This window comes from Nicotiana tabacum, chromosome 15, assembly GCF_000715075.1.
Source record: "Nicotiana tabacum cultivar K326 chromosome 15, ASM71507v2, whole genome shotgun sequence".
In the NCBI taxonomy this organism is placed as follows: domain Eukaryota; kingdom Viridiplantae; phylum Streptophyta; class Magnoliopsida; order Solanales; family Solanaceae; genus Nicotiana; species Nicotiana tabacum.
In genome coordinates, this window is record NC_134094.1 from 102492320 (window position 1) to 102564408 (window position 72089).

At 38.0% G+C, this 72089-nt stretch overlaps 2 protein-coding genes across 3 annotated transcripts in view; both read left to right on the forward strand.

Annotated features, from left to right (window-relative positions):
• The first annotated feature begins 32151 nt into the window (after positions 1-32151).
• LOC107796518 (protein SABRE-like) lies at positions 32152-59134 on the forward strand. Of its 2 annotated transcripts, XM_016619304.2 has the most exons (23): positions 32152-32596; positions 34246-34357; positions 36059-36334; positions 37941-38200; positions 41090-41303; positions 43953-44123; positions 44220-44297; positions 45466-45717; positions 46331-48421; positions 49446-51363; positions 51752-51852; positions 52544-52900; positions 53006-53124; positions 53322-53571; positions 54204-54428; positions 55444-55583; positions 56414-56486; positions 56673-56774; positions 56882-57010; positions 57215-57553; positions 57639-57806; positions 58011-58383; positions 58596-59134. In XM_016619304.2, the coding sequence occupies exons 1-23, from the start codon at positions 32526-32528 to the stop codon at positions 58694-58696; spliced, it is 7920 nt and encodes a 2639-aa protein (XP_016474790.2). In that variant the 5' UTR covers positions 32152-32525; the 3' UTR covers positions 58697-59134. The 2 variants fall into 2 exon arrangements, with proteins under 2 accessions (XP_016474790.2, XP_016474797.2); XM_016619311.2 differs by lacking the exons at positions 32152-32596; positions 34246-34357; positions 36059-36334; positions 37941-38200 and having other exon boundaries at positions 41154-41303; positions 43958-44123.
• Positions 59135-67046: 7912 nt separating this feature from the next.
• Positions 67047-72089, forward strand: part of LOC107796534 (protein SICKLE) — a 9358-nt gene continuing 4315 nt past the window's right edge. Inside the window, exon 1 of the mRNA XM_016619321.2 lies at positions 67047-67434. Coding sequence (XP_016474807.1) covers positions 67176-67434 — 259 coding nt within the window. The 5' untranslated portion in view covers positions 67047-67175. The remainder of the gene's footprint in view (positions 67435-72089) is intronic.

A 72089-nucleotide genomic window follows, 5' to 3' on the forward strand; every position in this document is an offset into this window, starting at 1 on the left:
TGACAAACCTGTCTTGTTGCTCGCTGAAGAGCTTGTACATATCCCTCTTTCAAGTCTGCTCATTGATCTTAAGCTCAAACTGATTGACCTTGATGTACGATACTGGAGAAAACTCTCGTGGTGAAGTACCGAGGCCTGCAAAATAATGAAGGTCGTGAGAAATATAAAAAATTAAGTAAAATACTAGAAGACGTAATGATGACTTACCCGGTTCAGTGCATGCTGCGCCTCATTAAAAAGACACGGCACGTCTACTTTGTTCATTTTTCCCTGGTCTTTCTCGATCACCAGGAATCGAAGGTAGTTGGCTATGCCCATGGGAGCAGATAGAACCCGGGCATCCTCCGAGACAGTAAGAATAACCGATCTCTTGCGACCAGGGTCCACACTTGGAACGGAAAAACAATTAATCAATTTTGGGCTTGAACTCGGCCGGCCACCTTCCGAAGATATATCTTTCTTCGGGACTTCCAGGTCGCCCAGCCCGAAAAAATCTTCCAAAGTGGATGAGTCCACACCATCGAAGAAAGAATAAAGGGGATCGTCCGCGCCATGAATCCCTTCATTGGACTACTCTTTTCCTGATTGGGCCTCCTCAAGCATGGAGTCAGTGTAGGAGGGCATCTCCATTATGTCTATTATACCGGGTGCTTCCTTCGGAGCGGAGCCGGGGTCCTGGGGAGTCCCACTCCCCGTCTCCATATTGGCCCCTCGAATCTGAGGGAGGTCGGCATCGCGAATCTCCCCCTTGGCTGTCGGCTGCTCCCCGAGAGGAGTCAATCCATGGGCGATAAAAATGTCATCTTCTTCCAGATATTCCCTGAGCCAGAGAAGCGAGTCGGAATCTGGCACTCGGGAACTAGTGCTCTTCTTAGGCTTGCGAGCCACCCTCTTATTTGGCTTCACCTTGGGACCCGGGGAGATCAAAGGTTTTATTTTCCTCTTCTTCTTTTCCCCCACGGAAGCCTCGTGTTGTCCCATAACAGAGGGATCAACGGACAAGGATACGTCTTCATCCCCTTCCAAAGGCCTAAACTCGGTGGTCTTAGGAAAACCTATAAAACAAAGAAGAAATGTCAGTCTGATGTGAGTTAAGAACACGTTAATAGCTATTTGAAGGAGAACCTGACCATGAGAACGGGCCTCCCATCGGGCCTTCGAAATATTGCTCCATGAGCGCTCAAAGTATGACATCTGTTTACATATGCCTTCGATCTACTCCTTGAGCCGTGGGACCGCATTTGGAACCCCGGTAATAGCTGCACAATCACAAATACGAATGATGAGAAGGGAAATGAAAAACAATTAACACTTAAAGAAAGGATGCACTTACAAGATGCATTCCACTTCTCGGGGAATGGCATGAACTCGGGAGGGATCAAGTCTTCAGTCTTCACTCGAACGAAGTGCCTCTGCCAGCCTCAGTCTCGATCTTCGTCAATACTCGAGAAGGGGGCCTTGATGGACCATCGAGTGAGCTTAATTAGTCCCCCTCAGAATATTCGGGGACTGTATAGATGGAGCAGGTGGTCAATGGTGAACCAACGAGACTTGGTGTTATTCACAAAATAACGGAAGAGGATTATGATCCTCCAAAGAGACGGTTGGATTTGCCCAAGGCACACCTCGTATCTCTTGTAAAAATCCAAAACAACTGGGTTTACTAGGCCCAGTGTGATAGGGTTAGTGTAAACACTTAAATACCCCTCCACATGGGTAGTAATAGCATCCTCAGGCCCGGGGACTACTACATTCTTGCCTTCCTATTTATAGTCTTCTCAAGCCACGGGAAAGACGTCTTCGATAATGAAGCATATATACCTCGACGCTCCTTCACCCCGATCCTGTTTGGATGACGGTTTGTCGACCTTGAAGTCGTCCGCAATTGATTTCGGGAGCCGGTTCAGTAGCAGTCGACTCGGTGGAAGCCAATTTGGGAGCATCCGTCTCGAGGATAACTATTTCGGGAGTGACCGCCTTACTATCGGCGGCCGGTTGGAAAGATGAAGAGGCAGCCTGATGAGGAACTTAAATTTTAGCCATTACTATCTGAGAAAGTTTGAAAATTTAAAGAAAATGTATGGAGATTTGAAGGAGAAGGTTTAAAGGCTGAAGAAAAGGGTATGGAGACTTGAAGATTGGAAGAAAATCTAGGTAAGAACCTAAGAACAATTCTGAAGATTTGAAGATCAAAGGGGAAGATATAAAAGTTTTAAAGAAGTTGGTGATAGCTAGAGAATTCGAAGGTAGAAGCTTGATCGGAAAGTAGAAAAAGAACAGGGGATAGAAACTTTTATAGGGGAAGTACGCGACGCTTCGCATTCAGAGGCAGCTAGTCGATGGTTGACATGTGTCCGAAGTCGGAACGACATGACTGATGGGACATTTTGACTTCTTCGACATTTCGGTAGTAACGTACGGAGGAAGGAACCAGAGAACATCTATCGTTTCTCATCGTTTCAGAAAATTTACTCTCTGAGAAATGAGGGGACTATCTGTATACAGGAAAAATCGAGGCTAATGAGCACCCCGATTTTTCGGTGGAGCAAACGAAATAAGGACGTAACTATAAGGAATTGAAATCGAAATTGGGAGCCTCTCATATCAAGGCCCGAACAAAATATTTACCCTTGGAGCCATCGAGACCACGCCCTCCCCCCCCCCCACCCCAGTCCGGTCTACACTTCGGAAGAGCATTATCAAATGGTTGCACAGGACTAACGAAGGTCTATGATAAGCGTGCTCAATCGGATATCACAGTGCGAGTTTCGGTCTGTATCGGCAGCAAATCAGTGATTAACGAAAAAAGGATTTTTACCTTTCTTAGAATTGTACTAGGGGTGAAACTCTCCTACTATATAAAGAAGATGACTTTTATTCAATGGATACATTGTAACACGCAGATCAAGGTAATATAGATTTATTTTTTCTATTTCTAAGCTATTCAAAGGTTCTTATTCTTGTTTATAGCTTTTCATATATATATTCTGGCTACGAGTTGAAGGCATATTAATTGTTAAGCCCACAACCGAGTCTGAATTCAATACTACTGTTGGTTTGGCTATTTATTCTTTCATTTGCTTATCCAACATTATTGATCATTTGTATCATATTAATCCACATGTCCTTAAAACCACATATAAATTTAAGTGTTATCCATTTTAAGAGTAAACAATAAGCTTCAAGGGAAAGAAGACAAAGGAAATAATAGGTAATTTGAAGTTAGAAGGCAAAAAAATAATAGGTTTAAAGAGGAACAAAACGGTTGCTAGAAGGCAATCGGCCGACTGGTGGATTTACACATGATAACTTAGTTGGTTGATATATTAAGACTAGTGAGGTTATGCCCGGGCTAAGCCCGGGCCCAACGGCAAGATGAATCTTCACGTAGCAGATCCATGAACATTTTTATTTCCATCGAAATTATCAAAATGAATAGCATAAGCAACAACTACATCTAACAATTTTGTTATTGTTCTTGCTAAAGAAACTATAGATTGTTTGCTCCACTTTTAGTGGAGCCTAAACTAAAATGTCTCAACACTAAAATCTATTAATTAAGAGGTATTTGTGAGCTTAACACATATTTCAAATTGGAAAGAGTTTGTAAAGTTTTTAAATTTCAGCTACAATAAAATAAAGTATGTGTGTTTTATCTTTCTTCTGAATCAAGTATTTGAGAAGACGTGTGATTTAAAATGTTACGTAAAAGCATAATGCTTAATGTCATTGTACTCAACATATATCTTCAACTCAGAAGTTATTTGGTAAGATCAATTTATGAACTTCACATAAGAACGAAATAGGAATTATAAAAATTGTGAAGGTTCCATCCTGTCAATCTTATGCTCAAAGTATATCACAAAGTATTCCAAGAATTTTAGAAAAATCTAAACTACAAAGCATTTTTCTTCGTTGATAATTCATTAGTTAATAATATTAAATAAGATGAGATACCTTTTTTTAACGTAAGAAAAAATATGTGTCATTAGAAGTGGACCTGAAAATATAGAAATAAATATTTCTAAAAAAATACCAATTATATCCTTTCTTTTTATAGACTTTTATTATTAAGTGCTAGAATTAAAGGTAGTTCTTTAAGCAGTTTCACTTTGAAATGTTTACTTAACATTCAAAATAATCATGAAAATTCAAATGGTCAAGTTATTAGATTTTGAATAATAATACCGTGAATTCTAAATCGACTCTGTATCGTTTCCTAATCAAATTACTCTTTTCTTGTTATATATATTTTTAAAAAAGAACATAATAAATTTATTATTAATATTTAAAATTAAGTCGAAGCAAGTTTTTACTAAATGAGAATAACTTAATTAAGTTTTGGTTTGAAATTACATAGTAATATTTACAGATTAGCCTTTTGTAAATAATTTTGTATTCTACTTGGTTAGAGTACTTAATTATTTAGTTTGTTCTTATTTTTAAAATAGACTATTACGGAAAAGGGATTTAGTAAATAATTTTGTATTATGCTTGGTTATAATAGTTAATTATTCAGTTTGTTCTTATTTTTAAGACAGAATATTAAGGCAAAAAATATTTACTTGCTTCTAAACATTAAATCAAGAGAAAAGAATATGTTGCACACTTTAAAATTACATAGTTAGTGTAATGTTTAATTAGGGTAGCCGTTTAAGGGTGAGTTGGATGTGAGATGATAATCATTAATAGTAGCTATTTAAGTGGGGCTCACATAATCATTCTAATAGAAATATATACAGATTTACGTGGGGCCCATCGATCATAATAGCCTTTAACCTTGTTTGACCTGTAAATTACAAATTCAATGGGACCTACTGTTGTAGCAAACTCACACGTGTCCCTGAGACATTAAGTGATATGGCAAGCTGTAAGATAATTTTGGGTCAGACAGACATGTTGACCATGAGGCGCCTGATTATCCACACTTATCGTATAGGTAAAGAAGTGTTCAAGTTTACTCTAGCACTTCTAAAAGGAAGCCTCTCCTAATTTTTTTTCTTTTATGTTGTGTGCAAACAATTTATGTATTATAATGTACAACAAATAATTGTATAGTATGCTGAAAGCTGTGTGATTATGCCAATTTCTCAATGTGTTGTTATATGTGAATATGTTTCCCGATAATAAGACTGCATTGTATACTATTAGCAGCAGTCTTCACGGTCCTGTCATTACATTTATCAGGATTCACTCATCAGCTAAACTCTATCAAACTCTTCAATCAATATCAACAAGATGTTATGATCACTTAGGCTTAATTTATTTTGGTTTGAATGTAAACTAAAGTAAGCGGCGTTTATTCAAACAAATCCTTATGTCCTCCACAATTAATATTGGCCACACCAATTAAGCCATAACTCTCCTTTAGTCTCTCAACATGTGTTGAATGATGAGGCAAAGCTCGCCAATGCAAAAGCTGCAGAGTTGCAACTTTCTCATCACTTACGTCCCTGATTGGGTCGTACGTGACAATTATTTTGATTTTCGCATAGAAGAAGCCAACATTATACAGGTAGCTGCTGTCGTTATCGCTTGAGTTGCAGCAAGTGAAATGCAAAAGACATGCAAAAATGCTGAAAGAGAAGAGTTTGTGATTTCAACTATATTTCTGTTGTTCTCTTCCGCTTTACTTTGTCTAACAAAGATTTGCTGAATACAACGAGTTACGACAAAATGATTGCTGAAAATTTAATAGTCAAATTCATGATCCAAGAAGATAAAACGGAGAAAATATTTTCAAATTCTAAAGGTATAATATATACAATCAACTATTGTTATTTCAAGAATAATTCAAAGTCCGCATTAGATAAGAATTATATTTAATGGTTTCCTTCGCTCTAATTGGTCTCCCTTATTATGCCTCACTTCAAAATGATAAAAGCAAGTCCTAATTCACAACTTATTGTAAGGGAAAGGAAAAAGATTTATTTTGAGGGAAGTGGAAAAAGACATTACATGTGGACTATCAATAAGCTGACGGGGCATGGTATGTGGAACATCGATGTAAGGACAAGTGGCGTTCTTAATAAGACGAGTTAAAGAATGCGGAAAAGACACGAGAGAAACACCAATGGGGTTACACTGAGGAAAAAACCGGACTTAATAGCTGTAAAAGGAGAAACATGAATGAAATGAATAAAGACTAAGAAGAAGGAAAGATAACAAACCTGTCATAAATAAGGAAGGAAAATCAGAGCAGTTACAAGGAATCATTAATCATAAATATTTCCTTTACGGTTGTACATGGTAACGGGCAATCGAGGCAGTTAATATAATTAGTAAGGGAACTGTTATAATTGTATGCTCCTATATAAGGATTGAAATCTCATTTGTAATGGGAGGAGACAATTATTATTGAAATTTATACAGCTATTCTTTGCTTTACACTCAAAAGTTCTAAGCCGTTATTTTGGGAGTGATTATCAGTTCATTCCACATTTTCTTTGTCAATTATTTTCATTTCTTGATCTATTCTTTCAAATTGTTAGGAAAGTGAAATAAATCTTGGTTATCAATAGCCCAATTTCTTCTAGATATTGACTTTGACCGAAAAATCTATTTTTGGGTTAAACAAATTGGTTTTGTTACCGGGAATCTAATAATCTGTTCACTTTTCACTCTTTAACAATCAAATATGTCAACTGTTAATGACAACAACCAGCTGAACCAACAAGGTACAATTCCACCACACCACACACCTACGAGATCCCCTCAACAGTCCCGTGGAAGTTCGCCCGAAAGATCCACTTCACGTACTGATGATCAACAGGGAAAAGACCAAACCGTGGAGCAATACGCTCTAAAGCAATTGATTGTAGAACACGTGAATATTGCACTACAAGCTTTTGTTAGAGGATTACTCAATGCGGTGCAAACTCCTCCACCAGTTAATACAGCAACTTTGGAGAACACGCATTCAGGGCTTGATAATTCTGGAAGTGGAGAAAATCCTAATGAATCTTGTGATGGAGGGTTAGGTACTCCAAATAATTCTAATTTTCAAAGTTTAGTGCTAACTTTGCAAAACTAATTGAAAGAACAGAATGATCATATAGTGCAGATACCAGGCGTACCACCCGTAATCAAAGGGGTGGATATTGACAATTATACACAACAACCCTGGAAGCCAAGTGCGGCACCTTTACCAATTTTCAAAAAGTTTAAAATGCATGATATTCCCAAATATGATGGAACAACTGACCCTCGAGATCACGTAACTACGTTCACTACTAGCGTGAAAGGCAATGACTTAACCAAACAGGAAATCGAATATGTTTTGGTTTAAAAGTTTGGTGAAACACTCACAAAGGGAGCGTTACGTGGTATTCTCTTTTACCCAAAAATTCTATTGATTATTTTACTGAGCTTGCAGATTCATTTATAAAAGCACATTCGGGGGCTCAAAAACTTGAAAAAGAGATGGAAAACATCTTTAAAGTTGAACAAGGGAGTACATAATTGCTCAAAAAATTTGTAGATAGATTCCAGCGGGAGAGGATGATCTTACCTCGAGTACCTGATAACTGGGCGGCTATGGCATTGACGAGCAACTTGAACGAGAAAAGTTCATAAGCCACAAGGAGGCTAAAGGAAATTTTGCTAGAATTTTCAGAAACAACTTGGAACGATGTATACAACAGGTACAGTACGAAGTTGCGGATAGAAGAAGATACGGCCGCACAGCCAAGGGCCACTGAGAGGCCAGGATCAAGATATTCAGAATCAGAAAGAAGGTCAGGTAAAAATAGGTACGAGCCGTACATGGGACCTGCAGGGTGAGACTCTCGATCTAAACATGAGAGTGCATGATTCAATTCAAGACCAAGGCAAAAAGACATGAGTTCTTCATCTAGGTTAAGAAAAGAACGAGATGCCCGAAGAAATGATTCCAATACGCAAGCAAGAATAGGAGATTACTGCTTTAAAATCAGTACCTACGAGTTAGTGGCTATTTTAAGAGGTATGTAGGATAAGGTGCGATGGCCTAAAGAAATGAGATCAGATCCAAGCAAAATAAATGCAGATTTTTGGTGCGAATTTCATAATGATCATGGACATAGAACAACAAATTGTATGCTTCTGCAAGGAGAGGTCGAGCATTTGTTGAAGCAAGGTTATCTTATTGATCTGTTCACTGAGAAAGGAAGACAATCATACATGAAGAACAGACAAGATCCCCCAAAACCTCCATCACAAAAAAAAAAAAAGAACAGTCAATGTAACAACTAAGGGAGTGAGGTCAATGGAGTAACATATACAGACGTGAAAAAGATATCAAAAGTCACGGTCACTCATGGAAAGCGAGTTCGCCAGGTCTTGGATGGCGACAGTATAACATTTGATGATGAGGATGCGGACGTCTTGATGATTCCTCACAATGATGCATTGGTAGTATCCTTACTTGTAAATGATACTAACGTAAAACGAGTTTTGATTGATCCAGGTAGCTCAGTGAAGATCATTTTACTGAGGGTGGTGAATGAAATGCAAGCTAATGATAAGGTCATACCAAAAGCGCGGTCCTTGCCCGGGTTTGATAATTCAAATGTTATTACAAAAAGGGAAGTTGTACTAACCACATTTGCAGAAGGGGTCGTCAAGGATACAAAGTTCCAGGTGATAGATGTGGACATGGCCTATAATATAATTCTGGGAAGACCATGGATTCATGATATGGACGTTGTCCCTTCCACATTGCATCAACTTATCAAATTTCCTTCACAGTAGGGAATCCGTCAAATCCGTGGAGATCAACAAGCTTCAAGAAGTATCAACTCAGTGGTGATCGCAAGCACGGTAGCCAATAATGTAGATGTGAAATAGCAATTACAAAATTCGATTGAGGACACTATTGCGAAAACCCCAACTGGAGACACGTAAGAACAGACTGATATTGATTCGAGACCCGATGTTATTCAAGAGCTAGAAGAAAATGAAAATATTAAAACAACTATTGAGGAGCTCGAAGCTATAATATTATTTATCCTCTGGCCAGAGAGAAAAGTTTACATCGGAGCAAATTTAAGCCCAGAAATAAAAGGTAAGTTCATTGAATTTTTACATGCTAACGCAGATTGCTTTGCTTGGTCTCACTCAAATATTACAGGTATACCACCGAAGGTGATGACTCATAAGCTGAATGAGGATCCTTCACACCCACCTATTAAGCAGAAGAAAAGGAAGCAGGGGTCCTTCAAAAATCAAGTGATCCAGGATAAGGTACAAAAGCTTTTAAAAATTGGTTCAATACGAGAGGTAAAGTACCCTGACTGGTTAGCCAATACCGTTGTGGTTCCAAAAAAGAATGGAAAATAGTGAGTTTGCGTAGACTATACTGATTTAAATAAGGCTTGTCCTAAAGATTCATTTTCTTTACCATATATAGATCAATTAATTGATTCTAAAGCAGGTCATGAACTTTTAAGTTTTTTAGACGCATATTCAGGTTATAACCAAATAAAAAGGGACCCTCTAGATGAAGAAAAAACTATGTTTATCACAGACATGGGGACTTATTGTTACAAAGTCATGCCATTTGGATTGAAAAATGTTAGAGCTACATATCAAAGATTGGTGACTAAAATATTCCAAGAACATCTAGGAAAAATTATGAAAGTCTACATAGACAATATGTTGGTCAAGTCGACACAAGCAAGGGATCATTTTCAACACTTGTCAGACACCTTTGAGATTCTCCGCAAGTACAACATGAAGTTAAACCCAGAGAAATGTGCTTTTGGCGTGGCGTCAGGTAAGTTTTTGAGTTTTCATGTTTCTAACATAGGTATTGGAGTGAATCCCGCACAGATCAAAGCTATTAAGGAGATACCAGATATACTCACGAGCAAGTAAGAACTGCAGAGATTAACAGGCAGGATAGCAGCTCTGGGGAGGTTTATATCAAAGTCATCAGAAAAAAGTTTAAAATTCTTTTTAGTGCTGAAGAAGCAAAATTAGTTTGAATGGATTGACGAGTGCCACCAAGCTCTCAAGGACCTAAAGTCGTATCTATCAAACCCGCCTCTGTTGGCCAAACCAAAAGACGGTGAAAGATTGCTCATTTACCTTGTTGTGTTAGAAGTACCACTAAGTGTGGTATTGGTACGAGGAGATAAAGGTAAACAATCCCCAATTTATTATGTTAGTAAGTCTTTACTAGATACTGAGACACAGTATCCACACCTAGAAAAGCTCGTGTTAGCGTTGATTATGGCATCTAGGAAGTTACGACCTTACTTTCAATGTCATCATATTTCTATTATAACTGTATTCCACTTAAGAAACATACAGCATAAACAAGAATTATCAGGTAGACTAGCTACATGGGCAATAGAACTCAGTAAGTATGATATCATATATCAGCCTAGAATTACAATAAAATCGCAGGTGTTAGCATATTTTGTAGCGGAGTTTAGTACAAACTTAGTTCCTGAGGCAGAGAAAGAACTACAGGTGTTTACCGTAGCTAATCTGGGGACTTGGAATCTGTTTACTGAGGGTTCCTTAAATGTTAAAGGAGCAGGTTTAGGAATTATTCTAATTCCACCCTCAGGTGAAGTCATAAGACAAGCAATAAAATGTTATCCAATCACTAACAATGAGGCAGAGTATAAAGTTGTGATTGCAGGCTTGGAATTGGCACGAGAACTTGGTATCGAACAAATTGTGATCAAAAGTGACTCGCAGCTGGTTGTTAATCAAATGCAGGGGACTTACATGGAAAGAGAGATGCTAATGTAGCAACAATACCTTGAAAAGGTACGAGAATTTCTTAGACAATTTCAGACATGGAAAGCCGTGCAAATACCCAAGGAGGAAAATGCATAAGCAGACGCATTGGCAAATCTCGCGTCTGTCGCGGATGTAACAAATGCAGAAAATGTCATTGTGATACATTTGTTTCATCCGGTACTCGATCAAACTAAGAGTGAGGTAAATTTTAATAATTTAACTAGAGATTGGAGAAATAAATTTGTGAACTTTTTGCAGTATGGTATCTTGCCTAAAGATAAGAAGAAGTCACAATTGCTACGGCAGAAAGCTGCTTGGTACTGCTTAAATCGTGGAAATTTATATCATAAAATGTTTGGTGGACCTTTAGCACGGTGCCTCAGTTCATCACAAATGGCGTATGTAATGAGAGAAGTACATGAGGGGTATTACGGTAATCACGTTGGGGGAAGATTGTTGGTGAAAACGTTAATAAGAGCAGGATATTATTGGCCAAAAATGGAAGAAGAAGCAGAAAACTTTGTAGCTAGGTGCGATAAATGTCAACGACATGCCAATAACATGCACCGACCAGCATAGCTGTTGCATTCAGTTATTTCACCATGGCCCTTCATGAAATATGGCATGGACATCGTAGGGCTGTTGCCTCAAGCTAAAGGAAAGGTACGGTTTCTGTTAGTTTTAACATATTATTTCTCAAAATGGGTAGATGCAGGTGCTTTCAAACAGGTGCGGGAAAAAGAAGTTAGGGATTTCATTTGGAGAAATATTATATGTCGATTTGGAGTTCCAAAGGAAATTGTATGTGACAATGGCCCATAGTTCATAGGCGTGAAAATCACAGAATTCTTTCAAAGTTGGCAAATCAAATGAATTACATCCGCACCTTACCACCCTACGGCCAACGGACAAGCTGAATCAACAAATAAAGTTATTATCAATAACATAAAGAAGAGATTGTAAGAATCAAAAGGCAAATGGCCAGAAGTATTACCAGGGGTGCTATGGGCTTACAGAACAACTGCAAAAACTAGTACGGGAGAGACTCCGTTTTCACTTGTATACAGTGTAGAAGCTTTTATTCCGGTGGAGATAGGTGAACCAAGTACGAGGTACACGCATGCCACTGAAGAGGCATATAAGGAAGAGTTGCAGATAAATTTGGATTTATTAGAAAAAAGGACAGAAGCAACATTAATTCGAATGGTGGCTCAAAAACACATGATTAAACGGTATTATAATAGGAAACCAAATTTGAGGTACTTCAAGATTAGGGATTTCGTCCTCAAAAAGGTGTTCCGGTCAACAAAAGCAACGAATGCAGGAAAATTGAGCCGAAATTGGGAAGGCCCATATAGGGTTCGAGGCATCGCTGGAAAAGGAGCATACGAGTTGGAAACAATGGATGGCGAGGTATTACCGTCGAACTGGAATGTAGTCCATTTGAATAATTATTACTTCTAAAACGAAGAAAATACCCACAGTCAGGTATCGCACAAGTTCGAGTTTATTTTGAATTTTACTAACTATTTTAGATAATAGGAAAAAAGCTGGCATGTACCAAATGATGATATTAAACCCAAAAGACACGCATAATACTGAACTATTCCCGGTCTAGGTTATAACTTTTCTGATGGGAAAAGGATTATGCAGTCATCATCTAAGAAATTATCTCCCAATACCGTTTGTATTTTCCTTTTTAGGGAAAGGACCAAAAGAAAGGAGTGATCCAGTGTTCGAGATTTCATACTTAAAAGCTCCAACACTGGGGGGACTATGCATATAGAAGGAAAGAAAAGGAACCACGTGCATAGTTCAGCCTGAATTACGGGGTTAGTTTGAGCGGCTCCAGTAGGGCCAGATGTTTATAACCGACTATGAGGTGAGATTCACTAAGTTGTATCGTCATGCAACTATCATACTTCCAACAGATGCAGAAATAGTGCGGAGATTTATTACGGGCTTGCACTATGTGATTCAGGTTTCTATGGCTCGAAAGGCAAAGATGGGGACTCCTTACCTCTAGGTTGTAGAGATAGCTCGGAGGATCGAGCGTATCCACAACCAGGGTAGAGAGTTCACGTCGAGGGGAAAAGGGCCTCGACATTCTGGTGGGTTCAATGGCGCCCCATTCGGGGGCAGAGTTCAGTTCATGATGGGCCATCCTAGCATGCCCATATATTCAACACCACAGCCTATTCGGGGTATTCCAGCACTGCCACGACCCAAATTCCATTATAGGCCGTAATAGAGCCCAACGATGTTGTTAGGCAAGCCAATGCGTGAACCACCAACTTAATTATCCATTTTAACTTTTAAAATCAAGAATTTTATAAAATACACAGAATTAAATCTAGAATTCATAGAAACATACGTTCTACTTTACCAAATTATCGATATATGATGATGATGATGATGATGATGATAATAATAATAATAATAATAATAATAATAATAATAATAATAATAATAATAATAATAATAATAATAATAATAATAATAATAATAATAATAATAATAATAATAACATCTACTAGAAGCCCTCAAAATCCGGTATCACAAGTGCATGAGCCATTTAGCTGAATGTACAAAACCTCTACAGCTACTGTCTAAAATAAAATAGACAGAAATAATAAATATGATAGAGGGAGACTCTGGGTGCTGTAGATCGAAGCATGGAAAGCAACTCACTACTAAGTCTCTGTGTGCTGCATCTACGTGCCCGTATGACCACCGAAAGTACCTGTCTCAATACCTGCACAGTCGGTGAAGAAGTGTAGTATGAGTACGTAAATCAACGTATACCAGTAAGTGTCTAGTCTAACCTCAAAGAAGTAGTGACGAGGGGTTGACTTGACACTTACTAGTGGTCAAAATAATAAAATTCATAAAGTAGACATGTATGAAACTCAAACAAGTAGCAACGATACAGGTAAATAACAGTAATATAACTTCCGGGCAAGAATTATTACAAAATTACCAAATAAAGCATAAGGTCGACTGATACCAATACCAAATCAAATCTCAAGTATTACGTACGAGTTTGCCAAGGCAAACGGCCTGATCCCGTAGGAATAGTATTATACAATACCATCGAAGTGAACGACCCGATCCCATAAGAATAACTCACAATACTGCCTAGGTGAACAACCAGATCCCATAAGAATAATTTACAATACTGCCGAGGAAAATGACCCGATCCCATAAGAATAGTTTGTAATCCCGCTGAGGCAAACTGTCCGATCCCATAAGAATAGTTTGTAATCCTACCGAGGCGAATGACCCGATCCCGTAAGAGTAGAGAAACTCTTTCACTCGCGAACATACATACGAGTTGAGAAGACACGGAATTGCTATTCATCAAATATTTCAAGATTTCAAAAGTAAGAGACTCAATCAATATTTTTATTATAGTCTCAATCTCAGTCATAAATTTAAGAAATCAAACAAACAAGATTAATTCAAATAGCAGATAAATATGAACCTAAGTCTACCCGAACATAAACATGAATCTAGCTACGTATGGATCTCGTCACCTCGTGCATACGTAGTGCCCACAACAAGTAGCACACATCAATTAATACACCTATGGGGATAATTCCCTTTTACAAGTGTAGGCAAGAGATTTACCTCGCTACCAAGCTCACTACTCGGCTCTCCAACCTCACTAGTTACCTTAAATTGATGTTGATCAATCCAAAACTAGCCAACGGTCATGCAAACTAATTAATATATGCCCAAAAGTTCATAATTTAACTCTTAGAGTAATTTACCACCCCGTTCGAAAAGTCGACAAAAGTCAACCCCGAGCCCATATGCCCGGATTCCAAAATATTTCAAAGATAAACGTTACCCATGACATTACGAACTCAAATATATAATTTATTCTCAATTCCATAATCAATTTCATGGTCAAATCCCATTTTTACTAAACCATAGGTTTTCCAACAAAATCCCATAATTTCACTAATTTCTATGTTAAAATCTACCCATAATCTATGTATTTAACTCATAATTGGTAGCAATCACTAACCTTGTGATGTTTGCTAAAAATACCCCGCAAAAGAGCTCTAAAATGCGTCCAAAACCAAGTGAAAGTGAGAGAAATGAGCTAAGTCTTGAATAAAAATGCAATCTATCCATATGACCCTTCTTAGCGATTGCGAAAAATCCCTCGCGATCGCGAAGGCCAAGCTGACTTAGCCTAGTTCCTTCCTCTACGCGTTCGCGATAAGCACGGTCTTACTTTAACGCCATTACAGAGAGCACTACCGTCCACCAGCTATTTAGGGTTCTTCTATTGGGTACTAAAGCTATCAAGGCCAGATCTAGAGTTAGTAGTTTCCCACACTAAGAGGTTGTTCCGAGTGCGGGGAGCTTGTTCGTGTGAGGAGGCTTTGTCCCAGGATTCGGTGCAAGGCAGTGCAACAGAGCCATCAACCCATGATTATCGCACCAGCTGCCGCATTGCCCGTCCGACTAGCCAGAAGAGAAGGGCAGGTGGTTAGGGAACAAAAGTTTTATGCTAAGTTCTCCAAGTGCGAGTTTTGGTTAGATTGTGTGGCTTTCTTTAGGAATGTTATATCATGAGAGGGTAATAAGGTGGATCCCAAGAAGATCGAGACAGTTCAAAGTTGGCCTCATCCTACCACGACGACCGAGATCAGGAGTTTCTTGGGGATAGCAGGTTATTATCGTCGATTTGTGGAGGGCTTCTCATCTATTGAGACTCCTTTTACTAGATTGACCTAGAAGGGTGTTCAGTTCAAGTGTTGGTTTTGCCTTCCGGTTCAGGGATGTACACTGTATATTGCAACGCTTCACGCATTGGGTTGGGTTGTGTATTGACACAGGAGGGGCGAGTTATTACGTATGCTTCTCTTCTGTTGAAGACCCACGAGAAGTATTACCCTGTGCACGATTTGGTATTGGTTGCGATAGTTCATGCTCTCAAGATCTGGAGGTATTATCTTTATGGATTATCATGTGAGGTTTACACCGATCACCATAGTTTGCAACATCTGTTTAAGCAAAAATATTTTTATCTAAGGTAGCGCAAGTAGTTTGAGTTACTGAAGGACTATGATATTGCATTTTTTTATCATCAGAGCAAGGCAAATATGGCCGCGATTGCCTTGAGAAGAAAGGCCGAGAGTATGGGTAGTTTGGCATTCATTCCTGCAGAGGAGAGCCCATTGGATTTAGACATTCAGTCCTTAGCTAACCAACTTGTGAGGTTGGATATTTTAGAGCCTAGTTGAGTTCTTGCATATATTGTGGCTCAGTCTTCTTTATTCAAGCGGATTAAGGCTCGTTAGTTTGATGATTCGCACTTGTTGGTTTTTAAAGAGATGACTTTATAAGGTGATGCCAAGGAGGTTACTATCGGAGATGATGGTGTTCTATGACGCCAGGGTCACTTATTTGCTCCTACTGTTAATGGCATGAGGGAGTCGAGTCTAGAGGAGGCACACGATTCGTGTTATTCCACCTATCCAGGTGTCACGAAGATGTATCGTGACCTGAGGCAGCATTACTGGTGGTGGCAGATGAAGAAGGACATAGTTGAGTATGTGTCGGGATGTTTGAACTGCCAGCATGTTAAGTATGAGCATTAGAGGCTAGGTGGTTTACTTCAACAGATGGTTATACCAGAGTGGAAATAGGAGCATATTACTATGGATTTCATGGTTGGTCTACCACGGACATTGAGGAAATTTGATGATGTTTGGGTCATTGGCGATAGACTGACCATGTCTGTGCGCTCTATTCTGGTGATGATTACATATACACTTCGGAGAGGTTGGCCCAGAATTATATCTAGGAGATAGCCATGGGAGAATATACCCGAATTTGTAAACCTGCTATAATGAAAGCAGTTATGAATGTGTTGTATGAATAATTATGAACATGATGTACGAAATTTATTTATTTGAAAGTTCAAAACATAAAACTTCCTCAAATTATTTCTCTTTTCATGTCTATTTCATTTTTCATATATTTGCACCAATATGAAGATGAGTCGTCATCTTCATCAGTGTTGTTAATATAAAAAGGCCCTCTTTTTGTAAAAACCCATGTATATCGAAGTCACAGTCTATTAAAGCATTTGTAAGTGCAAGAGAAAGCTCAAATACTAACAGGGCAGAAAGCATAATATGCGACAAAAGCAATAAAGATATTTATATCATAACACCTAAAAAGATAGGGGTAGCAAAAACAAACCTTCCAAAAAAGTTGTCCAAAAAACATAAAGGAGTTCCAAGCAAAAACCAACAAACAAGCACTTTGGACAAAAAGTTTGGAAAAGAGGAAAAGCTAAGGAGCATCGCCAACGGGAGAAGAAGGATCAACTTGGGGAGAAGAGGGTTGAACATCAGCTTCGCCAGGAACAAGTCCATCTCCATTACCCTTAGAACCTTCATCTTCAGGTGTGGAAAAGCTTTGACGTTGGTGAGTTTGTTCAATTGCTTATTTGGCCTTAGAAATCTAAGCTTTAATGTCAAAACCTTTTTGGCTGGCTTCAATTAAAGTCTCGAGGCGAGTGTTCAAAAAAGCTCAGCTAACTTCCAGCGATGACTTATCCTTGAGGGCTTCATAGTCCTTCTCCCACTGATCAATTTCAGCTCTTAGCTTTTTTTTTTCCTACTTCCGAGGCTTCATAGGTTGTCTTCAAAGGAGCAAGAGAAGTTTTCAAGAACTGAATTTTATCTGTAGAGGTGCGGAGATCTTCCTGAGCTTGGGTAAACGTTTGAACCAATTCACCCTTGTAAACCCATTTTTGATTGAGGAGCTCTTTCAAACTCCTTATCTCTTTAGTAGCCTTGGAAAGTTGTTCAGCAAAAGAGGATTCCAGTATATCCTTATCCTTCTCAACTTGACTAGAAGAAGGTTTTAGAACCGCTAACTCAGCGGATACCATTCTCATTTGTTGTTCCAAAGCTTCTTTCTCTTCTGCAAGAAAGTCCTTTTTCCAACTGAAGACCTTCAAATTGTTCTCTCTAGTTATCAGCCTCAGTGCGCAATTCATTCAGTTGTTGATCAGTCCAAGAGACCTTTTTCATAAGCTTCGTGCCTATCAAATTAATCTACAAAAAAGAAGGAGAGTTATGAATGAGAAAGAGGAAGGAAGGGAATGTAAGTAAATTTATACCATAAGAGAAGAATGAACAATGCAATTCATTAAGGTCAAGGAACTGTGACCCTCTAACTTCTTCTTCTCCACGGGTCCTAACAGTGTATTCAACTGTCACGACCCAATTTTCCCTCTGTATGACGCCGTGACGGCACCTAGTCTCTATGACTAGGTAAGCCTAACATTTGCGAAATAATGAAATGAAAACATGAATTAAACAAATAATTGTTCAAAATACATAGTAATCCCAAAACCCGGAACATCGTAAGTCACAAGATACAGAAGGAAACTAGTATCTCTATACACCAGAGTCTAATAATAGAAGTAAGGGAGGTACATGACATATGAGGGAATAGAGGGGGACTCCGAGGTCTACGGACGCGGCAGATATACCTTGAAGTCTCTGTACAGCAACAAGCACTCGCAGCTAGTAGTGGGGCTGATAAGAAGTACATGGATCTGCACACAAAACATGTGCAGAAGAGTAGCATGAGTACACCACAATCGGTACCTTGTAAGTGCCAAGCCTAACCTCGGTACAGTAGTGACGAGGTCAGGTCCGGGCCCTACTGGAATATGATAATAAAGCAAGGCAAAAATAAAATATTGCAGTAAAATAAAGACTGTAATTTAACAAGAAAAAATTTATAGAAGGTAACACCTCAATACACAAAAATACAACATGGGATCTCCCGAGATACCGTCTCGAAGTCCCAAACACAAATATGCTGGGGGATCTCCTGGAATACCGTTCCGTAGTCCCAAAGTAAATATGTAAGACTGGGGGGTCACACAGAATACCGTTCTATAGTCCCAAAGTAAATATGCAGTACAAGAGAATCCCTGAATACTGTTCCGTAGTCCCAAAGTAAGTATGTAGTACAGAGGGATCTCCCGGAGTACCGTTCCATAGCCCCAAAGTAAATATGCAGTACAGGGGGATCTCCCAGAATATCTTTCCATAGTCCCAGAGTAAATATGCAGTACAAGAGGATCTCCCGGAATCCCGTTCCATAGTCCCAAAATAAATATGCAGCGCAAACAATAGAAATACAACTACATCACAAAATCTTATGATTTAGACTAAGTACCAGTCAAGGAAGAAGCAGAAAATTCACTAAACATGTTGCACAGAGTTCACATAAGCAGTTAAGACATGTAGACATGTTGTATTAGACTAAACAGGATAGCTACACATATTGGAATAACTCAATTAAGAATAAAAATAGATTAATACTCATTAAAATGGTATAACTCAAAATAAAAGGAAAACAGGTTGTTGCTTAGTAAGAAAATAGGGTTTTTTCCACAACTAGATCGTGTACGTACTCGTTACCTCACGTACACGGCGCTCACATATCACAATAGTTTGAAATCTTAAGGGGTTTTCCCCCACACAAAGTTAGGCAAGCCACTTATCTCAAACCAAGCTCCATCAATCGGTCACAATGCCTTTCCCACGAATATCCGGCTCTGAATGGCCCAAATCTAGCCAAAAGCAATTACATATCATAATTACAACCATAATAGACTCATCTAATTAATGAAATCAACACTTTAACAAAAATTCCGAAATTAACTCAAAAATCACCCACATCTCGGAATCGGGTAAAAGTCACAAAATATGAACACTTATTCACTCATGAGTCTAACCATATAAAAATTACTCAAATCCGACCACAAATCCCCTTTCAAAACTCAAAATGTTTGTTGAAGAAGTTCTTCCATTTTTCTCCCATTTTCAACCCCAAAATCCGAAATTAAAAAGGTAATTAATGATAGATTAGTGGAATATAACCAAAATAGAGTGTAGAATCATTACCCAATCGATATATCTAAAAATTCCTCAAAATCTCGTCCAAATCCGAGCTCCCAACTCAAGTTTTTGATAAAATGGCAAAACCCCCGTTTTTGGAATGTTTAAGTACTGCCCAGGAAATCCTTCTGCGCGAATGCAGCCATCTCCTCACGTTTGCGTAGAACAAAAATCCACTGATCGAAATTCCTCTTTCGCGAATGCGAGAGTCCTCTCACGAACGCGTAGCTTCACCTGCCAGACACTTCGCGAACACGAGAGTCCTCTCGCAAACGTGTAGCTTCACCTGCCAGACACTTCGCGAACGCGTTCTCCTTTACAGGAACGCGTAAAACAAATCCTTGGGGTCCCAGCTGTTCCATTTTCCTCTATGTGTATGCGTACTACTCCTCGCGTTCGCGATGCTTCCACTGGCCACACCTTTGCGAATGCGAGCTCTTCTTCGTGAACGCGAAGAACAAACTTCTGCAACAAAAAACCAAAAAAATCGGCTATCTTTCCAAAGTCCAAAATGATCCGTTGAACATCCGAAACACACCCTAGGCCCCCGGGACCTCAACCAAACATACCAACAAGTCCTAAAACACCGTACGAACTCAGACGAACCCACAAATCATATCAAACAACGCTAAACTCATGAATCACCCTCCAATTCAAACTTAAAGAAACTTGAAACTTACAAATTCGACAACCGATGCCGAAACCAACCAAAACACGTCTAATTGACCTCACATTTTACACATAAGTCATATTCAACACTACAGACCGACTTCAACTTCCGGAATCGGAATCCGACTAAAATTCCACTACCCGTCAAAATCTCCAAAAATTTCATTTTTACCATTTCAAACCTAAATAAGTTACGGACCTCCAAAACACAATCCGGACATGCCCCTAAGTCCAAAATCACCTAACTGAGATAAGGAACCGACGAAATTTTATTCCGAAGTCTTCTTCACACACTTCCGACTACGGTCCAAATCCTAAGGCTTAAACCTCCATTTAGGGAGTAAGTGTCCCAAAACACTCCAAAAACCAAAACGAAACCTCTCGGAAAGTCACAATAGCAGAAATAGATATGGGAGAAGCAGTAAATAGGGATCAGGCCTATTACTCTCAAAACAACCGGCTGGGTCGTTACATCCTCCCCCTCTTAAAACAATCGTTCATCCTCGAACTAGTATAGAGACATACCTGAAATGGTAAATAAATGAGGATAACGGTTGCGCATATCCTGCTCGATCTCCCAAGTCGCCTCCTCGACTGGATGTCCCCTCCACTAAACCTTCACAGAAGCAATGTTCTTTGACCTTAGCTTTCTGACCTGTCTGTCTAAAATAGCCACAGGCTCTTCAACATAAGATAAATCCTTGTCCGACTAGATTGAGCTGAAATCCAATACGTGAGCCGGATCATCGTGATACTTCCGGAGTATCGAAACATGAAATACCGGATGAACTCCTACTAGGCTGGGAGGTAAGGCAAGCAAATAATCAACCTCCCTAACACGCCGCACCAACTCAAAAGGACCAATGAACCTTGGGCTCAGCTTGAGCTTCTTTCCGAATCTCATAACGCCCTTCATAGGCGAAACCCGGAGCAAGACCCACTCTCCAACCATGAATGCAACATCGCGAACCTTTCGGTCTACGTAACTCTTCTGTCTGGACTGGGCTGTGCGAAGTCTATCTTGAATCACCTTAACCTTTTCCAAGGCAACATGAACCAAGTCCGTACCTAATAATCTGGCCTCGCCCGGCTCGAACCAACCCACTGGGGACTGACACCGCCTACCATAAAGAGCCTCATATGGTTCCATCCGAATGCTGGACTGATAACTGTTGTTGTAAGCAAACTCCTCAAGTGGCAAGAACTGGTCCCAAGCACCCATAAAATCTATCACACAAGCGCGGAGCATATCCTCCAGTATCTGAATAGTGCGCTCGGACTGTCCGTCCGTCTGAGGGTGAAATGATGTGCTCAACTCAACCCGAGTACCCAACTCCTGTTGTGCAGCTCTCCAAAATCGTAATGTAAAATGCGTACCCCGTTCAGAGATGATAGATACTGGTACACCATGAAGCTTGATGATCTCACGGATGTAGATTCGAGCTAGCTGCTCGGAAGAATAGGTAGTCATCATAGGAATGAAATGAGCTGACTTGGTCAGCCTATCTACAATCACCCAAACTGCATCAAACCTCCTCTAAGTCTGTGGGAGTCCAACAATAAAATCCATAGTGATTCGCTCCCATTTCCATTACGGAATCTCCAACTTCTGAAGCAACCCACCTAGCCGTTGATGCTCATACTTCACCTGCTGGCAATTTAGACATCGGGCCACATACTCTACTATGTCCTTCTTCATCCTCCTCCACCACAAATATTGTTTTAAGTCCTGATACATATTTGCGACACCAGGATGAATAGAGTACCGCAAACTGTGAGCCTCCTGGAGAATCAACTCACGCAAACTATCCACATTGGGCACACATAGCCTTCCCTGCATCCTCAATGCACCATCATCTCCAATAGTGACCTCCTTAGCATCATCGTGCTGGACCGTGTCCTTAAGTACAAGTAGATGGGGGTCATCATACTGACGCTCCCTGACACGATCATAAAGGGAAGACCTAGAGACCACACAAGGCAATACTCGACTCGGCTCAGAAATATCCAATGTCACAAATTGACTGGCTAAGGCCTGAACATCCAATGCCATGGGCCTCTCTGCTTCTAGTAGATATGCTAAGCTCCCCAAACTCTCTGCCCGGCGACTCAAAGCATCGGCCACCACATTGGCCTTCCCAGGGTGGTGCAAAATGGTGATATCATAATCCTTAAGTAGCTCCAACCACCTCCTCTGATGCAAATTAAGATCCTTCTGCTTGAACAGATGCTGCAAACTCCGATGATCGGTGTAAATCTCACAAGGAACACCATACAAATAATGCTGCCAAATCTTCAAGGCATGAACAATAGCTGCTAACTCAAGGTCGTGGACAGGATAGTTCTTTTCATGCACCTTTAGATGTCTGGACGCGTAGGCAATCACCCTACCATCCTACATCAACATCGCGCTGAGACCAATCTGCGAGGCATCATAATATACAGTATAAGACCCCGAACCTGTAGGCAATACCAATACTGGGGCTGTAGTCAAAGCTGTCTTGAGCTTCTGAAAGCTCTTCTCACATTCCTCTGTCCACCTGAACAGATAACCCTTCTGGGTCAGCCTGGTCATAGGTGTTGCAATAGATGAGAAAACCTCTACAAATCGACGGTAAAACCCCGCCAAACCAAGTAAACTCCGGATCTGTGTAGCTGAGGACGGTCTAGGTCAACTCTACACTGCTTCAATCTTCTTCGGATCCAACTGGATCCCCTCATTCGATACTATATGACCCAAGAATGCCACTGAGTCTAGCCAAAACTCACACTTTGAAAAATTTGCATATAACTTCTTTTCTCTTAAGGTCTGAAGCGCAGTCCTCAGGTGTTGTTCATGATCCTCCCGACTCCGGGAGTATACCTGAATTTTATCAATAAAACACAATGACGAATGAGTCAGGATAAGGACGGAACACACTGTGAATCAAGTGCATAAAAGTTGTCAGGGCATTGGTCAGCCCAAAAGACATCACAAGGAACTCGTAGTGACCATGCCGAGTCCGTAAGGCAGTCTTCGGGATATCTGACTCCCGAATCTTCAACTGATGATAGCCGGAACGTAAATCAATCTTGGAAAACACTCTGACACCTTGTAACTGATCAAATAAGTCATCAATACGAGGCAATGGATACATGTTCTTCACTGTGACTTTGTTCAACTAGCGGTAATCAATACACATCCGCATAAAACCATCCTTCTTCTTCACAAATAAGATAGGAGCACCCCAAGGTAATACACTGGGCCGAATGAAGCCCTTATCAAGCAATTCCTGTAACTGCTCCTTCAACTCCTTTATTTCAGGAGGAGCCATACGACATGGAGGAATAGAGATAGGTTGAGTGCCCGACAACAAATCAAAGCCAAAATCAATATCTCTGTCGGGCAGCATGCCCGGAAGATCAGCTGGAAATATATCTGGAAAGTCCCTCACTACTAGAACTGACTCAACTGTAGGGGTATCAATACTGACATCTCTCACATAAGCTAGATACGCGTCACACCCCTTCTCAACCATTCGTTGAGCTTTAAGAAATGAAATAACTCTACTGGGAGTATACTCTAAGGTACCTCTCCACTCTAATCACGGTAATCCCGGCATAGCCAGTGTCACGGTCTTAGCGTGACAATCAAGAATAGCATAATGGGGCGATAACCAGTCCATACCCAAGATAACATCAAAATCTACCATACTGAGCAATAATAAATCGGCTCTGGTCTCAAAACCACTAAGATCAACCAAACACAACCGATACACGCAGTCTACAACAAGAGAATCTCCCACAGGAGTAGACATATAAATAGGGGAACTCAAAGAATCCTGAAACACGCCCAAATACGGGGCAAAATAAGAGGACACATAATAATATGTAGAGCTTGGGTCAAATAATACTGACGCATCTCTATGACAGACCGGGATAATACTTGTAATGACATAATCAAAAGTGACTGCCTCTGTACTAGCAGGAAGGGCATAATATTTGTCCTGGCCTCCTCCTCTAGGGCTACCTCTACCTCCTCGACCTCCACCTCGAGCTGGCTGATCAGGTGAGGTGGCAACTGATACTGTAATCATGGCCTGAGGACCCGGTGGGGCACGTTGTGGCTTAGAAGTCTGTGGAGGTGCACCCCTCCTAAATCTGGGGCAATCCCTCACCATATGGCGAGTGTCGCCACACTAAAACAAACTCTGGGAGGGCGTGGCTGCTGTGACTAGATCTGGCCAGATCTGCTGGACTGGCCGCTAGGAACACCCCGTGCAGGAGGCACACTAGATATTGGCAGTGCATAATAAGGCTCTTGGGGCCTAGAAGGGACCAGAATACCACTGGCGGCTGGAAAAGATGAATGGATGGGGCGACTCACATAACCCCTACCATGGCTAGCTGCTGGGGCACGAGCACTAGAATAAGAACCAGTCTCTCGAGACCTTTTGGCCTCCCTCTCCTCTCTATCCCGGGCAAGCATGCTCTCCAATCTCCTGGCGATACTCACAACTTGCTGATAAGAAATATCCATCTCCAACTCCCTGGTCATACTAATCCGGATGCTGGGGTAGAGTCCCTCAATAAACCGTCGAACCCTCTCTCGAACTGTGGCAACCAAGGCCGGTGCATGTCAGGCCAAATCACTGAAGCGAATTGCATACTTTAACACATTCATAGCACCCTGGTATAGCTGCTCAAACTCTGTGCGCCATGAGTCCTTGAGGCTCTGAGGGACATACTCTCTCAAAAACATGTCCAAGAACTGAGTCCTTGTAAGTGAAGCTGCCTCAGTCGCACTACTCAATTCATAAGCACTCCACCACTGATAGGCTGCTCCTCTAAGCTAGAATGCAGTAAAAGAAACCCCGCTCGTCTACGCTACGCCTATAGTACGGAGAATATGATGACACTCCTCTAGAAAACCCTGAGCATCATCTCTTGTACCTCTCAAGTCTGAGCTACTCTACCTCAGAAGTTGTTGCCCTAACCTCGGGATGAGCTGGAGCTACCGGCTGCATTGGTACAATCTCTGGAACCTGGTCGACCTGAACCTGCTGCTCTGGAGTATCGGCGACGGGAGTCTATGCTCCTCTCCCGGCCTGATATGTGGCAAGAGCAAGTGGGATCAATCCAGCCAGAGCTAAGGTGCTGAACATGCTCAGAAACTGGGCTAGAGTCTCCTGGAGGGCTGGTGCAGAAACAGGTACCTCAGGTGTCTGGCCTCCAGCTGGAGCTACTAGGGGCTCCTTTGTAGCAGCTCGTGTGGGTGCTCTGGCTGCACCACGTAGACGTCCTCGGCCTCTACCCCGGCCCCGGCCTCTCGCGGCTCTAGCAGAGGGCGCGGGTGCCTGGTCATCAGATCCGCTTGTACCTGTCCTCACAATTTGTGAGAGAATAGAATATAGAAGTTTAGAATTTTTTTCAAGTCAACAATTTTCGCACGACAAGGAATCAAAGTAGTGAAATTTTTCTAACAGTTCCATAGCATCCCGAAGATAAGTACAGACGTCTCTGTACCGATCCTCGAGACTCTAATAAACCTGCTTGTGACTCACGACACCTATGAACCTAGGGCTTTGATATCAACTTGTCACGACCCAATTTTCCCTCCATATGGTGTCATGACGGCACTTAGTCTCTATGACTAGGTAAGCCTAACATTTGTGGAATAATGAAATGAAAACATGAATTAAACAACTAACTGTTCAAAATACACAGTAATCGTAAAATTCGGAACATCGTAAGTGACAAGCTATAAAAGGAAACTAGTATCTCCATACACCAGAGTCTAATAACAGAAGTAAGGAAGGTAAATGACATGGAAGGGAATAGAGGGGGACTCCGAGGTCTGCAGACGCGGTAGATATACCTTGAAGTCTCCGTACAGCAGCAAGAACTCTCAGCTAGTAGCCGGGCTGATAAGAAGTACCTGGATCTGCATACAAAACATGTGCAGAAGAGTAGCATGGGTACACCACAATCGGTATCTAGTAAGTGCCAAGCCTAACCTCGATAGAGTAGTGATGAGGTCAGGTCCGGGCCCTACTGGAATATGATAATAAAGCAATGCAAAAATGAAATACTATAGCAAAATAAAGACTGAAATTTAACAAAAAATAATTTATAAAAGGTAACACCTCAATAAACAGAAATATAATAGAGGATCTCTCGAGATACCGTCTCTTGGTCCCAAACGTAAATGTGCTGAGAGATCTCCCGGAATACCGTTCCGTAGTCCCAAAGTAAGTATACAATACATGGGGATCTCCCGGAATACCGTTTCGTAGTCCCAAAGTAAATATGCAGTACAGGGGATCTCCCGAAATAACGTTCCGTAGCCCCAAAGTAAATATGCAGTACAGAGGGATCTCCCGGAATACCGTTCCGTAGCCTCAAAGTAAATATGCAGTATAGGGGGATCTCCCAAAATACCGTTCTGTAGTCCCAAAGTAAATATGCAGTGCAAACAATATAATTACAACTACATCATGAAATCTTACGATTTAGACTAAGTACCAGCCAAGGAAGAAGCGGAAAATTCACTAAGCATGCTGCACAGAGTTCACATAAGCAGTTAAGACATGTAGACATATTGTATTAGACTAAACATAATAGCTACACATATTGGAATAACTCAATTAAGAATGAAAATAGATTAATACTCATTAAAATGGTATAACTCGGTGCTCACATATCACAATAGTTCCAATTCTTAAGGAGTTTTCCCCCGCACAAAGTTAGGAAAATCGCTTACCTCGAACCAAGCTCAATCAATTGGTCACAATGTCTTTCCCACGAATATCCGGCTCTGAATGGCCCAAATCTAGTCAAAAAGCAATTACATATCATAAATACAACCATAATAGACTCATTTAATTAATTAAATCAACACTTTTACAAAAATTCCGAAATTAACTCAAATACCGCCTGTGGGGACCACGTCTCGAAATCTGGTAAAAGTCACAAAATACGAACTCTCATTCACTCACGAGTCTAACCATTTAAATATTACTCAAATCCAACCACAAATCCCCTTTCAAAACTCGAAATCTTTGTAGAAGAAGTTCTTCCATTTTTCTCCCAATTTCAACCCTCAAATCGGAAATTAAAAAGTAAATTAATGATAGATTAGTGGAATATAACCAAAATGGAGTGTAGAATCATTACCCAATCGATATCTCTGAAACTCCCTCAAAAGCTCGTCCAAATCCGAGCTCCCAACTCAAGTTTTTGATAAAATGGCAAAACCACCCGTTTTTGGAATGTTTAAGTACTGCCCAGGAAATCCTTCTTCGCGAACGCGGCCATCTCCTCGCGTTCGCGTAGAACAAAAATCCACTCATTGAAATTCCTCTTTCGCGACTGCAAGAGTCCTCTCGCGAACGCGTAGCTTCACCTGCCAGACACTTCGCGAACGCGTTCTCCTCTACGCGAACGCGTAGAACAAATCCTTGGGGTCCTAGCTGTTCCATATTTCCTCTATGCGAACACGTCCTTCTCCTCACATTCGCGATGCTTCCATTGCCCATACCTTCACGAACACGAGCTCTTCTTCACGAACGCGAAGAACAAACTTGTGCAACAAAAAACCAGAAAAATCTGCTATCTTTCCAAAGTCCAAAATGATGCGTTGAGCATCTGAAACACACCCGAGGCCCCCAGGACCTCAACCAAATATACCAGCAAGTCATAAAATACCGTACAAACTTAGTCGATCCCTCAAATCACATCAAACAATGCTAAAATCATGAATCACCCTCCAATTCAAACTTAAAGAAATTTGAAACTTTCAAATTCGACAATTGATGCTGAAACCAACCAAACCGCGTCTGATTGACCTCAAATTTTGCACACAATTCATATTCAATACTATGGAACTACTTTAACTTCCAGAATCAGAATCCGACCCCGATATCAAAAAGTCCACTACCGGTCAAAATCTTCAAAAATTCGATTTTCGCCATTTCAATCCTAAATAAGCTACGAACCTCCAAAACACAATCCGGACATGCCGCTAAGTCCAAAATTACCTAACGAAGCTAACGGAACCGACATAATTCTATTCCGGAGTCATCTTCATACGGTTCTGACTACAGTCCAAATCCTAAGGCTTAAACCTCCATTTAGGGACTGAGTGATACAAAACACTCCAAAAACCAAAACGAAACCTCCCGGCAAGTCACAATAGCAGAAATAGATATGGGAGAAGCAGTAAATAGGGGATCAGGGCTATTACTCTCAAAACGACTGGCCGGGTCGTTACATCAACTCCTTGAATTTTTTTTAAAGGAGTTCGAACTTGCAAAAAAGATGCAAGATATTCCCACGAGTTTCTAGGTTAAGGCCATAAATTTAGCCACAGGAGAATAGACCCGAATTTATAAACCTGCTACAATGAAAGCAGTTATGAATATGTTGTATGAACCGTTATGAAAATGATGTACGGAATTTATTTATTTGAAAGTTCAAAACATAAAACTTCCTCAAATTATTTCTCTTTTCATGTCTACTTCATGTTTCATATATTTTTACCAATATGAAGATGAGACGTCATCTTCATCAGTGTTGTTAATATATAAGGGCCCTCTTTTATTAAAAAAAAAACGTGTATATCGAAGTCACAGTCTATTAAAGCATTTTTAAGTGTAAGAGAAAACTCAAATACTTAAAGGGCAGAAAGCATCATATGCGGAAAAAGCAATAAAGATATTTATATCATAACCCCAAAAAGATAGGGGTAGCAAAAACCAACCTTCCAAAAAGGTTGTCCAAAAAACATAAAGGAGTTCCAAGCAAAAACCAACAAACAAACACTTTCGACAAAAAGTCTGAAAAAGAGGAAAAGCTAAGGAGCATCATCAACAGGAGAAGAAGGATCAACTTGGGGAGAAGAGGGTTGAACATCAGCTTCGCCAGGAACAAGTCCATCTCCGTTACCCTTAGAACCTTCATCTTCAGGTGTGGAAAAGCTTTGACGTTGCTGAGTTTGTTCAATTGTTTATCTGGCCTTAGCAATCTCAGCGTTAATGTCAAAACCTTCTTGGCTAGCTTCAGTTAAAGTTTCGAGGCGAGTGTTCAAAAAAGTCCAACTAACATCCAGCGATGACTTATCCTCGAGGGCTTCATAGTCCTTCTCCTACTGATCAATTTCAACTCTCAGATTTTCTTTTTCTACTTCTGAGGCTTCATAAGTTGTCTTCAAAGGAGCAAGAGAACTTTCCAAGAACTGAATTTTATCTGTAGAGGTGAGGAGATCTTCCTGAACTTGGGTAAGCGTTTGAACCAATTCACCCATGTAAACCTTTTTTTGATTGAGGAGCTCTTTCAAACCCCTTATCTCTTCAATAGCCTTGGAAAGTTGTTCAGCAAAAGAAGATTTCAGTATATCCTTATCCTTCTCAACTTGACTAGAAGAAGGTTTTAGAACCTCTAATTCAGCAGATACCATTCTCATTTGCTGTTCCAAAGCTTCTTTCTCTTCTGCAAGAACGTCCTTTTCCTACTGAAGACCTTCAAATTGTTCTCTCCAGTTATCAGCCTCAGTACGAAATTAAGTTAGTTGCTGATTAGCCCAAGAGACTCTTTTCATAATTTTCGTGCCTATCAAATTAATCTACAAAAAAAGGAGAGTTATGAATGAGGAAAAGGAAGGAAGGGAATGTAAGTAAATTTATACCTTAAGAGAAGAATGAACAATGTCATTCATTAAGGTCAAGGAACTGTGACCCTCTAACTTCTTCTTCTCCACGGGTCCTAATAATGTCTTCAACCACACGTGAGCTTGTCCAAAATTTCCTCAATAAATTTCAACCCTCGGGGACTTCAATCACAATCTTTTTCATTTTCCGCCTGCTACTGGAAGGCTCAACTTCTACATGAGAAGTAACAGCGAAAGCAACCACTAGAGTAACACCAGGAAAAGACACATGGGGGTTAACAATAGATAAAATTGGAAGGGAAGCAAGTGAAAATTCTTCAGAAACATGCCCGAGGCCTTCTTCCCCCTCAAAGTCATGGGAGAATAACCTTTCAACAGGACTTGATGGGGGATTAGTTGTGTTACCAGCGTCTTTATTAAAAATTTCTAAAGGGGCATTCTTTGGCTCATCAATGAGTCCGAATGGAATTGAACTTGATGGGGGATCATGAGAGACAAAAGTTTCATCATCAGAAACCACACGTCTTCTGGCACGCGGTTTTCTCACCAAAGAACCTTCTTCTACATCCTCTTCATCATTAGACCCACGGGCTTCGACAGTTTTCCTCTTGGACGAAGAAGCACTCAAAATACGTTCTTGAGCAAGACTTACAGAAAGCCCGGTTGATGGAACAGATGTGGGGCTAATGCCACGAATAGCAAACCCTAATAAAAATGGGGGAATGGTGAAAATTTTATGTATAAACAAGTAAAGGAGGAGAGGAACTGGAAATATAAAGAGTACCGTGAGTCTTCACTTTCCAACCAAATTTATGTGAAAGAAATTTCTTCGAAGATTTTCATGGTTGCTGAAAAAATGAATATGTGGTTACATGAAGGAATTCAAGGCAACAAGGAAAAAAACACTTACGTGCAAAGTTCCATTTTTCTGAAAAAAATATTTTCTTCACCCACTAACCCATTAGTGGGAGAAGCAACAAAGCGGGTATACTAGCCATGGTCAAGGTCATCCTCGGGCTAACTAAAACCCTTTTTACTTCTAGCCACGAGGGAAAAGACCCATTCACGAAACAACTTCGGAGATTAAAGATGAAGTAAGTGACGGAAGGTAAAAAGAGCGGAAACCAAATCCGAAAATAGCGAAGGCATGCCATAACCCTCCACACGATGGGACCAATCTGGCCAAGGCAAACATTAAAATAGCAACAAAACTCGATGATCACTAGATTAATAGGAGGCTTAAACCCTAAAGTGAAATGGTATATATAAACGAAAGAAAAGCCACCATGGTAAGAGGTGATTCTTTGATTGGCACCAGGAATTAAAATTGGGAAATTTGGTTTCCAAAGATATTCTCGTCGAACTAAAGAAAGAAGACCAGGAGTGATTAAACTTGGGCAACATTAAACACCCTTTTTTGGTATATTCTCTTTTAGTATTATGTTTGACATTTCTTATAAGTTGATATTTTTCAAGGAGGTAACTTCTCAAGTGAAATTATTAAATTTTATTTTACAATATGTTTGACATTTCTAAGTTGATATCTTAATAGAGGTAACTTCTCAAGTAAAATGATTAATGGAACAATTGTTTATAGTAATGTAGAAAGTTGGAAGAATGAAGTTTCCGCCGAGCTTGTTAACAAATCTGGCAAGAAAAATAAAGAAAAATTAACCCAAATAGTCGTCCACCCAACAACTTAAACTAATAATACCCGGTGAATGTATAATATATGCATAATTTATGTATTATATATGTATAGTTGTGTATAATCAATGTATAATCTATGTATATAGCTAAAAAAAAAAATAATGAATGTGGGCGGCTATTTGTGTAAAGATCCCAAAAATAAATTTCCCCGAAACATACAAATTTAAACAGAAAAAGTATGTGTTTACAATTTAGAACTGTAACTCTGCAGGAATAAAATAGAGTTGGACTAAGCATTTTACAAACCTGAGTTTAAAAAAATGGCTCCAAAAATGCATGAGTTTAAAAAAGAAAAAAATTATTTAATTTTTTAAAAAATGTCTCGTGTTTCAAAATTCAATGAAAATGTATGTATATATAACTTAAATCCATGAAATTAAGTGGGGCAAGTTGTAAATTGAGGCAAGTTTAAACGGGTTCTTATGTTAAGCCAAGTGAACCGAACAGGCGTCTCTCTGTTTTACGCACTCTCTCTCTCTCTCTCTCGTATGCTCTTTGATTTAGCAAATATGGCGGATCGAACACAGTTCATTTTACGTCCCTCTCCTACAATCACTCCCTTCCCACTGCTTGACCATTTCCTATTTCCCTTTTCTTTCCTCTTCTCTGTCACTTTCTCCTCCACAATTCACGTATTCTTCTTCACTACTCCCCACCATAGGGAACTAGAAATTCCTTAGTTTTTTTTTCTCTTCACATGAAGAAGGTGTGCAGAAAATTAGTGTATAGGGATTGATTTATTTTTTAGCTTCGAAAAATGGTTTATCACTGAGACAATATATCAATAGGATCGGCGCATTCTTTTGCCAACCGCCATGGCTGCTTCTCTGGCGAAGTATATGTTGGGTTTCTTTGTTGTTTCGGCAATACTATGGAGTATAATCAAGTAAGTCAATTGCAGTTCAAGTATTTATCAATTGTTACTATATCATGTGAATAATGAATACTTCGCTCTCGCTTACATTTCTATGGCAACTATTAATTGTTCTAAACTCCTAATTCTATGACACTCTTTCAATTTTGGGACATTCTCAGATTATTTATCTATCAAACTAATTTTTCAATCATTACCACACTCAGTATTCCATTTTATGTGACACTCCCCCAAAATGGTTTTTCTTTGACTAGGATTTTCATATATTCTTAAGATATACTCTTTATGTTACGATTTATCTGATGTAATTTGACGCCACGAAGTTTAAGAAACAAAGGGAGACTTTTGAAACTTGTGATTTTAAACATGGTATAATATTTATGTGGTTGTAAAAGCTTTACAATTAGAGTAAAATGAGAGTTTAAAGTTAAATCGTTTCCAATATATAAATGTAATTCTTTTTTGGAACGGATTAATAAGTAAATAGCGTCACACAAATTGGAAAAAAGAGGAATTACTTTTTAGTAAATAGTGTCACATAAATTGGAAAGGAGAGAATATTTTTTATTAATAACTAGAGATCTCTTCCGAGTTAGCAACCCAGTAGTATGGGCCGGCTCTCTATCTTGCTCTCACTTAGTTGTTAGGTGAACTGTGCGGCCTATACTTTTGTGTATATAAGTAGGAAGTATTATACTTGTAGTCATAAGTTTAGCTATGTTTGCTATTTCTCTGGTAAATGAGGTTCATGGTACAATAGCTTCCCTGTTTGAGTTGTCAATGAGGCTTCTGTTTCTTCTGTACTTCTGACTGATGTTATGGATTAATATAAGCTGCTAACTTCTGTGCGCCCTATGTACACATCCCGCCTTGTGTCTTTATCACTGAATCAAAGACTTAAGGGGAGAAAACTGCAAAATATATTTCAAATATAAAACTATATAACTTATTGTACTCTCAATAGTTCAAACTATGCTAATTTAAATTGTTTTTGTATAATGAAGGAACTAATGTCCGTATTAAGATGGAAAATTGAATGGATTGACCCTAATACTGCGAAATCGTATTCTTTTTGAAAAAAAAAAGTATTATAATGTCATGTAAAATGGATGGAGGGAGAATTATTCATTATTAGTTGAACTTTAGCGGTTGTGCTAATGCTTTCTCGAATAAAATTAGACACTAGTGCATGTAGCAGATAAGAAAGATTTTCAATCCATTCACAATTCTCTTCTCTATATTGATTTGATAGAGTGGTTCTGTAGAATGTAATGCTTAACTTAATTGGATTAGACTCATGTTTTAGTGATATGCTTGTTTTAGTGATATGCTTGTCCTCACTGCTTCTATTTGGTGCAAAATATTAATTGTAAGTTTATTGTAGGTCATATGTAACATTGAGTCTTACTAGTGATGAGAAAGTGTTGGTGCAGAAAAGTTTCCATTTTTCTTATTGTCAGCATTAAGCAGTCTAGTTCTATTGAGCTTAACGATTTTAAAAAAGTTTAGTTCTATCTAGAGAAATTTGTTAGCTAAAACATTTGTGCGTCTCGTTTGGTCAATCTTGAAACCATGAGCAATTGTTTTTTCTTCTATATCCTTTTCCTTTCTCATTCGTTGAATTATTATTAGTGCGTGCTCACTATGTATTTCTTGCTCAGATTTGGTTCCGGGTTGTTTAAATGGATTTTAAGCCGGGTCATGAAAGCCTCCGTTTCATTCCGTGTGGGAGGATGTAATTGCTTGAGAGATGTGGCGGTGAAGTTCAACAAGGTAGTCTTTTTTTTAATAACTTTTTTCTATTTCAGTTTGATCTATAGCTTTAAGGGAGTGATATGAACTTTCTTTGATGCTGTCTTTGTTTCATAGAACAGTTTTTAAATAGACTAAATTTACTACTTTTTGCTTTTTTTCCTGTCATTTTTTTGGCTGACTATGTTTGAATTTCTGCATACGTTTTCCAACTATGTACTGCTTTGTATCAACCTTTACAGTTGATGTACTACTTAAGTAGTTGGTTAGAAAATAAGTAATAGGAAGTTTATTTGTTAGTCTTGACACTTGGCTTTTACAATATACAAGATTATTAGTGATTTTACTTTTCATCTTAGGTTAATGTCCTGATTAAGACTACTATAGGATTTGTAAACATATCTAATATTACTTTAGGACTTAAGGCTTTAGTTTCTTGTGATCCAAATTGACTGTAACGGTATGATTCTTGGAGTAAATGTGACTCCTATAGAGCTTCTCCTTCCTGTACCTTGTTTGTCTTGTTAAGATCTAAAATGTGACTCTTATTCTTTCAGATTATGTTAAAGCTTTACTTCTTGTCCTAGTGTTAGAAATTTTACTTTCTTTTCCCTGGAAAAGCATTTTCTCTTTGCAAGCCAAGTGTATTGGTAGAGGTACAGGAGACAACTCAACTTATGTGGTATTAGGCTAATACATTATAATATAGTTGTGAAGATCTTGATTGAAACAGTGTTGTTATCCACCATGTTTCCAAACTGGCACATGTTCACTTGGTGCCTACTCCTCCTTGGCAAAGCATGCCAAAAATCATGTAGCTAATTTAGAGGTGGAACTTTCTTTGATCTAGCTCGAGTTGAATCATGAAAGGTTGTGGGCAAAACCTTCTCATTTGGAAAAACCATTAGTATTGGTTATTTCCAGTGCCTTCGAAGATGTCATTGAAAATTGTCTTAAGCTATAGAGAACTGTTTTCTATAATGGTGATATTACGTTTGTCCTTATTCTGTGTGTTTCATTGTCTCAAGTACTATCCATTGCTTAGAGTGCTGTGCACTTTCACTAGCTTTGGCCATGGCAGCAAGCTTTTTGGTTTTAGATCAACTAAAAAAGCGGAAGAACACTTTGGCCTTCTTGGCATCAGATCTTTTGGGTTCCAGGATATGAACTGACTAGAACAGAGTCCTTGTTATCAAGCATTACCTTTTATTCAACAAAATTTGGTATCTAAATCTAAAAAATTACTCTTGCCATTTTTGTGTGTGAGGTCCAGAATGGAAATTAATGTCGTGGTAATATATGTTATTCGTCTTTTATCTTTGATCGCTTTTTGGTGCACTCATTTAGCCCCTACTTGTATAGAAGATTGGACGTTTTTTGTAGAGAATCATGTTCTGATGTAAATTCTCTACGTCTTTGGTATACTTCGTGTATACGGGAGTTCTCTCCCTTTTGATTAATACAATTTACCTTATCAAAAAAAATGCTTAGATTTTGTTTTTTCAAATTTCATGTGATGATGGTCTGAAGTGCACAATGATTTAGCTTGGTCCTCCACTTAAGGGAATTCTTAAGTTGCTGTAACTAACTGTTCTGCCCTTGATTTGAAAGTTTGTGATTGTTTACTTGACAAAGCAACAATTCCCTGCAAGATGTTCTATTTATGCTGGGTCATGAACTACTTTAATCTTTGTTCTCATCACTAGAACTGATAATTTTCAGGGTGCTGTTGAGAGCATATTCATCAGTGAAATCAGACTCAGTATACGACAGTCCTTGGTTAAGCTCGGGGCTGGGTTGATCTCGAGAGATCCAAAACTACAGCTGTCAATATGCGGTTTAAAAGTTGTAATGAGGGCTTCAAGTAAAAGCTCAAAGAAAACAAGCTCAAAGAGAACAAGATCTCGTAAATCTCGGAAATTAGGTAGAGGGAAGTGGATGGTTGTAGCTAATATAGCCAGGTTTTTGTCAGTTTCTATGACTGAGACGGTTGTTAAGGTAAGCCTGGTTCCAATTATTACACTTGATCTTTTGGGTGTTTATGATTATTGTTTGACTTGCCAGTTCTTCCATCGTACCGATGCACCAGACTCTCTGACGGATGTTGCTTTCTTTATCTTTTTTGTCAAGTTTTTTTACTGTTTGTAATTGTGCATGCTGAAGATTTTTGTTACAAAAACATATTTGAATAATCTTTTGATTCACTGAGATTCTTACTTTATGTGTGAGCTGAAATAACTAAACAAGGAATTTAATTGTTTTTGCTTGTACAGTGCACTACTTCCGAGTTTGTTCAACTTATACATAGAAGGATTTGAATTGTAGGTTAATGCTTACAAGAAACCAGTTGAAGTATACCTTGGTGATCAAGGTTCAAATCCTAATGGGGACAAAAAGTATGTGATTTTTTCCCATCTGCCTAAGCCTTGGTGGGTAGAATTACCCGGTACCTGTGCTGGTAGGAGGTAGCAGGTACCCAGTGGAATAGCCGAGTGTGCGAAAGATGGCCCGGGCAGCATCATTATTTAAAAAAACAAAGGAAATTAGAAGTATATGATTGACTGATGGGAACATATTAATTTTTGTGTTAACTGATTTTGCAATAAATGCGAAACTAGAGATCCTACTAAAATTAATCAGAATAAAGGAATCTGCATCTTAATAGATAATATTTAAGCATTTGTACAAATTCCATTGTAACATGCTCTTTGGGGACGTAGCCAGACCAGATTTAGAAGGGCAGCATTATAAGACTTTGGGCACTTTTTGGGGTTATAGTGGGACGATATGAAGTGAAGGTAAATGTTCAGACGGTGTACATTGAGAAAAGCTGGCAGGGAAGTAGCTTTAAGAGTGCAGGCAAGAACAAAAGGGAACAAACAAAGAACAAGAAATGGAGCCAAAAAAGCTTGGAGTTGGTGTGAACGACATGGTTAGTATATCAAGAAAGTAAAATGACGAAAACCTCAATGAGTGGAGTGTTATTTTTTGAAGGGGTTAATGAGTTGTAATCACTACTCTGAGGTATTTGGGGGGATAGATATTTTTGAGGTTTGGATATTCTATTTTTATTGGTATACTCTGGTGTGCTTAGGTTCCCCTTTGAGTGCTTTTAATTTAGTTATCTTACCTATCAAAAGATAAAACGTGTTCTTATATTTCTTTTTTAAAGTTATATATGGGAAACTGGAAAAAATATTATAGACTCTTCTTATACTTTTGGATACAGATCATTAAGAACTAAGAAGCACTACCAAGAGGAGAATAATTAGGAGTACTCCATTAGTTAGTGGTATTGGGGAATATCATTAAAGCGTTATGTGGATGGAAATTCATTACCCATAAAGTAATGGAATTGTACAAAATTAGTTTCTGTCCTGCAATGACCTATAGCCATAGTGTAGTATGTTAATGCAATGATCGCTAGATAAAGTTGTTCTTAATAGGACATCCATTTTGTTCCAAAGTATGTTCCTAATATGTTCGTAAACACATGTTATTTTTTTCCTTTGTGATGCTTATGTTCTTGTTTATTTAGGTAGCTTTTTTTCCCCTCATGTATCATGTTTCTTATGCATGTTAATTGTCTCTTTAAATTTTGTAGACACCAAAAGCTGGTTTGGAAGTTAAAGAAATGACACTTGATATATCTAAAGATAGTGGATCAGAGCCAGCCTTGTATGTCAAGTTGCACGTTACTTCTATTCTTGTTCACGTATGTGAATCACAAGTCAGTTCTGGTCAATCATCAATGCACAGCGGATCTTTTCCTGCCAACCGTGCAATACTAACCATGGCGGAAAGGACCTCTGCCCCTTTCGGTTGTGAGGAAGTTTCTCTCTTGTGTGAGTTTGGCCATGATAGGTATACCTTTTTCAATTGTTTCATTTTAAAGAAAAGTTCATTATGTAGTTTAATTTATTCAGTAACTGACAATTTATGGGACCTCTCCTCTGGTCATTCAAATCCTAGTTAATTCTCTTGTAGCCCATACATTGTAATATACTTGCTGGTTGTTGTTAGATAGTTATGTGTGAATATGTCCTAATCTCATATGTAGTAAAAGTAGAATATGTCCTAGTCCCATAAGTAATAGGAGTAGAATCTGTTATATATAGGGATCACTGTATCATTGTTAATAAATAGATTTTTCTCTCGTGTATTCCCACATGGTATCATAGCTTCAGTGATAAAATTATCGTTGTGCGTCATTCTAGCGACATCCGGGAAGAAAGATCTCATCGTCGTGCAATTTTCCGGCAACTTTGTCTTGTTCCCAGGGTTCATCACTGCTACAGTGGTACTGTGCATATACCAGTACCACCATCAGATCTGAAACCCTTGTGCGACCAAACTCCAGAAATTCCAGTCCCATCGGAACAAAAAAGTCCGTCATCGTGCATCTTTCCGGTTGACGAATCAAGATTGATTTGCGTTATCTTTTCATCGGTAAGTGTTGTGTGAAAACCAACACTACCATATTGTTCGGAAAAGTCAGGCGACAAAACCCTAGTCAATCGCTCCGGCAGAAAGTCCCTTACACGCCTCCACGCACCGCCAAAACTAGGGTTCCTGCGAGCTACAGTAATTTTTCCTGTGCATGAACCATTTCGGCCACTTTTTGACAAAACTTCTTCAGGACAACTTACTCGTCCAATGATTCGGAGCCTACCCATATAAATTGCATCAAATTCTGACAACTTTGATTTTTTCCGGCGTGAACAGTAATTTCCGGAAATTTTTCTGTTTTCTGGTGGTGTTTTAGAACCTATTTTGTAGTGTGGAATTAGGCTTAGTCTCACTATTTTCAAATTTTTCCGGCAACTGTTCGGCCAACTTTTGTTTATCAGCAACCACCTGGTTTTGTTGCTCAGGGGGAGTCTAGTGGCCTTGTATGTCGAATGATCAGCTTGCAGATATTTTCACCAAGTCCCTCATTGGTCCTCATATTAGTTACATATGTAACAACCTCGGTACATATGATTTGTATGCACCGGCTTGAGGGAGAGTGTTAGATAGTTATGTGTAAATAGTCTTAGTCCTATATGTAGTAGGAGTAGAATATGTATTATATATAGAAGTAGGAGTTATGTATTATATATAGGGATCATTGTATCATTGTTAATAAATAGATTTTTCTCCGGTGCATTCTGATAGTTGTGTTAGATCAGAATCTAAGCTTTCGGAGTGCCGTTACTGTCCATGCCATTATTTTCTTCCTACAACTTTTTAACAGCTTGGGCCGTCTTATTACCTTTGATGTTTTAAACACGGGAACCTTTTCTAAGATAATCAGTTGGCTCAACTACTACATTTTCTTGCTTTTTTCTTTTCTTTGGAAATTTTAAAGGTTATAACTTATAAGCTTAATATGTGCACCAAATTGGTTTAGTTTTCTTTGGAAGTTGAAGCCCTCAAGCATCTCATACAGCTAAATTTCCAAAAGATGGAAAATAATTCTCCTCCACAACAGCATAAGATACCTTATATTAACTAAGTAATTGTATCCCCCAATATGCTGTACAAAAGTAACACAAATATCTAAACTAGAGCTTTCTTTAATTTCTCATAAAGCAAGTCATTTTGTCCAATCAAACCTTCAAAAAGTTGTTCTTATGTAAAGAACGAGTAGTCCCAGCTTATACATTAAGAAAACAGCTATTTGATATGCAATATATGTTGAGGTGATAGTTTAACAGCTCCCTTTCCTTATCTAACTACAATAAGATTTTGAGATAAAGAGCATGTTGAGCTTACACAGGTTGAGCAGAAGGAACTTTCTTAGATCATGTCATCTTGTTTGATGGAAAACATGGATATGTCAAAAGGGGCTGATTGAGCAAAACTATAAAAGTTCTTTGATAAATCGTGAGGTACAGAGACGAATTTCATTGAGGAGAAGAGAACTTGCTGTTTATAAAGATGTAGCACCTATATTTATATAGGAAAAGGATACGTTGAAAAACCCCACTCATAGGAAAACTAGGATGGTAGCTTGTCAATCAAGAAATAAAACAGAAGGCAGTAAGATAGAAGTTCCACAACTTTTTGGAATTGGATTGATAGTAGATATCTGAAATAAAACAAAAACACAATTGTGTGGATGTAAATATTTGAGTTAGAGTTGCTTGGTGCTCTATAACAATAGCACTTGCCTGGTGCTGTTATTGTGAATAAAATAACCTTACTTCATCGTAAACTGGTTTGAGCTAGAGCTGCTATATCACTGAACAGTGAACATGAAAATGTCACCGTGAACAATATTTCACCTTTTAACTTAAATATGTCCTGCGTGAAGGGGACAAGTATTTCTTGCCTTTGCTAGTTGAAAAGTTTACCGGCTATTTAAACAGCAACCGGCTTTCTGTTTTATGCTATTCGAAACAACAATATTTTGTGGCATTAAAAAGAGCAACTTAATTAGCTCTTCTCGATTCTCATTTCTAGATGAGACGGGAAGTATATCATCCAACAGACCCTGTTTGCTACTATTCTTTGCTTTATACCGTAGGCATGTGCTTGATACAAAAATCATTGCTTATTGTGGATAACAGTGTTGCCCTTACCTACCCCTCACCCCCCCCCCCCCCAAAAAAAAAAAAAAGAGAAAGGAAACAAAAATACTAGATCCTTTCAGTTGTGACTTATTCAAATGCGTTCATGTAATCTGATCTTAGTGAAAGCAATTTTTCATCTTTTAGTCTGATGTTGACTGTGCCTCATTACTTTTCGTTGTTGTTTCTTTTCATATAGGGAAGCAGGAGTGGTTGTTAGGAATGTGGATATCAGAAATGGTGAAATTTCAGTTAATCTGAATGAGGAGCTGCTTCTTAAAAAGAAAAGTGTGGATACTTCACATGTAGCTATAAAGCCGATTAATGAATCTGGCACTACTGAAAAAACAGAGAAAAAACCAGCAGCTTTTGCTGTTATGAGAGAAAAATATGCCTCTATGTTTCCAGAAAAGGTCAGCTATTTCCTTATTCTCATCTTTTCTAATGTGCTTGACTATATATATTTATCCTCCTTGATGCTTTGGTAACTATGCTAAAGCGCCGAATAATCAAAGATGAAGCGTACAGTTTGTGCTCTGCTTGCTTAGTTTAGAGCTTAAGCGCATCTTAAGCAAGTCTTATATTGCATTGCATGCCAGTGGAAAAAGAGATAGAGCTGTACCCTAATCCATCAAATCTTAATGCAATTGTGAAGGAGAAATAGAGTTCCCAGTGAAGGAGAGAGCCTTATCATTTGAAGCCATGGAAGAAGCTGCAAATGAAATTCTTTGCTGTTACTAATATGTCGGAGAAGAAACATATACAAGAACGAAGACATATTGCATATGGGACTGGCCTACAGGGCGATCACTTTAAATCAAAGGTAAGATGGGTCAGACAGTTGAAGGCGGGTCCAGAAAATTATGACAAGTCCAATGTAAAAGAAAGATGCACTCAAAGGTTAAATGGGGACTAGGAACAATGGAGAGACGAAGCCAATATACAACCATTAGTGCAACAGTTAGTGAATTATTGGTTAAGTTTGGGAGTTTGAGAACAGAACGCCTGAAATTTTAGGGGCCATCCAGTATGAAGTTGAGTAAGCAGGCCTTCGACTGTACCATGGTGAGTGAGAGACCTGCTAGGAAACGCCCAGGACTTCAGATTGTTCCTTATAACCAAAGATTTCACTTAAAAAGTACAAACCCAAGTTCACTTAAAAAAACCACAAATCGATACAGACAATAAACATAAACCGAGACTAAGTGTAACAACATAATCAGCCTCTGACCAACCAAAACCCAAACCAAGACCAAAAGCTTAACTGAACCTAAAAATATGCCATCAAAAGTTGAATGATCTTCCATGATAGGTTATAGAGAATACTGAAGGAATGACTAGTGAAGTGAACAAGCGAAGCAAAAGGGGGGAGGATCAGTGTGTGAGGGAAGACCAATGCACAACTGATGACATTTCCAACCAATTGTGGCCTCCACACCCAAAAATAATACTATACTTCACCCAAATGGCTACCCTTTTCTGATGAAGGAAGGAGATGGAAATTTAATAAGGTGGGACGGATAGAGGTAGAAGGAGGAATGGGAGAACTGTATAATTGAGCTGAAACTCAATATCTTCAAAATACAAACAATTGACAATTTTACTGCTACCTTGCGGCTTGGATGGTGATTTAAGGGGGAATGACATTCAGTTGGGATATGCAGTTTACGAGGAAGTACGAGTTGGTCAGTCATGATGAGATGGATGATTAATGGGAGCATTTCAGAAAGTTAGGATGTAGAAGAGGGAAAGAAGAAGGCATTGAAGATGTCTGCAGGCGGGTCAGATAACATGCATCTTAGTTGGTTCCGCCACCACTAGATAACATATAGATTCTCTGTGGGTGGAGATAAGGGTTTCAACATGGATGGGAAAGAATTATTGGGATTTCAGTAATTGTAGGGATGTCATGCTTTTTATTAAGGAAAAAGAGTGACATCCCTAAAATTTCTAGGGTGTGTCATTCTAGGGGTTCAAAAGGAGGGCACTTTATTTTTATATTGTCTAGCATTGAATAGAAATGCAAGTAGCTAGGAGGACAAGAGCAGGTTAAGGAATTCTTGGATTTTATCAACTATTAGAAAAAACTTAAAACTGAGAAGTAGAAGAGTTTAATGTTGAAGAGTACAATCTGCCTAGTGTGAAGAAAATGGCATTTGGGTCAAACTATGCTAGCAAAAATCTCACTCGTGGTCACATGTACCTGTATGTGAGATGAACATAGAAAAGGAGTGTTCATATAGAGATCATGTGTTTCATTGCATGCACAACAGCATGGAAAGCAATTTACTGTAAGGCAAGGTTCTTAATTGATGGTATGTGCAGTCGATTACCACTAGGAAGAAACAGCAATAAAAACAGACTGGAAAATTAAGGTTCAATAGCACGGAGATGATGCTGTTGAACATTGTTCTTACTTCTTCCGGACAATCACAAGAAATACTAGACTAGACTACATAAATTGTAAATGTAATTTATCAGTTAGTAGGGCCCAATTTACAATAGTGTTCTTTAAATACCCATTATGTGTGAAACATGCTCCAATTAATTGGATTCGGCACATTCAGTTAAACCCTGAATAGCAAGAATATTGACTGAAAATCTTATGTGCATTTGCTATGCAGTTGAAAATTAACTCCTTTCTAGACTAGTTCTTCCTCGTGTAGTTTTAGAAGAACTGGTCTGCTAGGTCTGTAACCTCTCTTTAACTTTTTGGGCGAGAAGTCCTATGTGAGGCACTTTAAGCTTACTTATTTTCCCATCACTTGAAGAAATTTCATTATTGTTCACAGTTGAAACATTAAATGGAAATCATGATCTGAGTGCAGTTGGCACAGTAGATATCAGGTAAAAGAGGTGCAGTTAGGGTAACAGCTTTTGTCAAGCAGTTGAAATAGGAGTGACAGGTGGATTAGGCATCATCTCGTGCAATGCTTGGTAAAAAACACATGATCGACATATACTGCGTGGACTGGGATACCCAATACTTGTTATGTAATAGCACACATATAGGTAGTGGTGCTTGCATTTGATTGATATACTTACTGTATTTTGTTTGATAGCTTAGCTTCACTTTACCCAAAGTGGATGTGAAGTTTGTGCACCGGGTAGAGGGTTTTATGGTTGAGAATAGCATTATGGGCATCCACCTAAAAGGCTCAAAAACTCAATCTATTGAAGATGTTGGAGAAAGCACGCAACTTCATGTTCAGTTGGAGATCAGTGAAATTCATGTATGTTCGCATGGTCAATTCCTTTAAACTCCTCTTTACTATAAAATTTCTATTGCCAAGTATTTATCTTAAGATTGATTTTTTACTATGCTGTAGCTACTTAAAGATGCCGGCACATCAATTGTCGAGATATCAAAACTTGAAACCATTGCTTCAGTTTATATTCCACTTGAGGTAAAATGCTGCCTGCTTTTAGCTGCACCAATTTTCTTAGCTTTCTTATTTTTGGCAAACTGCTGTACATTTAGCATTGTATCACGTTGTAGAGTTACTTCTTTCACTGTTGAGAAGGCAAACTCGGACATACTATATTCACCTCAGTGAAGTTCTCTAAATTGATACCGTAATTAAGATGAATAGATTTTTCCTTCCCCAACATACCATGCTTGAATTGCCCATCTTTTTAGTTTAGTTGGATCTACCAATTCAGTGCATGATATTATGTATTTTTGTTCAATTTCATTTAACAGGAAAAATGAATATTTCTTTTGTGTAATGGAAATATAAAAACTTGTATATGTGAAATTTAAGAGAATTAGTTTTAAATATAGAATGTGCTATAAGTGCTCAAATTATGGTTTAATATGAGATGAAATGGAGAAGGTGGGTGCAGACTTCATTTATGTGCGAAATGGGTAAGGATGCAACAACAACAACAACAACAACAACAACAACCCAGTAGAATCCCACTAGTGAGGTCTGGGGAGGGTAGAGTGTACGCAGACCTTACCCCTACCCCGAAGGGATAGAGAGGCTATTTCTGGGAGACGGGTAAGGATGATGGAAGCAAAATTTGGAAAATGTTGTCGGCTATACACGATTGTATGCCTATAATTTATATACCAATTGAGACCATTACACATGAATGTTTTACCAATTCCATGGTTATTGCGGGGTAATAGCAGCGTAGGAATTTAAGAGAGGCTTTCTTAGTGGCTAACTGCCAAAGCGTAATTCTTGTATGTAGTCGAGTTGTCTAGGTGGCACTGCTGCAATGTAGGCATTGGTTAGGGTCTCTCTTTTCCTCAATATTCCTGGTTTTAGTTACTATTCATGCTTTCTATTTTCTTTATCAGGAATTGAAAGGTTTGCATGATTTTGCATGTTACTCCTGTAACAGATGTTGTGCTTGTTAAGGATTCACCTCAATATGCTCGCTCCTCTACCAGCATCATTTATAAGGATGAATATAAGTTGAACTAATGTTCTATCCATGACATGTTCCCCTTTTGCTGTATATCATCTTTTTCATGCTTCCCCTTTGGCATTCATTATTTTTGTATGTCTTAATTATGTCAATTCTTCTCCTGCAATTTGATCATACATAATATTTTACTTTCAGCCATCTTCACCTATCAGATCTGAAATTGGTGTTAAGCTTGGAGGTACGCGGTGCAACCTCATAATTACAAGATTAAATCCTTGGATGCGCCTTCATGCTTCAAAGAAAAAGAAGATGGTACTCCGAGAAGAAAGTTCTACTCGTGAAAAACCAAAGTCATCTGATCATAAAGCCATTATGTGGACCGCCACTATTTCGGCCCCTGAAATGACCATAATGGTCTATGATCTGAATGGCTTGCCATTGTGTCATGTAAGACTTCTGATATCCTGTGGACATCTTTGACTCTTGTTTGAGATGTTGTCCCTTACATGAAATTCTTCTCTTATTCCTTCTCAAATCTTTGGTGTCTTTACTTCGCACAAACATTTAGTGATCCAAGCTCACAAAAAAAAATGTGTTTGGTTTTTGCATGATTTTACTTAAGCTATTTGTTGTTTTAGACAGAATACAATGCTTAAATATCTGAGTATAGATCTGCTTAAACTCTATGGATTAAGATGGTAGTTTGGCTTCAACATAGTAAAGCTATTGGTCTTGATCCTATAATTTGCATCTCTCAGCTACAAGGGACTCACGGAGTTGGTGACCTTTTGCTTGAACTGATTTCTTTGCCTTTTCCATGTAATCAAGGACATTCTGCGTTCTAGACATTTAGTTTCTCCTGCCAATGAGTTTCCCTTTCTATTCGAAGTAGTCAAAAAATGTTACATCAATATTAGCATGGATAACTAGGTTGTCAGCTGGTGTCTGTAGAATACTTTTGTAGTAGAAACGTTATTTCATCCTCCTGTTTAAATATGATGCATCTACTTCGTTATCAAAGAAATATGATGCATCGTCCTTTGTCATCTGTATATTGCAGGCTTGTTCTCAGTCTTTACATGTCTTTTCCAATAATACATCAAGTGCAGGCGCAGTAATGCAAACGGAAATTGTTGAATTCAATCTAAACATGTCTGACGAGCATCAAGAATGCATGAAGGACCTGTTTGGGGTTGAAAAAAACATTAGTTCACTAATTCATATAGCAAAAGTCAGTCTTGATATGGGCAGGAAAGATTTGGATTCACTTGAAGAGGGACTTAACTGTAAAAAAGTTCTCTCTGTTGATGTTCCTGGCATGGGTATATACTTGACCTATAGGCGCCTCGCATCCCTGATATCAGCAGCTTTCTCTTTCAAACGTTTCCTGAAGAGTTTCTCTGTCTCTGGTAAGAAACCAAACACCCAGGGAACGAAATCATCCAAGCCATCAGGAAAAGGGATTCAAGAAATAAAATTTAATCTACAACAGTGCTCTTTAAATATAATTGGAGAGGTGGGCTTGGAAAATGCTGTTGTTCCTGACCCGAAACGGGTCAATTATGGATCTCAGGGTGGTCGTATTGTGATTAGTGTTTCAGCTGATGGTACCCCCCGCACTGCAAATATAATATCTACAGCTTCAGATAAATTAGAAAAAGTGAAGTACTCTGTGTCCCTTGATATTTTCCACCTAAAATTCTGTATGAACAAGGAGAAACAATCGACACAAGTGGAGCTTGAAAGAGCCAAATCTATTTTTCAAGAACATTTAGAAGACAGAAACCTTGGCACTAAAGTTACATTGCTTGATATGCAGAATACAAAGTTTGTGAAACGATCTGGTGGCCTTAAAGAGATTGCGACGTGCTCTCTCTTTAGTGCCAGAGATATATCAGTTAGATGGGAGCCTGATGCGCATATAGCATTGTTTGAGCTGGGCCTGCAATTGAAGTTGCTCATGCACAATCAGAAGCTTCAAGAACCTGCTAAAGAAGGAGATCTTAAAAATAATGAGCAGGGCAAAGAGACCTCCAAAGAATCACTACAGCTGGAGAAACAACACAAGAAAAGAGAATCAGTTTTTGCTCTTGATGTGGAAGTGCTTAATATATCTGCTGAAGTTGGAGATGGCGTTGAGACAGCTGTTCAGGTGCAGTCGATCTTTTCAGAAAATGCTCGGATAGGTATGCTTCTTGAAGGGATCATGCTCAACTTCAACAATGCAAGACTATTTAGAAGCAGTAGGATGCAAATATCTCGTATTCCCAACCCCTCTAGCAGCGCACCAAATGAAAAAACTGAGAATGGCACAACATGGGATTGGGTAATTCAAGCCCTTGATGTTCATATATGCATGCCATACAGGTTGCAATTGCGTGCAATAGATGATTCTGTTGAGGAAATGATTCGAGCTTTAAAGCTCGTAACTGCTGCAAAGACTAAACTTATGTTTCCCAATAAGGAAGAGAAACCGGAAGCTAAAAAGACTAGTTCAACAAAAATTGGTCGAGTCAGATTCTGCATAAAGAAGCTCACAGCTGATATTGAAGAAGAACCAATACAGGGATGGCTTGAGGAACATTATCAGCTATGGAAGAACGGGGCCTGTGAATCAGCGGTCAGATTAAACTTTCTTGATGAACTTATTTCCAAAGGCGGAAAATGTGAAGGTTCCGCTGAAGGAAATGATCCTCTTGATGATGGCAAGATCAATATTAATGGAGAAGAGATTGATGTAGAGGATACTTCAGCCATTCAGAAACTGCGGGAGGAGATCTACAAGCAGTCATTCAGGTCATATTACCAGGCATGCAAAAAGCTTGTTCTGGCAGAAGGCTCTGGGGCCTGTAATGAAGGATTTCAAGCGGGCTTCAAGCTTAGCACTGCAAGAACTTCTCTTTTTTCAATTTCTGCTACCGAATTAGATGTAAGCTTGACAAAAATTGAAGGAGGTGATGCAGGGATGATAGAGCTTCTGCAAAAGCTTGATCCAGTATGTCGTGCACATAGCATCCCATTTTCACGATTATATGGTAGTAACATCAATTTGCGTACAGGTTCTCTTGTTGTTCGGATAAGAAACTACACATCTCCGCTTCTTGCTGCTAATTCAGGCCGATGTGAAGGCCGTCTTGTAATGGCTCAGCAGGTACAATCTTTAGTTCTTTGTTTTTTTCATCCTCCTCAAACCCCCAAACCCCGATGGCTTTTACTGAATATGTATGGTCATGAGAAGGCAATAACTTTTCCTGCATTTTCTGTCTGCTTGATTTTGTTTCTGGATATCCTGCAATACTTGTATGTGCTTCATTTTCTCTGTATGATGTGAAAATGAAATTGCTGCTTCTCATAATGTAGAGAGTAGGAGATTCTCCATCTAATAGTTTTCAATTATTCCTCCCAAATTTATTGCAATTTGCTATTATTTGGTCATTCTAATACATTGAAGAGACTAGACATAATTTGAACTTTGCCTATCAAAGCACCATTTTTACTTGCCTTAATACTGGAAATATTAGCAGGACCCATACTATTTGAAAACTTAATCATGACGGATGAATATGGTTGCCCAGTCAATTCATCATGAAATAGCTATCAGCTTTGATATTAGTACTACAATGTTACGCTATAAGGAACAAATCAAAACATTATTTTCATAATAGTGCAGTCTTTAGTGTTGCCTTTGTCATGTCAAACTTCACTTTCTATTGTTTAACTGTTAAGGCAACACGAACAAGTACTACTGCTTCTATTTTTACTCTGTGGGTAAGTTTACTTAATGCTCAACAAACTCCTGATTTGTGCGTATATATAACTCTTGCTGCCAAGTTCCATCAGTATGCTGAAGTTGACAAGACTACTAAATTCGACTGTATCAATCTGATGATATCCGAATGCAAAGATTTTATAAGCTGTTACTAAAATTCTACTAGGTGAAATAATTTCGGTGAGATAATAATACCATTTAAATTTATGTTTATCTTTGCACCTTGGGATTGGATAATCCTAAAGCAGAAGATGTTAGACGTCTAACTTTTCCTTTTTTTCTTGAGAAGTTTATTTATCAGCGTTTTTGAAAAGGTTTACTCATGAGTTACCTTTTGAATGTATGGAAATCTTTTAATGTACCCACTGGCATTTTGGTGAACCTTTTTCGTCCATATTAACTGCAGGCAACACCTTTTCAGCCCCAAATGCAGCAAAATGTGTTCATTGGGAGATGGAGGAAGGTCCGTTTGCTTCGATCAGTCACTGGGACAACTCCACCAATGAAAACATATTTGGATTTGCCCTTACACTTTCAGAAAGCAGAAATTTCGTATGGAGTTGGTTTTGAACCTGCATTGACTGATCTCAGCTATGCTTTCACTGTGGCCCTTCGTAGGGCCAATTTGAGCATCAGAAATCCAAATCCGGATCCTCCTCCACCTAAAAAGGAAAAGAGCTTGCCATGGTGGGATGAAATGAGACACTACATTCATGGGAGCTCCACCTTATATTTCGATGAGTCTCAAGTCAATATTCTTTCCAGTACAGATCCTTATGAAAAGTCCAACAAGCTTCAGATAGCATCTGGGTATATGGAGATCCAGCAGGCAGATGGTCGTATTTTTGCTTTTGCGAAGGACTTCAAGATTCTATTAAGCAGTTTGGATAGCTTGTCGAGGAACACTGACTTAAAACATCCAACTGGCTTTTCCTGCACTTTCCTAGAAGCCCCGGCCTTTAGTGTTGAAGTGTTCATGGAATGGGATTGTGATTCTGGAAATCCTCTAAACCATTATTTATTTGCTCTTCCAAATGAAGGTGTGCCTCGTGAAAAAGTTTATGATCCCTTTAGATCAACTTTTCTGTCCCTACGGTGGAATCTTTTGCTTAGGCCCTCTCTTCCCTTCCATGATAATCAGTCAGAGGTACCCTCTGCGGATAATCAGGGTCTCTCGAGCACTGCTGCCTTTGGTGCTCAAAAGAAAGATACCGGGGCAGTCAATTCACCAACAATACAGGTTGGTCCTCATGATTTGGCATGGCTAATCAAATTTTGGAACTTAAACTACATTCCTCCTCAGAAGTTGCGGACCTTTTCAAGATGGCCCCGTTTTGGAGTTCCAAGAATTCCTAGATCTGGCAATCTGTCATTGGACAGAGTAATGACTGAATTTATGTTTAGAATTGATTCAACACCAACATGTATAAAGCATATGCCTTTATATGATGATGACCCGGCTAAGGGGCTGGCATTTACAATGACAAAGTTAAAATTTGAAATTTATTTAGGCCGGGGTAAGCAAAAGTACACATTTGAGAGTGTACGAGACCCTCTTGAACTTGTGTACCAAGGTATTGACCTTCACATTCCAAAGGCATTTATCAGTAGAGATGATAGCATTAGTGTTGCAAAAGTAGTTCAAAAGGCTAGAAAAGAATCACAAACTGCAGTTTTGGATATGTCTGCTAATGATAAACCTGGCAGTATGAGTGGCAGCATGGACAGACATCAAGATGACGGTTTTCTTTTATCATCCGAGTACTTCACGATCAGAAAACAATCCCCAAAGGCTGACCCAGAAAGGTTATTGGCATGGCAAGAAGCTGGTAGAAGAAATATTGAGACGACATGCGTTAAGTCTGAAGTTGATAATGAGAGTGAAAGTGAGGACAGGACAAGATCTGACCCAAGTGACGATGATGGATACAATGTAGTGATAGCAGATAATTGTCAACGTATCTTTGTCTATGGTCTTAAGATTTTGTGGACACTTGAAATAAGAGATGCTGTTCGGTCCTGGGTAGCTGGATTATCTAAAGCCTTTGAACCTTCAAAACCATCTCCCTCTAGGCAATATGCACAACGAAAGCTGCTGGAGGAAAGTAAGGTAATTAATAGTATTGAATCACATGAAGATGATAACCAGAAGTCTCCTCCCAGTCAAGATGCAGGGCCGTCAAGGAGTCAAGATGCAGGGCCATCAAGGAGTCAAGATGATAACAATAAGTCTCCTCTGGAACAAGCAGGGCCACCAAAATCACAATTAGAACCACCGACATCAAATGCAGTTAAAGCAGACACTCCTCAGTCGAGTTCTACTGGTAAGCTCTAACTGAAACTTGAAATTTTTATCATACTTTGGACATAGAATGCGTATTCTTCTCTGAGGCATAGGGATGCTTAACACCACAATTGTTTCAAGTGTCTACCTATAAAGTTAGGCTATGCATTTCACTTATTTTACAGTGACTAGTAGGGACAACTTTTTCCAGTAAGTGTAGGTATTAGGTTTATCCAGTTTACTTGCTGGCATATTTTGACAATCAGTTGCACCAACTGGAGATAGCTGCATGTGCATGTGATCAATATGAACATTTACATACTCTTTGAGATGTGCATGAGAATCTTTTGCTGGACTTCTCACTGTTTGAACTCCTTACTGCTAAATGCTTATTGTTGTGTTTTGTCCTTTTTTCTCTTTATTACCAGAAAAGCTTGGTGTTGCTGAAGACTCTGAGGGGGAGGGGACTCGCCATTTTATGGTGAATGTCATTGAACCACAATTCAACCTTCACTCGGAGGATGCCAATGTAAGTTAATAAAGAGTCATTCTTGGATCAATTGTTAATTCTAGCGAGGTCATAATTTCCTAGTTTCTTTTTATCATTATTCATAGTTAATTATTAATATTTTTTTATTTTCTTTCTATCTCGCTTGATCATTCGCTGGATGTAATATAGCTGGAGAGAGAGGAAACGCAATCAAGTAACTGATATCTTTTTATGAAATTAGCTTTGTTTATACCCTTGTTTCTCATACTAATTCTCTTAAAACCGAAAGGTGTGCATTGAGGTGCTTAACCTGTCATGATGGCGGGTGAAACATCCTGATCACTTTGTGCTCTATGCAGCTCAACTTAACTGTAAATTATTAACAGCTTCTACCTACATGAATTTGTGCTTCTTCATTCAGCTTTAGTTTTATTTTATGATAATTTTCTTCATTCGGCTTTATTCAAGTGCTTCCAAATTCCAAGTGTGATTCACTTTATAGCATTGAGTGCTAGAAGACCCTTAGAAATTGCTTTACTCTTATAAGAGTATCAATGTATTGTTACAAACTTGTGATGTTCAATTGAGTGTTGTGATGTAAGCATTGTAAGGGAAATTTGTAATCCAACATACAATGACAAGAAAGGGGAAATATTATGTATGTGTAATCTATAGCAATGCTTTGAATTTTCATCTATGCTAATGCTACAGAACTCTCCCTCCTTGACAGGGTAGATTTCTGTTAGCTGCTGTGAGTGGCCGTGTTTTGGCTCGTTCATTCCATTCAGTTATTTCCATTGGCTATGAAGTGATTGAGCAAGCTCTTGGTGGAGGAGGTGTCCAAATTCCCGAGTCTCAACCACAAATGACGTGGAATCGCATGGAGTTGTCTGTGATGTTAGAACAGGTACAGGCACATGTCGCCCCAACTGATGTAGATCCAGGGGCTGGAGTGCAGTGGCTTCCTAAAATTCGGAGAAGCTCACCTAAAGTTAAGCGCACCGGAGCATTACTTGAAAGAGTGTTTATGCCTTGTGATATGTATTTCCGCTACACTAGACATAAAGGCGGAACAACACAGTTGAAGGTATTCCTTGTTTCTGAATCTGTGACAACCTGTTGACATTGTTTCATAGGATCACAAGTGTACTATCTTTTGTTTGATTCTCAACTATGATAATGTTTTATCCAGGTGAAACCCTTGAAGGAGCTTTCATTCAATTCACATAACATAACAGCAGCAATGACGTCTCGTCAATTTCAAGTTATGTTAGATGTGTTGACCAATCTTCTCCTTGCTCGGGCTCCAAAGTACAGACACCTATTAAAATTTTTTGTCATTAATCTTAACATCTTATTGTTTTTAATTTGTTTTTGTGGAAGTGAATGCATCTATCTCATATTGTTCCTTTGAACCCTTTAATATACTTGGATGTTAGATCAGTTGCTTCTCAATCCTCATTTTTTTGTTGAGCTCTCAACTAAATTATATTGGGATGCTAATTCAGGCCTCGAAAAGTTAGTTTCTCATATTCAGAAGGTGATGATGAAGATGATGAAGAAGAGGCTGATGAAGTCGTTCCTGATGGAGTGGAAGAGGTAGAATTAGCAAGAGTGGAGCTTGAGCGTGAAGAACGAGTCCAGAAGTTGATCCAGGAAGATATTAGGAAATTATCTCTTTCTACTGATGTTTCCGCGGACATGGGCCCCGTAAAGGAAGGTGATCTCTGGATTATTAGTGGTGGAAGGTCCATATTGGTAAGACAGGAATTCTCTGAAGCACTTTAACTTTATGAATGTGGTACAAGTCCCGTACCTTTTTTATTGTGAAATAACAGTGTTGTCAAATGCGAAAAGCATATTAAAGTGCCCAAGGTCTGTTGGGGCCTTAAACGAAAGGCGAACTAAAGAGTGAACTTCTGTAATGAAAGGTGCAGTGAGGAAAAAGATAAAACATATCTATGTAATGCAAAAAAAAAAGTAACTATAAAGACAAATAACAATTACTCTCTCTGTTTTAATTTATATGACACTTCCCTTATTCGTCTATTCCAAAAAAAATTGACGCATTTCTATATTTGGAATATTTAACGTTAAACTATCCATTTTACCTGTTTTACCCTTAATGAGAAGTTTTTGCAGCCAATTTGTGTTAATCCTATTAACAACTGGCTGGCTGGCTTTAAACTCATTTTTTCCGAACTGTGCCCCATTATGAAACCTAGCAACTACTTTCTGAGGAATTTACCCTAGTTCTGACGATTTGCGTGTTTGGCCCCTCGTCTCTTCCACAAATTTCTGATAGATTCATTTGACGTTGTACAGATTCTATTATAATTATAATTAGGAGGTGTATTAAAGTGAATGCCTGTTATGTTGACTGTCCACAGGTGCAAAAACTGAAGAAAGAGCTGGTAAATGCTAAAAAATCTAGAAAAGTTGCATCTGCGTCTCTGAGAATGGCTTTACAGAAGGCTGCACAGCTACGGTTGATGGAGAAAGAAAAAAACAAAAGTCCTTCTTGTGCTATGCGCATCTCTTTGCAAATTAATAAAGTGGTTTGGAGTATGCTTGTGGATGGTAAATCATTTGCTGAAGCTGAAATAAATGACATGGTGAGTCTATATAATTTCATCATGTTTGGTTGTCTTTGCTTGGCTGAAATTCCCGCGGAGGTTCTCTATTGAAGTAACACTAGTTAAAAAATATGCATATCCTTCGTCAGTAGCTTTTATGTCAGACTAGTCAGCTGATAGGAAATACTGACATCCTTCAACAAAATGAGTTACAATTTCTAGGAACTGTTGGCTTGGAGGTCTGAATTTGTTTTCACTTAACTAATTCTTTGTGTGTATTAGTTTGGGGACCACCTTTGTGCTTCCATCCAAAAACCAGAAGATAGTCAAATAGTCTAAACTGTACCATCGTTTTACAGCAAACTAGCACCTAAATCTTTTGATTATTCTAGGAGTTAGAAATTTCTCAAATCAGGTAATGTGTTGGTAAACACTTGATGGGTTTTGCACTCTCAATTATGCTAGGTTGAGTGTTCTAATATGAAAAGTGGCACTTTTCTGCAAAATGAGAATACCTCCTTTCCTCCTAATGAACGGCAAATATTGAAAAACTACATACCAATCCACAATATGGAGATGCAAAATTTCTGGAAAGGAAAACCTTCCATTTCTATTGTTAATCTAAATAAATCATTTCTTGTTCATGTGAGAGTCTTCATCTAACGCCTCTGATTTACTGCTAGAAAATGATCGAATCGTTTTTGGCTGGTCTAGTCAATGTTTAGCTGGACATATTACACTATTTTACCTAGAAAAAACTGCATTAGAAATGAGGTTCAAGTTAGCAAAGTTCAGACCAGGAAACTTACATTTGAACAGTAAAGTACCGGCTAAGAAGATCAGGGCGTAGGCTAGACTATTCTCTTGCTATTTCTTTAGGGAGGCAACTCTCTTGATTTAGTAATGCGTTTGACGAGGAAAAAGTGATTACTTGTTTTCCTCAGCTACTTTGGAATCTTAAATCCTGATATTTTTAGTTATCGGAACTGAATGTAGCTTCTTTCACATGGAATCACTTGAATCAAAATATTTTATTTTCCATTTCTCAATGCAGATATATGATTTTGACCGGGATTACAAAGATATTGGAATTGCTAAGTTCACAATAAAGTACTTTGTTGTGAGGAACTGTCTGCCCAACGCCAAGTCGGATATGCTTTTATCAGCATGGAATCCTCCTCCAGAATGGGGAAAGTAATGCCGGCTACTTCCTATTATTCTTCTGTTCTACTTCTTGCATTATTAGTCATGCATATTTAATGCATCTTGTTTGTGCTTTTCTCCTTTTGCCGATTGGCGCCATGATGGAGTCTTTTACTTTGCAAACTTGAATTTCCTCATCCCAAAAATGCAGTATCATCTGGGATTATGTGATGGCTGATGGATATTAGTGCCTGTCTTTGCATTTGTAACCATAAATTCCTGAACAATTACCTCATTCTCCACTTATAATTAGAAGAACCAACTCCTTATAACAATGATGAAGAGAATGAGGCATGATGATCCCCTGATCTGGTATGCTTGAAGCGAGAAATAATCAGCTATTGACTAACTCAGAACGACATAGCTGTCCGGTTAAACTAATACTTCCATTTCTTCCTTTTTGGTCAATACCCGATCTTTTATTTAGAATAAACAGAAAAATAAATGTTCACATGATACATATATGCTACTCCCTTATCTATTTCGCATTAACCATTTTATTATGTTAAAATTTCTGTTGTTTTCTGGAGTGATGTGTTAAACAATTTGTTTGACAAATCATGCTTTGGCATACCTACTGAAAACCATTAAGAGAGAATTGCTTAAAATTCTTTTTTTTTTGTGGACACTTGGAAGAAAACACCATCAGACATACCCCTATTGAAAACGGCAAAAGAAAAGCATCATCAGATGAAAATTAAAAAATCTGTTAACGAAAATACTGAAACCTTACCTTGCAATGTTCTTCGGAAGCTTAATATCTTTGTTTTTTTTGTTCCATTGCATTGTGATCATACTATTTTTACTTGTAATTGCTTCAGAAAAGTTATGGTTCGGGTAGATGCTAAACAGGGAGCTCCGAAAGATGGAAACTCTACCATTGAACTGTTGCAGGTAATAGTATTGCTTTTTTTTTAATAAGTTAAGTTTTCACAAAGTCAGGAACTTACAGTTATCTCATTGAATTATTCATTAAATCTTCACACTAGGACATTTGTAAGAGATCAACCCTTTTTCACCCTTTTGGCTTCTTTTATGATAATTCCTCTTATAACCTGTTTAGATTTCTCCTTTGTGTAGGTGGAGATTTATCCCTTAAAGATACATCTGACTGAGTCAATGTACAGAATGATGTGGGCGTATTTTTTCCCAGAGGATGAACAAGACTCCCAGAGGCGGCAGGTCTGTCTCAAGTCCCATTTATCAGTTCTACGGTGCAATGAGTTTAAGCAACATGATGCTTTAACCATGTGACAAGATAATGTTGATAACATTTCTTTTGTTTGTAGGAAGTATGGAAAGTTTCAACAACTGCTGGTGCCAAACGTGCAAAGAAAGGCTCAGTGCAGGAAGCACCAGCTTCAAGTAGCCATTTAACTAAAGACTCTCAGTCTTCCTCTTATGGTGATTTATCCCTAGTGAGTCTCTGATCCCTTCAGTTGGTTGTTGGTTACTTATTCATCTAGCTAACCAATGAAAGCAGACGAGGAGTGAACTGTGGTTCGCACGTCCTCTTTCTTTAATTTTATTTTACAGACTCGGATAAATTCTTCGGTATAGTTCCTTGATCTTTAATCATATCTTTTTTACCAAATGAGTTTTGTATGCCTGAATATGTGCAGGCATCAAAGGTGCAGAACCAAAAAGCTAATGTTACTGCTGTGACCCCTAAGCTAAGACGAACATCCTCCTTTGATAGAAACTGGGAAGAAAATGTAGCTGAATCTGTTGCTAATGAACTTGTACTGCAAATGCACTCATCAAGTGTTTCTTCTTCAAAAAGTGGGCCCCTCGCAAGTATTGAGCAGCCAGATGAAGCTAACAGAAGCAAATCCAAAGAATCAAAATTAGTTAAATCTGGTCGTTCCTCTCATGAAGAGAAAAAGGTGGGGAAGACACATGATGAGAAAAAATCTAGGCCCCGAAGAATGAGAGAGTTCCACAATATCAAGATTAGTCAAGTCAGTCAATTTTGTGTTATTATGTGTATGTTTTTTAAATTTGTTAGTTCCATAACTAATTCATTCTTATTTATGCATGGGTTAGGTTGAGTTACAAATTACATATGAAGGATCAAGATTTGCTGTGGGTGATATGAGATTGCTGATGGATACATTCCATCGCGTTGAATTTACTGGAACCTGGCAGAGATTATTCTCACGAGTTAAGAAGCATATCATCTGGGGAGTCCTTAAATCAGTAACAGGAATGCAGGTTATAATTCCTGGAAATTCTTTTAAGTTTTCATAGCCTAATTATTGGCCATATTAAATCAACGATTTCAGTTTCTGGTTCGTGTTAGCTGCATTACAACCACCCTTCTCTTTCACTTTCTCCGTGATAAATATCTCCAGACTGTTAGATTACTTTAGGGGGTTCTTGAAGCTTCATGGTGTATGTCTATTAATTTTAATGCAGGGCAAGAAGTTCAAAGCAAACAACCAAAAGGAAGCCAGTGCTGCTGGTGTTGCCGATATTGATCTTAATCTCAGTGATAGTGATGGTGGTTCAGCTGAAAAATCTGAGCAGAACCTGCTATCCTGGCCTAAGCGTCCCACTGATGGCGCAGGTGATGGGTTTGTCACCTCAGTAAAAGGCCTTTTTAATTCCCAGCGCAAAAAGGCCAAGGCTTTCGTGCTTCGGACAATGAGGGGTGAAGAAGATGACTTACACGGTGACTGGAGTGAAGGTGAGGCGGAATTCTCTCCCTTTGCCAGACAATTAACCATAACAAAGGCCAAGAAGCTGATTAGACGGCATACAAAGAAGTTCCGTCCCAGAGGGGCAAAAGGTTGGTGGATCCCTGACATTATCTCCTGATTTCTTTTTCTTTGTGTTGTTTCTCTTTTGTGCATATTGGCCTTATGTCTTTCATGAGTAGAATCTAATGTCAAATTCTATGCCCTCTGCTACAACTAGAGTGGCTTAGGGGTCCTTCAGTTTTTCAGCTATACCATTACTGAGTATCAATGACTGTTATGCTGACCCAACATTTCTTTCCAGGTTTATCTTCTCAACAAGAATCACTTCCTTCATCACCAAGAGAAAACGCCCCATCTGAAAGTGATTCTTCAAGTGAAACATCGCCTTACGAGCATGAGTAGCAGAGCCTGATAACAGTAAAAGCATATGCTTTTAGGATCTAAAATGGACTCTGCCAATAGCAGCAATTCCATTTGAATAGGTCTTTGTAGCTCTCCTACTTAGACTGTGTGAGATGCCTACTTGTTCAAAAATGAAGAACAAGGTAAGAGCTGTGCACACTGATGGAAAAAAGTCCACTATCTGTTTAACATATCACTGCCTTTTAGAGCTCTTGAGATATCTTGGAAATAGAATTGAGGTGATTCCTGAGTTATGGGATTTTTTTAGCTTCTTGGCACTATGTATTTATTCTTTCACCTATGTTGAATGGACTTCTGGATTTGTAATAGTCAAAAATTTTGTAATCATGTCTCATCTTTAGCAAGAAGCCTAAGGCTCATCACTGCCAGTACTCATACATTAGACTAAATTATAAAGTTCCGTTTGCTAAATTTGGTTAATAGGCTGCAGATATGACATAATCCAGTTTCCAATCAGTATAATTGCCTTGAATTGAAGAAATCTTTGAGAAAAAAATAGGCAGTAATTGAAAGATATTACTATGGAGTGATTGAGTTGTTGCATTGTGATTGTATTTCCGACATTTATGATATTAACTGCGCAAATATTGCTAAGGCCTTGTGATTTTGGTTGTCAACCAAAGAAGAGAAATAAAAAGGAAAAAGCTGTTGATCAATGTAATTGTCTCTTCGTTATTAGCACCTTCAAAAAGGAATATAGTTAATAACCTTGTTCCTTTTTGCTCTTCTTGTCGTATGCTTTGGGAATCATCGAATCAGCTGAGTATGTTCAAAACCAGATGATGGAGGAAATCAGTTGCCCGTTGTACTCTCTCTCAATTATTTATGTTCTATTCCCCTTCTCTTTGTCTTTTTAATTTACATATATGTTCTTCCATATTTTTGATTGGTACTGTTCTTTCATATTCCCTCTCGTCGCTCGATTAATATCCGACCAAACCAACACCCTCTCTTTACTCCTCCTTTTTGCCCGACGCAGCAAAAACGTTTCATACAAATTTGATAAAAATTTATATATTTACAATAGCATATAACTTAAATAGTATAAGTTTCATACAATATACAACTTATATAAGACTTTCTAGAACTTTTGTACAACATTCATAAAAAAAATAATACTCCGTACAACTACAATAGCATACAACTTAAGCTTAATTTTCGTACAACTATAATGCAACTTTAATATAATTTTAATACATATATACAACTCTCATAAAAAAAATAAATACAAGTATAACATCAAACAATTTAAATACAATTTTCTTATAACTATAATACAATTTTGATATATATATACACACAACTTTATGTAGAGTATTTATAGAGAAAAATTAGGGTTCTTTGAGTGGTCATTTAGGCGGGCAGATTTCAAAACCCGTTTGAAATTTGAACATTTTTTTGGCTTTTCCCATCGGGTAATGACAGAAAAAGAAACAAAAGGCAGAAATCATTAAGCCAAAAATGGCGAAGAAAGGTTTTTTTTCCCCAAAGTGGCGAAAATTTGCCCGCTACTTTTGAACATGAAAGACGAAAGTGAAAATAGTGTCGTCTTGTGATATTGTTAGAGAGACCAAAGAGAGAGAGAAGGAGCAAGTCTGAAACAATTCAGACGCAACGGGTGGGTAAGGTGAGTGCAGTCAAACCTAGCAAACTAAAAAGCTATTATTAAGGGATACTCATTTAATATTAATTAATTTGTATAGAATATGTAATTATGTCTATGAAACATAATTAAGTGATAATTTCTCTATTAAAGGTAAGTTTGTAATCTAACTAACATAGCTAGGTAAAAATCTCTTGATAGTTTGATGTTTATGTTTCGGCGTTTCTCATAAGGATTCCTTAGTAGAATTTGTAAGGGTAGATTTTAGCTATTTAACTGTGTGAAGATACTTCTATATATTACTGGCTCGATTCTTTTCTTACATTGAATAGTTTAAGCACTGGGCGGAAGACTAGGCAAAATTACTACGAACTTAATTTAGTGCCCGTGACTTAAGCTTAAGACTCCATGGACAGAACCAGGTTAAGATATATCTTAGCACCTGAGATAAGACACAATGCCTAACAAAAATTGACCAAAAGAAAATTTTGAATCATAGTGTGATTATTGTATCAAAAAAGAGAGTAGATTTTTATATTATCAATCTGATAAAAACGATTTAGGTTATGGGCTATATAATAATTCTATTATATTCTTCACTTGAATTGATTAATTAATTTATCTGATTTATTGGTTGGCAGTGTTAATATTGCTCATAAGAATCTGTCGAGCTCTTACTTGCCTATTCAAGCTAACCTAACGCCTATATGTTTATGGAGTCCGAAATAACTAAAATGCATTCATAGTTCCCTTATAATCATCAAGCAAGATGATTAGGTATGTCTATCCTAACTATACATGTTAATCGGGTCAGGCCAACCCAATGACAGCCCGGTACGCTAGGGGGTGGGACAGGTTGGGAGGAACCGGACGGGAACAAACATATTTTGGTAACCGGTGCCCCGGAACCCGGTTAGCCTGGTTACTCACTACCGGATTTTTACCTGGCTACAACCCGATCCAGCCCGGTTACTATTGGAATTTTTTATTTTTTTAAATTTTTTTACAGTTGCCAACGGTCAAATTCAAAAATGACCGTTGGACAACTGTCATTTTTTGCAAATTTGGCCATTTCGACCTACCCCTTAAGAAAATAGCCCTCTACCCCTAATAGTTGATAAATTATAATTTTAACCTTTTAAAAACTATAAATAACCCCATTTCTTCTTCATTTTTTCTCACAATTTTCTCTCTTACTACTCAAATTCTCTCTCAATTCTTTCTTGATAATGTTGCTTATTGCTCTTAAATTCTCAATTACTTATTATTTCAAGTTTCATCAAATATTTACTTTAGTCACTACAAAATTATAATTATCAAATATTAAGTATTCAAGTGAAGTGTGGTATCAATATTCAATATCATTAAATATAAATTGAAGTGTGATATCAAATTTAGTGCGGCATCCGAAATTCCGGTACACTCGTTCCATCTCTTTCTATTCTTTGGTGTATATTTTTATTTTATTATTGAGAATTATTAATTTAATTTACATAATGGATATACTTAGAGCAGCCAAAAATGTGTGTACAAGTATAGGTGGTAGTAGTAAGAGTAAAACTCCTAAAAGATCAAGAGGTGGTACTAGTTCTTCTAGTAGCTTTACACATATTTCTGAAAGTTCACCTGAAAATTTAAATGTAGATTATGAGCAACTTCAAAAAAATTATGGTATAGATGATATTCAATCACCTGATAATCTTGAAACACCACTAGCTACACCTGGTAATGCTAGTCAAACTCAAAATACTAGGGGTGGAGGTCGTGGTAATACAGGTAGGCCTCCCCTCCCTATTAAGAGGAATCGAAGATTAAGAAGTAAGTGTTAGAATTTTTTTGAAAGACTAGAAGAAGATAAAAATTATGTAAGATGTCAAATTTGTAAGGAAGTTTATAAACATGAGACCGGGGGTAAGCAAGGGGGAACGGGTCAACTTCGTAGGCACATGGTAGATAACCACCCTATTGCATGGGGTGCTGATGGGGAAGGTGGGCAACAAAAACTTAACCCGGGTATTGGCGGTTTAATGGGTAAATACGATATAGCGAAAGATCGGGAAGAATTAGCTAAAATGATTGTTTTAGGTTGTTTACATTTTAGTTTTGATGCTTCACCATATCTTGTTACTTATATTCAAAAAATTTATAACCCTTTATTTAAAAGTATTTCTAGAAGTACTTGTAAAGTTGATATCTTTCGGCTTTTCGGATAATATCAGACATATATCCGTTATTTGTTCGCCAGTCTTTCTTGTAGAGTTTCTCTTACTTCTGATATTGGTTGTGTTGTTAATGAAAATGATTATTTGACTGTTATATACCATTGGATAGATGATAATTTTTGTATGCAAAAACATATTATTATTTTTAAATATGATAAAGATCAAAGTCATACTGGTGCATTTATAAGTAATATTATCCATGAAGTTGTTATATTTTAAAATCTTTTAGAAAAAGTTTTGTTTATGTCATTTGATAATGCTTCTAACAACAATTCTGCTATTACAATATTAAAATTTTATCTACACCCACCACTTCCTGAAATATTTCATGTTAGGTGTGCATATTATATTTATAATTTAATTGTAAAGAGTGGCCTTGAATTATTTAGAGATGAGATCACTTTAGTTAGAAGAGCTGTTGGTGTAATTCAAAGAAATAATAGAAGTGCTAGATTAAATGCATTTAAGGAAAAATATGTACATTACGGACTAAAACCAAGACGCATGCCTGAAGAAATAGTTACTAGCTGGAATTATACTTATTTATTCTTAAGATGTTGTCATAAATACAAAATGCCTATAACGGAAGTTGCTAATTCTCATTGTACCGATCCTAACTATTTGTTAACATCTAGTAGTTTGGGATGTCATTGAAGATGTTATAAAATTTTTACAAATTTTTATGTGGCTACACTTAAGTTTTCTGGAGCTTATTATCCTACTATTGCAAATGGTTTAGTTCATATTGCTTAAATTTCTCTTTTACTCCATAATTTGAAGAGGAAAGAAGGATATACTTCTGTTGTTGAATCTATGCTAGATAAATTTAAGAAATATTTCTACCCAATTTCTCATATTTACCTAATTAGTGCTATTTTAAACCTTCTATCAAAATGGTCACTTGTCGCCAATTAATCACTGCTTTATATGTTTATATGGATATTGAACCAACCGAAACCCCTGATGTTGAAACTTGTATTTCTGATCTACACAAACATTTACAAATTTTATATAATTATTATGCTAACATTGTTGATACTTCTGCTGCTGTAGATGTAAATATTCGTTCAAGTTCACTTTCAACATTTGCATCTAGTGCTTTGGAGGATAATGATGGTGTTGAAGATTATTTGATTTGGTCTACACTAGGAGAGTATCAACAAACCAGTAGCAGGAACATTGATGAACTCCAATTTTACTTGCAAAAGTCATCAGAGCCTCGCACAAAAGAATTTCTATCGCTGGGTTGGTGGAGGAGCAACTCAAATCAATTTCCTATTCTTTCGACCATGGCTCGAGACGTGCTAAATGTGCCGATTTCAGCAGTCGCATCAGAGAGCGCATTTAGCCAAGTAAGGCAGCAATTAGGAGATACTCGTCATTCATTGGGCAATAGCACTTTGGAAATTCTTGTGTGCTTCAGAGAATTGATAAGATCAGAACGGCGAAATCAAGGGCGTGAAGAGGTAGATGAAACGGAGGACCAAAAAATTGGAGATATAATAGTTTATGGTTCTGATTCAAGCAATGCCAGAATATGTTGACATGGATGAACTTACAAAAATAATGCAAAGCATGTAATGTACTCTTTCTTATTTTTTTATAATTGTTGTAAAATTTTAATTTGCAAGTTCAAAATAAAAAAATCAAAATAGAACTTGCAAATTAATTTGAAGTATTATTTGTTATTCAATGAAAATATAAAATGAAAGCCTTCGGAGTTTGATCCTTACATATTGGTCTTATTAAATAATTTTTTATAGACACTTACTTTCAATTTTAAAATTTTAAATTTCAAATTTAAAACTTAAAACTTTAAAGTTTAATTCTAAGTCTTAAGTCTAAGCATTACAAGTCTGCAAACACTTAAGTATCAATAATATTGAATAAGAAAAATATAATATACTAAAAAAGAATTAAGTAACCCGATCCGGACCCGTTAAGCCCGAATCCGGACGGGCCCTAATTAACCCAAATTTTTCCAACCCGTTACCAACCCGATTAGCCAGCCCACTATCCAGCCCGGACCACTAATCGAACGGGCTATTTTTTTTTCGTGTCCAGTCCGGACCAGCCCATCCGGTTAACACCCATAATCCTAACCGCAAATATGTTACATGATGCTCAGGTTCAAGAGGTTACTCTACTCAATTCTATGTGCAGTCTAAATTTTTTACTTTCGAGTTCAATTCTATATTCATAAATAGTATTCAAGTGGTGATCAAATAATCAAATAATTAAGTGCAACATTGAATAAACAAACTAATATGACAAATTAAGAAACCAAAATCAATATCCAAATAACAATAGTCATGAAAGAACTAAAACTTTAGAACGTGAAGTTTAGCTCTACATAGACATGATATGTTAGCCAAACAATATATCATTCAAAGAATAATGAAAATTACTAAGGTTGATGAAAGAAAAATTAAAATTCAACTTCCACGGCAACACCCTGCTCTCCAAAAATATGTCCATCCCTCGTTCAAAACAAGTTTAGGAATATTTATAGGGTAGGATAAAGTCTAGGACGAAGTAATCAAGTCCCAAACTGAAGGGGAGAAAAAACCGGCTCGGATAGGATTAGGGGTGTGCATAATTTGGTAAATATCGAATTACCGTATCGAAATCGAAAAATTTGGTATTCGGTATTCGATATTTTGGTATTCGGTATGGTATTTGGTTTAAGTTTAAAAAAAATTGGTATTAGGTATGGCATTTGGTATTTTAAATTAAATACCGAAATACCGATACCGTACCGAAATATATATTATATTACACAATACATATTTTATTAATTATAACATAAATATAAGAAATCTAAAATTTTACTTTTCTTTATTCTCTAAGTTCATCAATTAACTATAAGCAAGTAACAAGATATTTCTCTAAGTTTTCTCTCTCTAGGTTGGTATTTGCTGGTTTTGGACAAAACTTTTGTTAACAAACGTTTTTAGTTTTGTACTTTTGAATACTTTAATTAAGAATATTACCGTCTATGACTCTATGCACCAGTTAGTATTCATACCGAATAAACCGAAGTTAACGAACCGAATAAACCGAAAGGAGAAAAATCGAACCATACCGAATTTAATTAGGTATGGTATTGGTATAGCATTTTACGAAACCGAATATATCGAACCGAAATATTTAAATATCGTATCGTACCGACCGACGAACACCCCTAGATAGGACTGTCAGTGCGAGACGCCATCTAAGGCGTCAAAGTTTCATCGCCTAGCGCCATGAGAGGCGCCACATTTACTCCGCCTAGCGCTGTGAGAGGCGGCATTCTTGGCCCCCTGGACAATGCCAGGCGATGTCCAGGGCTGTGAAGTTTCAAAGCCTTGCAGTATTCTGGACTGTGGAATTCCGGTGCTTTGCGCCGTCGTTTCTTTCGTGCTCTACTTCATCGTTTTTTATATTACTTTAGAAAATTTCTTTTCACTTCATGTTACACAAAATCAACTCAATTAAGAAAACGTCGTACAAAATATTATTATTACATCAAAATGTAAGGCAATTAATATCATAAAATATAAAATTACATCCCAAACATCAATCAATATTTGTAAAAAAGATAAAATATGAGTAACACAGTTCAAAGTATTGTACTGTAGTAATATGTATCACTTTAACAACTCCACAAATTGTTAGCTGGACATGTTTCATATCTTAATTTATCTTTATAACAACACCAACTCCTTTTTTGTCCAAGAATAAGAGCCCCTAATTAAGCAGATTGTTACGGTGACAAGAACGTGAAAATCTTCGACTAAAAGCTGGCTCTTGATAAATTTATGTTGATATGTGCAAATTTATGGTGGATTTAGGAAGCCAAATGTCTTCGGTAATTGTGCATATAGTAAGAATTGAGAGAGAGAAAAGATAGGCAATCATTGGAGAAACATAATTGTTAGAGGATAATGTGTTTTTGAATGAAAATGAAGTAGAGATACGGTAAAGAGAGAATAAGAAGATGAAACAAATTGTTATTAAGAAATGGCTAGTTGAAAATATATATCCTAGAGGCTAAATTTTAAAAAGGACCGCACGGGCATAAAGCATCGCACAAGATCCGGGAAAAGGTCGCAGCTCAAAGGGTGTGACGTAGACAGTCTATTCTAATGCCAATATTAATGGCTGATTTTACCGCTCGAACACATAATTTATATGTCATATAAAGATAACTTTACCATTTGCTCCGAGACACCTTTCGTCCTAGAGCCTAAATAGCAAGAAAAATAATAATTAGAGTGTGCATTTAAAAAAATAGTACCACCTAGAGATGCAACATATAAAGGAATCCGAAATAGCTATATTAGAGAAGAAAAAAAATTACCCAAAAAAATTAGAGAATCTTTTTATAAAAAAAGGTTCATGAAATTAAATTCCATAAATACCCATCAAACTTTTGAGCATCTCAGCATGAACGTGGTGGCATATTCGCCATTTACCTTTAAAGGATAAAAATGGCATCTGAAAAATTGTAAAACATAAAGCAGTAGGGATTCAAGAATTAGAAATCTGTTTCTTCCTCCATTCCAATTTGACGAGCAAATTCACAGCACCCAAACCCCCCCAAATACACCATAAAGATTGAATCTTGATTAGAAGAAAGATACATTAGGTAATGGAGGAGGAGTCAGAAAAGAGAAAGGAAAGACTAAAAGCTATGAGAATGGAAGCTTCTGAATGTGGAAATTACAATGAAACTGAGAATCAATTACAAGGTCTTAGCAACCCTTTAGTTGAATCTCCTTCAGGACAGGCTGAATTTTGTGCTGCCCCAAGATTTGATTATTACACTGACCCCATGGCTGCTTTTTCTGCTAACAAAAAGAGGAATAACGTCAGCCCTCAAGTTTCTCAAGCGTGTTACACTCCTCCAAGTAAGTGCCATGTTCTTAGTTTTCTTTTAAAATTTTTTATGTGCTAAAAATATATGTGGATGGATGTTTTTCTGGTTAGTTGCTGTTGTTTTGTGAAGTAATTTTTGTGTGGATATTATTGAATTTTGTGTGACTATACTAGATTGTAATCTTGCCTTAATAGATAAGATATGGTGTATCTCTGCTGATTTGGTTTGAAGCATAGTTGATTTAATATTATTTTCAGATTAAAAGAGTTGTCAAACCTGTAATTCTTAGCTCAGTGTTTTCTAGGAGCAAATAGTGCAAAAAAGCACATACATGGATTTAGTACTTATAATAATTAAAATGCAAGTACAGTGACTAGTTGGCATCCAATATACAATAATGACGATATTAATCCAACCCCTCATAGAAAACATTATAAAAACATAATTTAACTAGACCATCAAAGGATATCTTCAATCACAAATAGTTTTTTTCAATTTTTAATTAATCTACCATAAAAATGATTAGTTTGCAGCATTCAGTTTCATATTTTCATTGTTTTATTAATTGTGCTAAATAATACAAGAGAGAAGCAAAAGAGAAGGCTAGAATCAAAAGTAGTAGAATAACAGTTATTTTGCACATGTTAGGTGTAGTCTCGTTTCTCTAGCTTCTTTTTTGTGCGCCCATGGAGCTCTTGGTTGTTTAGATGAGTGGGTGACTTTTGTACCATATTTTTGTCTAGGTTTCTCTACTTTTTGGAATACATATGGGAAAATCAAATGTTGATAAAATTATTTACCTTATCAAAAAATAAGAGGACTTACATTCTAGAAGAAAAAGGACAGAGTAATCTGATTGAAGGGAAAAAAAAAAGTAAATCAAAAGCAGTAAAACATAGTAAATAGTTTTAGAATATGCATTTCAAAATTGAGAAGAACAAGAAGATAACTATAACCAAGAGAATGATGAGCATAAGTGGAGATGAGTTGAATAGCAAAAGGTCATTTTCCCCCTCCTTTTACTTTTCATCTTTTAAATTGAGAGTCAAATAATAGAATGCTTCTCATCGCGACTACTCTCATGCCATTGTTCAAAGAGCCACATTTCTCTGAACTCTGAAGCATGAAATGGTAATTCCTCGCTTCACATCACTTCTTCTCTCTTAGCATCACCACCTTGTCTAAGCTTATCCAAAGATATCACATTTGTGATGTTTGACTCAACTAGAATAGGCCTTTTAAGTGACTTTTCAGTTTCTTGTCTGTGGGGTCGAGTCGAAAGGAGGCCATGTTCTATGGAGGGATAAGTGTTAATTTAGGAAAAGTGCTTTATAATATGCCAAAACATAGACAAGAATATTTTACCCAAGAGAGATTAGCTCAGTTGCAAACAACTCTGTTCCATATCGGGGAAAAAGTTTAGCTGTTTTCACATTTTTGGTTAAGACAAATTCCAAATTCCAACACTGAGCTTAAAACTTATTGCTATTTTATCCAAGCTTTTGGCTGAACCTCTGGCAGCGGCTGACCTTGTTTCTTTGGGATATTTACTTTGGTTTTAGTATCATGTAAGATTGAGGTGGAAAAAGGTTCATGTAAAGTGTGTGCCAGTGTGGTGAGGTGAGATCAGTTAAAAAAGCAACAAATGCTTACCTATGGAAAAAGATTGTCCCCATCTGGGATAAGGTTGTAATGCAGCTGAACTTTAGTTTGTCTGTTCAACTGCTTCATGAGCGTGTCCTATGCAATATGGTAGTGAAAGGCTTCTAATGTAAAATAGTCTTAGCATGCGATATTATTATTATTATTATTATTAGATGTGGGGATGCTCTATATTCTTTTTTTTGAGAAGGTAACATTTGTGTGTATTAATATATAACAGTACATAGGTTGTACTGAAACCATATTTACAAGAGAACAAAAGGAAAGACTACTGAACTACAGTCCTAGCAGTATTCTAAAACTTCTAGGATTGATACAGTATCTTCTGGCCACTTCTGTTTACACCAAAAATAAAATCTTAGAGGGCATTGTCCGTGAGATACCTCTGAGATTAATGAATATCTTCCATAGTTGATCTGTAATCCTGCAGTGTAAAAATAGATGGCTAACCGTCTCAGCTGTTTCCCCACATCGAAAGCACCTAGAGCATAGTGGGATCCCTCTCTTTATGAGATTGTCCTGGGTCAGAACTGCCTCATTTGCTAGCAACCAAGTGAAACAAGATACCTTGTAAGGTATCTTGACTTTCCAGATATGCTTCCATGGCCAATTAGTAATCTGTAGGTTAGTGTGATTAAGCATCTTATATGCAACATTCACCTTATAGATGCCTCTGTTGTGGCCCTTCCACCATAGTGAATGCCTTCCATTCTGAAGGCCTTTAAAGACTTCCAGTTGCTTGTACAACTCAGTCAGTCTAGTCAGTTTCCAATCATTAAGCATTCTTCTAAGTATCAGATCCCAACCTTGAGGAGTCCACATTTCAGCTATCGTCTTTTGTTGGTGTTGAGCTAAGCCGTGCATAGCAGGGAATAGTTCCATCAAACTTCTAGATCCCAACCAATTATCCTTCCAGAACGAAGTTTTGGTGCCATTTTCCACTTTGATGTAGGATTGGCTCTTTACTGTAGGCCAAACCGCCAAAGTGTTCTGATAGATCTCCATAAGCTAACCCCATATGTTGTGTTTACTTCCTTTGAAACCCAATTGTTTTCTTCTCTATATTTAGCTTTGATGACATTACTCCATAAGGTTTGAGGTTCTTGAGAGAATCTCCATAACCACTTTTTGAGGTTTGTTTTCTTCTCCATATTTAGCTTTAATGACATTACTCCATAGGGTTTGAGGTTCTTGAGAGAATCTTAAGGGCCTTGCTTTGATTCTTCAAATTTCTGAAGCCTAGCCCACCTTCGTCTTTGCCAATAATGAGATTTCCATTTCACTAAGTGAAACCCGTTTTTTTCTTTGTTTCCTTACCAAAAGAAAGATCTTCTGAGTCTATCCAATCTCTGAATGACACTTTCAGGGATGGGAAAGAGTGACATCATATAGTTAGGAAGTGAGTCAAGTACTGGATTGATCAGAATCAGTCTTCCTCCCATATAGATACTGTGCTTTCCATCTGGATAACTTCTTCTCACATTTTTCAATGACTGTGTTCCATATCTCCTTGGACTTAGGCTTAGCACCTAGAGGCATGCCAGGATAGATAGCAGGAATAGATCCTACTGCCCCTCCCAGTATTAGTGATAGCTCCATCTCAGGTACTACATTAATTGGGAAAAGGTGGCTCTTTTTCCAATTGACGTGGAGTTCTGAGATACCTTCAAACAAAACCAGAATAATTCTCAAATACCTCAACTGCTCCTCTTGCATCACAGAAAATTAGGGCGTCATCAGCATATTGAAGATGTGTAATCTCCAGGTTGTTGTTTCCAATTCTTGCTACCTCAATGCCTTTGATCCATCCATTGGTTTTTGCAGTTTTGACCATATTGTTAAGACCCTTCATAACTATTATGAAAAGAAAAGGAGATAAGGGATCTCCTTGTCTTAAACCTCTGTGCAAGGAAGAAGCCTTCAGGGGACCCATTAATGAGAATAGAGAATTTAACCGAAGAAATACAAACACTCACCCAGTTGATCCATTTCTTCCCAAAACTCATTAGTTCCAATATTTTCAGCAAGAATCTCCAATTGACATGATCGTATGCCTTCTCAATGTTTAGTTTGCACATAATTCCTAGCTTTTTTAGTTTGTTTCTTGAATCTACTGCTTCATTAGCTATTAGAACAACATCCATTATTTGTCTTCCTTTGATAAAAGCCATCTGTTGTGCATCTACAATGTTGATAAAAGCCATATGCTGTGCATCCACAAGTTTATCTATCACCCTTTTGAGTCTCTCTGTTAGAACCTTTGAAAGCAACTTATAAAAGCTGCCTATTAAACTTATAGGCCTAAAATCCCTTAATTCCTTGGCTCCAGTCTTCTTAGGAATCAAGGCAATGTATGTTGCATTGAAACCCCTTTCAAACAATTCTTGAGAGTGGAAATTATGAAAAGCCTCCATAATATCTTGCTTCAAAACATCTCAGCATTTGGTAAAGAAACTCATTGCGTAGCCATCAGGCCCTGGAGCCTTATCTACTGCACATAGCTTCAAACATGTCAAAACTTCTTGTTCCTCAAAATTGCTTTGTAAAAGCTCATTTTCTTCTTCTTCTTCTGATATTGTGGGACAATTGTCAAAGTTAACTTCAGGTCTCCATTCCATAGCCTCTGTATAAAGATTCTTGTAAAATTCAATGATCTCATACTTGATTCTCCCTGGTTCCTCAATTGTTTCATCATTCACCACTAGTTCATCAATGTTGTTGCATCTCTTATGTGCGTCTCCTTCCTTAAGCCAAAGAGCCCTGGATCTTTGTCTCCATGCAATTTCTTCATTTTTTAGGTGTTCCTCATATTCCATGAGGATAGATGCCTTCCTCACAGATTCCTCCTCTGTCGATGCTCTTGTTTCTTGAATAGAATCAAAGACTGTCATTTGTTTTAGCAGGTTGGATCTTTGTAACCCCAAATTTCCCTGGCTACTTCTGCTCCATTCTCTGAGCTTGCCCTTTAGAGTTTTAAGTTTGCATGCTAATAAATAGTCTGGCATCCCATAAAATTCAAATGAT

Excerpts from the sequence above, each read along its gene's own strand:
- LOC107796518 (XM_016619304.2), top strand. The coding sequence starts at position 32,526 with ATGGCTGCTTCTCTGGCGAAGTATATGTTGGGTTTCTTTGTTGTTTCG. Across the intron at positions 45,718-46,330 it reads ATGGCTTGCCATTGTGTCAT|GCTTGTTCTCAGTCTTTACA; the intron begins GTAAGACTTCTG and ends TGTATATTGCAG. Across the intron at positions 53,572-54,203 it reads GTGGTGGAAGGTCCATATTG|GTGCAAAAACTGAAGAAAGA; the intron begins GTAAGACAGGAA and ends GACTGTCCACAG.